Source organism: Lactuca saligna, chromosome 4 (assembly GCF_052625555.1).
Source record: "Lactuca saligna cultivar CGN05327 chromosome 4, ASM5262555v1, whole genome shotgun sequence".
Taxonomy (NCBI): Eukaryota; Viridiplantae; Streptophyta; class Magnoliopsida; order Asterales; family Asteraceae; genus Lactuca; species Lactuca saligna.
In genome coordinates, this window is record NC_136420.1 from 219,814,901 (window position 1) to 219,886,989 (window position 72,089).

The window sequence follows — 72,089 nt, forward strand, 5'->3', positions numbered from 1 at the left end:
AACATTCGTGTGAATCTAGTCTCAAACCAGAGAAGGATTTTCAAAATAATTTTAAAATGGTTTTCAAATTGAGAAAAGGAGGATACATGGTGTACGATCAGCTGGAGCCAGTAAGTAGACCCCAAAATACCATATGGTTATTAGATATTGTGATATAATAGAACAGCATTCTAGTACTAGGCTAGGGATCTTCAGGTTTTACATGATAGAACTGCCTGATTACATGATGCGTGCTAGCCTAGGTTTTCCTTTATATGAGATTGACATCATTACTTTAGTTTCTTAGTGTATGCATCACGGTTATACATAATTAAGATCTTGTAGCCTGAGAATGTTTGATTTGGCCTTATGTTATGTTCTTGTTTGATTAGGGGCTTAGGGTAGGATCGGATATTCAAAAGTCTATAGGGTCCAACGTTATGTTTGGCTAGCATATACTAGTGCTGCAGGGTTGGTGAAAGTTTCATTGATGCATGGGTTGTTGGGATGAGTCTGCCCGTTGTGAGATATTTATCCTTCCTCTAGGAGTGAGGACTGAGTGCATGCCATGCTTATGTATAGTTTAGGGCGTTGTGATGATACTTGAGACAAATATAGGTATGTGTGGAATGTAGTATGGGCCCGTACTACTGAAATCACAGGACCATACGCGTAACAATGGAGTCACAATCCCTGGGATTTTAGTTGGGGAGTTGGCTCCCGGATTGTTATATGGAATATATGATATATGTTTGGTGTGATTGCAGCATGGTGGTTACAAGACGATTCGTGATTGGATCTGGGTCAACATCAGGAGAGGGTGGATGGGAGGAACTGACGACGCCCGAGACTATCGGCCAGATGAAGCAGACGAGATGGACGACATGATCTGGGAGATCATGCAGGACGAGGTTGCTGCTATGTTCCGGGCTCAATTGTCGAAGATGTTTGGGTCTATCAAGACCGCTATGGTTAAGTACTTTGATGAGCGATATGCAGCCCTCATGGAGGTGGCTGCCACAGCAGCCACCGCAACTTTATTAGCGGTAGGGTTGGGAGTCAGTCGGGCATTTCAGTACCGGGACTTCGATAACACGAAGCCCCCTACTTTTGATGGGATTTAAGATCCCATCAAGGCTATGAGATGGTTATATGATATGGAAGGATGCTTTTTCACATGTTCTTGTCCTGCTGACCAGAAGGTCAGATGTGTCCTGATCTTGTTACGGACTGGGCCAAAGGACTAGTGGAGGCTGGTGATTGGGTCATATACAGCTGACCAGAGAGCCGGTGTTACTTAGGAGTAGTTCAGGGATATGTTTCGCACTCGCTATGTTCCACGTGTCAAGCGAGAATGGTTGGCACAGGAGTTCTTGGATCTGAGATAAGATGGTGAGTCAGTGACGGAGATCACCTGCTTGTTCACTGAGAGGGCGATGTTTTTGCCAGAGTTTGCCTCTGAGTAGGCACAGATGACACAATATCTGAGCATGCTCAAGACTGACATCCGTCAGTTTGTTGTTACTCAACGGTGTGATACCCTGCTAGAGCTATAGGAGGCCGCCAGGTGGTGTGAGTTGGAGATTGAGCTGCAGTTGAGGGAGCAGTGGTGGGCCTCGACATAATCGCAGTCGGCACTGAAGCGGTCCAAGACTGCTGATTCTTGAGCAGGGGAACAACAGGGCCTCACTTGTGGCAAGTGAGAGAAGGATTATTCAGGGGTTTGTAGGTCGGGTAGCGCATGCTGCAAATGCGGCCAGGAGGGGCATTTCGCGAGGGATTGTCACCAAGTGGCCCCGGTTCAGGATATGAGGATCTGCTATCAATGTCATCAGGTTGGTCATGTGAAGACCAACTGTCCACAACTCGTTGATAGGCTGGCACAGGCTCCAACGCCAGCTACACTGTGGATTACCGATGGGAGGTAGGGTAGATCAGAGCCCCCGAGGGCTCAGGGGTGTGGTTTCCAGCTTAGGCCAAGAAAGCCAGGCAGCACCGGATGTGGTTGTTGGTACGTTTCTATCCTTTATCTCATTTATTACACATGTTTATGCTTATCTGTTGTGCCTGTGATTAGGTACATTTTTCAGTGAACTCCGTGCCTGCATTGGTTTTATTTGACTCGAGGGCGAGTTGGTTGTTTGTATCTCATACATTCAGTAGGGAGTTCAGTGTGCCAGTAGGAGAGTTAGAGTGTCTGTTGCGAGTTTCCATCGCCAACGAACACGGGGTTTCTGCTTCTTCGTTCTACCAAGGATGTGTGTTGGAGATCTTTGGGGTGTCCTTCCCGATAGACTTGATTCTGATTCCCATGGGGGAGGTGTGCGTGATTTTGGGGATGGACTGGCTTAGTCGATTTGGTGCAATGATTGATTGCGAGGGCCAGCGGGTGGTAGTTCGGACCCCAAGTGGAGGACAACTGATTGTATATGGCGAGGGCACCAGAGTGGGATCTGGGTTTTGTTCAGCTGTCAGGGCTCGTCAGTATATTCAGCACGGGTGTGTGGGTTATTTAGCATATGTGATGGATACACGGGTCAGAGATCAGACTCCAGTTTCAGAGGTTCCAGTGGTTAGAGAGTTTGTTGACGTGTTCCCATAGGATTTGTCAGGGATACCTCCGGAGAGGTTAGTCGAGTTCTAGATCGAAGTGGTATAGGGTGCAGCCCCTATCACCAGGGCTTCGTAACGACTGGCGCCACCCGAGATGCAGGAGTTGTCATCGCAGCTGTAAGAACTATTGGGCAAGCAGTTCATTTGACCGATCGGTTCTCCATGGGGAGCACCAATCATCTTCTTCAGGAAAAATGATTGTTTGCACCGGATGTGCATTGATTATAGGGAGTTAAACAAGTTGACAGTGAAGAACCGTTATCCGCTCCTGAGGATAGATGATCTATTTGATCAATTGCATGGTACATCTTGGTTTTCCAAGATAGATTTGAGGTCTAGGTATCATCAGGTCCGGGTCAGAGACGAGGACATGGAGAAGACTGTGTTTCGGACCCGTTATGGACATTACGAGTTCGTGGTGATGCTGTTTTGGCTCACCAATGCACCAGCAGTATTTACAGACCTGATGAATCGGGTTTGCATATCAATGCTTTATCGCTCGGTTATCGTGTTTATAGATGATATCTTGGTGTATTCCAAGACCCAAGAACAGCACGAGGAGCACCTCAAGGAGTTATTGGAAGTTCTGAGATGAGAACAGTTGTATGCCAAGTTCTCGAAGTCTGAGTTTTGGTTACGAGAGGTCCAGTTCCTCGGACATCTCGTTAACCAGGACGGGATTTTGGTTGACCCGACCAAAATCGAGGTAGTCATGCAGTGGGAGGTGTCGAGATCTTATTCTGACATCAAGAGTTTTCTGGGATTAACAGGGTACTACCAGAGATTCATACGTGATTTCTCCAAGATTACAGTACCCCTAACTAGTCTGACGACGAAGGGGGTGGATTTTCGGTGGGACCCTGAGCAGCAAAGGGCATTTGAGACCCTCCGGTAGCGTTTGTGCGAGGCTCCAGTTTTGACTCTCCCGGAGGGATTTAAGGATTTTGTGGTGTTTTGTGATGTATACATCACAGGTTTGAGGGCGGTCCTCATGCAGAGAGGATGAGTGACAGCCTACACATCACGGTAGTTGAAGCCGCATGAGACGAGATACCTACGCATGATCTGGAGTTGGGGGTGGTGGTATTCACTTTCAAAATTTGAAGGCATTACCTATATGGGGTCCGTTGTACCATATACACTGATCATAAGAGCGTGAGACACATCATGGATCAACTGAACCTCAACATGAGGCAGCGTAGGTGTGTAACATCCAGATTCCCAGGTATATTATTATTCATTTATTTTTTTGGGTTTTGTGAGGGAACTCGGCGAGTTGGCGCCAAGACTCGCTGAGTAGGGACGCGGATGTTCATTCTATTTCATGAGCGGACTCAGCGAGTCCACGCTGTTTAATGAAACCCTAATTTCTCGGGTTTGGGGCCTATTTAAAGGGTCTTATGGCCGTCATTTGTGCTCACCAGCCCCCAGAGCGAAACCCTAGTGAACTTGAGCGTTTGGAGTGAGAGAAGGAGCCATTATCAACCTTGGAGATTTTGTCTAGCAAGGGAAAGGAAGCTTTAGCCAAGAGGAAGCAAGAGGGTTAACTTCCTGAAGATCTGAGGTCCAGAACATCACGTTTGAGGTACTATTTTCAAACCATTTTCTATTGAGGTGATCTTCATGTTGATTTAGGGCTTATTGAGACCTTTTGTGACTAGATCTAGTGCTCCCATGGTCCCTTAAGCGAGTTAGGTTCTGGATTTAGACCCATGGAGGTCCAGAGTGCCTCTTTGTCCAAGCTTTATATGAGTCTATGGAGGTTTTGGTTTGGGATCATTGTGTGTGAGGTTAAAACACCATTTATGAGTCAATAGGTCTGATATGAGCGCCAAGACATAAACTTTACGTGATAAATAAGCTTGGAAAGATTGGATCTATGAGCTAGTGGAACAAATCTGACCTTAGAAGGTCATTTGGGGTTATGCATGGAATGCACTCGTCGAGTCCATTGGCAGACTCGGCGAGTTGTTGCGATTTATTCCATGTTTTCAAACCAGGGGTTGGGTAACCGAGTTGGGTGAGTGACTCGGTGAGTCGGAAGGGGTTCATAGGAATTGGGTCCTCGTAGGGACTCGACGAGTCCATGCCCGACTCGATGAGTTGGGTTGACTGTTGACCATTGACCAGAGTTGACCAGTGTTGACTTGATAGAGTTAGTCAATCCTAGTTGGGAAAGTGTTAATTAAAGATATATTTGTGTATAGGAGGACTATAGCTCGGGAGATCAAGCACTAGTGATTTCAGAGATTTACAAGTTACCAAGATACGCAAGGTGATTCTTCTCACTATACTTTACCATGAGTAAGTAAATAGAGTTATGTGTGTTGGATTAATGTCTAAGTCCATAACTATATTTGTTATGTACTTAACCCGACCCGGCATGGTCCATTTGGGTTGCACTTCACCGACACAATTTATATGGATAATCTTTTGAGAATAGTATAATTATGATTACATATTAATATATTATATGTTCTAATATATTATTATGGAATCATATTATTTAATTAGTATTGATCAAAAATTAATTTATAATTAATTAAGTGATCAAAAGGAACTAATTAAATATGGACTCTTATATATATGGAATGGGCCAAGTTCATTTAGTTGGGCTAAGCTTTCATGCATAGTCCATGGAGTGTTTAACCCATGAATCCTAGGAAATGAAAGGTCATGGGTATTAAGGTTTAACCCTAATCATCCACACTATATAAAGATGTCCTTGGTTGGTGAAATTGGCACTAGTGTGGTACACTAAAAGGGCTAGCCGATTTCACTAGAGAGAACCAAGTATCCATATTCTCTAAAGTCTTCCAAGGTGTTTTGGTGATTTGTGATTCCACTTGAGGCTTCCACACTATTGGGGCTAAGCTCTTAAAGCTTGAAGACATCAAGCTACATCAAAAGGTATGTCATCTAACTAGTACTTTGTAGTATGAGATCTTCATAATATGCTAGTTAGGATTAAATCCTTGGAAAGTTCTTATTTGAATGTATAATAGAGAAAACATAGATCCAAGGTTTATAGGGTTGCATGTACACCATAGGAGTGTTAGAATGCTCTTAACCCAACAGTGGTATCAGAGCCTAGGCTTGTTTTCTTGTTATACTTGCAAATGGAGCTAAAAAATCGAGTTTTGATGCTGTCTGCCCAGCAGACTCGCCGAGTCCATGAAGGGACTCGACGAGTCCAAGGCAAAAAGCATCCAACTCGCCGAGTTGGTTAGTGCACTCGACGAGTTGGACCCCAGACAGCATAAATTCGACTTTTTTGGCTGGAATTGGACTAGGAACATTACCCTAAGAGGTTTTTGAACTTATAAACTTGTTTTTGATGTGGTAATGTTCATGCTAATCCAATTTCAAAGATAATTGTCAATAGATTCATGTTTTGTATTAGTTTAAGGGTTAGACTAATTACATGAAAAAGTTTGATTTGAATTATCTTGTTCTTATGAGTTGCTTAGATTAATAGAAAAGTTGAGTGAAATAGTTGTTTTCAATCCAAATTAATCTAAGAGTTAATTCGAAAATGTGTTTTTGTAACTTGTCCTCAAGTTATATGAAAAGTCACATTTAAGTTTCATAAAAATCATAAAAGTTGGCAAAGGTTACAAAATGAAGAGTCTAGTTCTAATTAATTGGAGTTATAACTCCATAATTTGTCCTCAAGTTATGGAGGACCAAGATTCTCTTCATTAAATAAAAAAAAAGTGTAACCTTAATTAATTCCATAAGTTATAAAATAAAGAAACGTTAATTCTTTTATTAGTTTAAAGTCTTCCATAACTTGTCCTTCCATAACTTGTCCTCAAGTTATGGAACTTAAAGAGTTTTTGGATTAAAACTACTTTAAACACATAAGTTATGGAATTAATTAGTTTTGAATAGTTTCAAAACTTGCCCTCAAGTTTTGGAATTTGTAAAGTTTTCTCTTATGAATACTTTAATTCCAAGTTAGCCCTTAGAATTTTAAAAGTTAAAATTCAACCCTTATACTTTATAATATTATAAGTTAATAATATATATATATATATATATATATATATATATATATATGTATAAGAGTAAAGTCAGTCTTACCGCTAGTACGCCTCATTCACGAAGCCGGTCTATAAGGTGGGTATAAGGTTGTTGCCTATAAAATGGCAACTTAATGGGTGTCCACTCTCACCCACCGCTTGCTTGACTGGTGGAGGGTCGTTAGCCGAACGGGTTTGACAGGACTATAATTCTCCCTTCATTAAAAGTATTAATGATAAATACTAAGTAACTAAACGCTTAATTATTCCCAATCTTAGTTACTTAGGAAAATGTGAATAAGGTGCTAATCCATGAAATTACACTTTACACTTTGTCTAAGTCGTTAGTGGAGCGTGTGTGGTTAACCGGCACACTAACTTGGACTTAACAAGGTAGGTAAAGGGTGACTTAATGTTTATCATAGTATCGATGGAGCGTGTGTGGTTAACCGGCACATCGATTGAGGGGTAAACACTTAAGGGTACCAAGTAATTTGCATGGTTACTTCACACCTTGTTTTGTGATCCTCGGCATCCCAGTCACAAAACCTGAAGGGCACACTCGAGATTGAAACATGACATTGAACAGTTCAATGAATCTCAAAAGATCTAGGAGTTTCAAAACCAATTAAAACCTAATAATACATTCCGTTTATCTTGGTGGAAATTGGTGAATCGTCATTCACCTACCTTCAAATTGTTTTATAGCTTGGATTACGGCATACCTCTTCTAAGTTATAAAATAGTTTGTTGGGTCCTAGCCTTAATATTTTATATTGGGTGTCATATTAAGGACTTTAAGATCAACTATCTTGAATATCTCCCAAAACATGTCTGGTTTAGACATTTATGATCTTCCCAAATCTCTTGAAACAAGCTTTCCTAAATGAAGATGATGTTCTAATGGAAATCATACTTCTTTCACCTCCTCTAATTATTCTCCTTACCCCACAAGTTCTTGAAAAGTTTAAGGTCACTCGAGCCCTATTGGCAAGTAAAGGTCTTGGTGTGGTCACATCTTGGAGATGTAGTCACATATTGACAAGCCGGGAGAGTTGGGTGTCAAAGTCTTGAGAAAGTTGGTGGTTCAATCACTTTCTAAGTCACATAGTGAGTTCTTTTGGAACACCTATGAAACAGACTATGACAAGACCCTTAATGATCTTATCTATTTGTTAAGATCAACTTCCTCAAAACTTGATGGACATTGACAATAGTGACACAGGAAATCCAGAAAATCATTCTCTTCCCAATGGAAAGGGATCGGCCATAGTCAACTCGGTTGAACAAATGGTAAAGAGAAAAGCTAAGTCTGTGATAGTCCCGTGTACCATTATCAAAGGGTCCATATGTTTATATTGCCAAAGGAAGGGTCATTAGTTGCGAAGCTGCTAGATTTACCTAAGGATGTTAAAGTCAATAAGTTTGACTCTACTTCAGGTAAAGTCCACTATCTAACTCTGCTAAGTTTCTATTCTGAGATTCTTATTACATGATGTGACTGGGTCACATGTTGATGTTTTAAGAATCAAAGAAAAGTAAAGGAACTTAAAGAAAGAATATGTTGAATCTGATCGCATAGATGGATTTCTATCGCGTAGTTTGAAGATCGGATTCTTGAGCTACTTCTTAGGAGTTATGAGGTATTGCTTAGGAATAGATAACAACAAGTTTTCATATGGATTGTAAGGATAAGTTTTTCCGCATAGTTTTAAAATAAAAGAAAATTTTTGATTTTATTTATTTTAAAATATCCTTACAATGGCATTTAAGGAAAAATTGTTGCTTATATGATTCCATCAATAGCAAGAGTGGAAATATTAAATTGATTCCTTCATTTGTGGTAATGTCTAAATTTACCAAATAAGGAAAGATTCTTATCATCCAAAGTCTCAATTGGACCGGGACTTGGAATCATGCAAGTTGTATAGCATGATGAATGAGAACTTTCAAGCATTGGAAAAACTAAGACTAATTACTTGTTCACATGGATGTGTGAGTCAAGTAATGGACTAAGGGATCGAGTACATAGTCATGTGCACTGATTAAGTCCACCACAAAAGATATAAGGCTATTCGTCATAGTTTACTAAAGCTCAGTAAATATGATTATACTTACAAGCTTAAGTGTAACTCTGAGACATTGGAAAAGGTTCCAATGCATGGCAGAGCGAATAAGAAGAATCAAATTAGGCAGAAGGATAGAAGTTCCTCAAATCTGAAAAGATGGGAGAGTACTTTAGTATCAGTTTTGTGATCATCTTAATGATTAAGAAACCATATCAAAATTAGTTCTCTAAGGAAGTCTTAGTGCATTCTTATGACTAAGAAGAAGGGATCTTGAATTGTTGAAATGGTTAAATCAAGAAGATGATTCATACTTTGTTCCAATACAAGTCTTAGAGTCATACTCCAAGATTGTAATTTGAGTGACATGTCATTAAGAAGGTTTAAAACACGTGTCAAATGTAAGAGTAAAAGTGTCCTACTCTTGTTCATTTGAAGTTGGTAAGTTGTGATGTTTTGGATAAAACAAAGACCAACTTAGGCCAACTATGTGAAGTGTTTGTCTTGGTTAGAATCCATCCTATATCTTGGATGTTTGACAAGGGAGTCTTATAGGTCAAGAGGACAGTGGGAGTCTTAAAGGTCTTGAAAGTCTCAAGAACTAATCAAGAATTAAACCTAAAGTTCTTCACTAGCACACGACTTGAGGTTTATAACCTATCGTGTTGACATAGTCTGTGCCCATTCCAGTTAAAGTTGAGTTCTTAGAGTCCTCAATTGGTTGCAAAACAACTTGGAAGCAATGGTAGGCCCTTGAGCTGCCAGGTGGCAAGAAGTTAAGATTGATTTCAGTCCATATGAGTTTGGATTTGTCATTATCCTTGTCTTGTGACTATGGTTTTGACAATTCACATGGATAAGAACACATACACCATTAAATCTAAGTGTTATAAGGTTTCTCTCCGATTCATGAAAATGATGGTGAGGAAACACTTTCACTAAGTAGATTTTAGTTAGATAGCAATTGTGATATTTGCATTCTCAAAGTCATTAGTGGAGCGTGTGTGGTTTACCGACACACTAACCTGGACTTGTGAGAAGTGGCAAAAAGGTCTAACCATTATGATTACAGCATCCCTCTTCATAATTGTTTACACACACAAGTGTGCCATCTAAGGGAAGGTGTATGATTTTGATAAAGTTCTATCAAAACAATCCAGTATCAGAAATCTGAACTTTGGTAAGAAAGTCAATAAAGTATTGATTTCTAGAAGTCCAACTGATTTCTGAGTACATGTCAACGCCAGTGGGAGCATAAGTGTTATGCTAATGATCATCATGTTAGTGGGAGCATGATAATTATGATAAAGATTGCAAGTTAGCAATGTTAATTATAGAAAACAAAAGGTTTCAATTGGGAAAAAGTTGTTTTGCTATAATTAAGGGAGAGGAAATTATACTTCATCTCAAATCTATAAGCTTAGATCGTGAGGTTTTAATCATTTAGTCAAGGATATATATGAATTTCATGTTGGGATGACTCAACATAAGGAAATTCTGTATATGAATCCATTATTTGGGTTCTAAAATTCGATTATGACTACGGCATCCCTTTTCATAATCTGAATTATGAGAACTTGGCAAATAGAAATGGAAATGTTATAGCAAAAGACTGGTTTAGTCTTTATGTGAGACATCATGAATCGTGTCCTATATGCTTCGGATATAGGATCGATTACATGTGCTATAGTTATCCGTTCTAAAAGTTTCCAAATGCCTGGGGCATTAAGAAGGGAAAACGTTTAGAACTGGATATGACTAAAAGGATTAAACAATTGTCGAGGACAATCTAAGGTTTACCAAAGATTGGTTGCTCAAGGACAGTTGGAAGTATAGTGATAATTCTGGAAAGACCATATTGACATAATTCGGAAGGAGGCAACTCTTGTTCAGAAGTGATAGTCAAAATGGAATCTGGAAATGTTTCAAAGTTAGAATTTTCAATTTGTTTAAGATTAGGAAACTTAATGAAAGAAGGTTGTTTCCAAGGAGCTGATCTCCTTTGGAATACTCTGTAATGATTGTTGTCAAGTCTTTCTGACTTTGTGCATAATCATTACAAGAGGAACAATGCATATAAGTTTAGAATCTAACAGATTTCAGTAAATGGCATGAATTTGGAATTCTTTCATTTGCATTAAGGATTTGGGAGTGTGAAAAGAGAATCATTGAAGTTATGTTCAATTGATCTAGTTCACAAAGTAAAGATCATAGACAAACATAGTATGCATACTTGGTGTATGGCATGACTAGTGTTTAGAAACCATAGTGTACATGCTTGGAGCATGGGACAACTATTGTTTTAAATTCAAGAATAAAGTTGATAGCTGAAACAGTATACAATGAATAATGTGTAATCATATGGTGATAAATAAAAGGTGTTTTATTTATGTTCATAGGTTTTGATACCATATTGGATTCAATTATTATTGTGTTTCACTTTGCATGTTTTGACTTCCCGAATAAACTAGGAATGACTAAGTTATTCAAACCATCCACAGTCAGTCATATGTTGGAAGTAGATATGAATTAAGACTGTCATGGGTTGGCTTGTAGAGGTCTAAGGTGTTGGACAAAGGGCTACAACACTCATGAGTGCTCATAAGTTCTGAGTATTGGATTCAAAACGTGCTCATTGGAATCACTTCATGGATTTTATCACGAGTGATCATGAGACGATAATATCTTATATTCTTCAAACCTAGATATATGAGTTGTTACTATGAGTTGGTTGTACATTGATTGCACGAAAACGCATTTGGTAACTCGGTGCTATAAAATGTGCCTTTGTGTATGATTCAACAAGTAGTAGAACAAGCCATATGAGTCGAAGTTTATCCATTCCTTTTACCTTCGGGATAAAAGAAATATTTGTGGGCCCCTCGATGATTTGATGATGACAAATGGAAGTGCTCGGCCGGGCCAGGACTAATTTGATTTGTTCAACTAGTCTATCGTCATAAATCGGAAATCGGGAAACAACAAATGGACAGAGAGAATGATTATAATCCATGTCTCAGTCCATATGATATCTAGAATGGAGGAATGTATGATCCCTTATCTAATGGACAAGTTCATTGACAAGATCAGAGTTTGACAGCGGTTTTAAGAGCTACGATTGCCAGTTAGGTTTGAAGTCATACGCAATAATAGTTTTAGACTTATCCAAGTGGGAGACCGTTGGATTAATGTCTAAGTCCATAACTATATTTGGTATGTACTTGACCTGACCCGGCATGGTCCATTTGGGTTGCACTTCACCGACACAATTTATATGGATAATCTTTTGAGAATAGTATAATTATGATTACATATTAATATATTATAAGTTCTAATATATTATTATGGAATCATATTATTTAATTAGTATTGATCAAGAATTAATTTATAATTAATTAAGTGATCAAAAGGAACTAATTAAATATGGACTCTTATATATATGGAATGGGCCAAGTTCATTTAGGTTGGGCTAAGCTTTCATGGATAGTCCATGGAGTGTTTAACCCATGGATCCTAGGAAATGAAAGGTCATGGGTATTAGGGTTTAACCCTAATCATCCACACTATATAAAGATGTCCTTGGTTGGTGAAATTGGCACTAGTGTGTTACACTAAAAGGGCTAGTCGATTTCACTAGAGAGAACCAAGTATCCATATTCTCTAAAGTCTTCCAAGGTGTTTTGGTGATTTGTGATTCCACTTGAGGCTTCCACACTATTGGGGCTATGCTCTTAAATCTTGAAGACATCAAGCTACATCAAAAGGTATGTCATCTAACTAGTACTTTGTAGTATGAGATCTTCATAATATGCTAGTTAGGATTAAAGCCTTGGAAAGTTCTTATTTGAATGTATAATAGAGAAAACATAGATCCAAGGTTTATAGGGTTGCATGTACACCATAGGAGTGTTAGAATGCTCTTAACCCAACAATGTGATACAGTGTTTTATATATATTGTTTGTTGCACTGCATTCTTCTATGTGATTTATGTTGTGCATGCTTGCAGAGTTAGAACCTGAGGGTTCACAGAGTTTGGGTGCACGGACCCACAGAGTTATAGCCTCGAGTGGCTAATATGTGTTATATGTGGTATTTTGGGGAACTCACTAAGCTTTGTGCTTACAGTGTTTTGTGTTATGTGTTTTAGGTACTAGTGAGGATCGCGGGAAGGCGGCGGCTTGATCCGTACACACACGGGATTTTTATGCTATGAGATCTTGGGATTGTTATGTGTTATAAATTGAGTTTCAAACAATGATGTTTTTATGATTTATAAATGAATTATGTTTTTATAAATGCAAAAAATTGTTTTGGAAATTTACGATGTTACAAGTTGGTATCAGAGCCTTGGTTTGAGGGATTCGGGTACACCTTCGGGAGTATTTGAACTCAAACTGAGGATTTGGAAAATATTTCAAAAGAGAACCAAGTTTTCTAAAATAAGTAAAAGATTTTTAGCGAAACACAGAGCAGAGACGTGTGTACGATCAGTCAGCGCCCGAACGGTGATTTCCCAAAATACCCTTATGTTATATGTTTATGAGATTGATATGATGTATTCTCTTGCTAGAATGGGCTAGGTATTCCTATTAGGACTAGAGTGGCCTGATTTGTGATGCCTTAGCCTAGGGGAAAGTGAGCTGCTATGAGATGCTTGAGAGTGAGTAGGTAGCAGTGAGGAGCTATGAGAGATCTATAGAGAGTGGATTATGCATAATAGAGTACTTGGGACTTGGGATCCTAAGAGGAGGACTTGAGGTGTACACTGATACGGTGCGGACAGTAGTATTGGGCCCGTACTACTGAAAACACTGGGGCGGTGTACAATTCAAGTAAGTATCGTCGGGATGCCAAAAATCAAGGAGGGATGTGTCGTCGGGATGCCAAAAATTCAAGTAATATATCATATGTTGTATTTCAGAGGTAGATCATGGTGAGGACACAACTTATGCCAGAGTGCAACGAGACTAGTGATGAGGAGATCCGTCGGATCATCCATGAGGAGGTGGTTGCGGCCATCAGGGCAGAGATACCAGAGATGTTCGAGTCTATTAAGACCATGCTGATTGAGACTTTTGACGAGCGTTATGCCGCTCTTTCTGAGGCTATTGTCGCAGCGGCCACTGCAGCCGTCGCTGCTACTAGGCCGCAAGGGGGTGACTCGTTGTTGTTCAGGGAGCTCAGAAACACGAAGCCACCAGAGTTTGATGGGATGCAGGATCCGATTGCAGCGATGAGATGGGTATCTGACATTAAGGGATGTTTCTATACTTTCTCGTGTGCAGAGCACTTGAGGGTTCGGTTTGTGCTGAACCAGCTTCGCCTAGGGGCGAAGGACTGGTGGAAGTTCACGACAGCACACTATTCTCTAGCAGAGCTTGCTGCGGTGACCTGGGAGAGGTTCACCACCATGTTTCGTGATGAGTACGTTCCCTTGGTGGAACGAGATCGGTTGGCACAAGAGTTTTTGACCCTCAAGCAGGGTACGGAGTCTGTTACGGCTATTACCAGGATGTTTCATGAGAGGGAAATGTTCTTCCCTGAACACGTGTCTATTGAGCAGGCACGAATGAGCCGTTATTTGAGTATTTTGAGGAGCGACATTCGGGAGTTCGTGTTGAACTCCTCATACCGGATATTTACCGAGCTTCAGGAAAATGCTCGGAAGAGGGAGATCGAGCTAGAGACTTAGGCGAGGGAGGAGGCGGAGTCTCAGGGGAGGGATCGGCGACCGGCACAGTCTCAGCCGGCAGCCAAGCGGGCCAAGCCCGCTGATTCCCGGGCAGGGAGCCAGAAGGGCCGCACTTGTGGGAAGTGCGGAAAGGGTCATGATGGAGTTTGTAGAGCGAGATCTTGCTACAAGTGTGGCAAGGAGGGGCATATGGCCAAAGACTGCCCAAAGGGGTTTGCAATGTGTTTTCACTGCAAGCAGACCGGGCACCGGAAGGCAGAGTGTCCGCTGTTGTGAGGGACTACCCAGGGAGCACCATAGGGATCTGCCCCTACTGCTATCAGAGCTACTGAGAGCCGGCCAGTGAAGGCCGAGGTACCTAAGGCGCGAGGGAGAGCCTTCCGGTTGACCGCGGAGGAGGTCCGTGCAGCGCCCGATGTCGTGGTTGGAATGTATTCTTTCATGTAATTATTTAATGTTTAAGATTTTATGCTTATATTATGATATGCGTAGGTACTTTTCTTGTGAATTATGTACCTTCTTTGGTGTTATGCGAGTCGATCTTTTATATCGTTGGCTTTCAGTCGGCACATCAGCATTAGTCGAGAGGCGTTGAGTCGACCTCTAAGAGTTTCCATCGCCAACGAGAGAGCAGTATATGCCACGGAGGTGATTCGAGGATGTGTACTTGAGATTTTCGGTGTAGAGTTTCCTATTGATTTGGTCCCGATTGCGATGAGGGACGTCTGTGTCATCATAGGAATGGATTGGTTGAGCAGATTTAGAGCAATCGACTACGAGCGACAACTGGTGACTATACGAGACACAAGTGGGGGAGTTCTTACTGTGTAGGGTGAGGGTACCCATCCTGATTCAGCGTTTTGTTCGGCTGCTAGAGCGAGGCAAAGTCTACAGCAGGGTTGTAGTGGTTTTGTAGCGTACGTGATGGATACGAGGGTTGGTGCAGGGAGACCGAGTGCGGTTGAGGAGGTCCCGATACTGTGTGAATTCCCGGATGTTTTCCCTGAGGAGTTACCGGGTGGGCCTCGCGAGAGGCAGGTGGAGTTGCGCATTTATTTGATTCCGGGGGCAGCACCTATCGCCAAGGCGCCCTATCGCCTTGCACCTCCAGAGATGTAGGAGTTATCCTCGCAGCTTCAGGAGCTGCTGGGGAAGGGGGTTATACGGCCAAGCAGCTCGCCGTGGGGAGCACCGATCCTGTTTGTGAAGAAAAAGGATGGTTCGCACCGAATGTGCATAGATTATCGAGAGCTGAGTAAGTTAACGGTGAAGAACCGTTATCCTTTGTCGAGGATCGATGATTTGTTCGATCAGATGCAGGGAGCATCTTGGTTTTCCAAGATTGATCTGAGATCTAGATATCATCAGATGAGGGTGCACGAGGAGGATATCCAGAATACTACGTTCAGGACTCGTTATGGGCATTATGAGTTCGTGGTGATGCCATTCGGGCTCACCAATGCACCTGCAGCATTCATGGATCTCATGAACAGGTTATGCAGACCGATGCTGGATTGATCAGTGATTGTGTTCATTGATGACATTTTGGTGTATTCAAAGTCCAGGGAGCAGCATGAGGAGCATTTGTGGGAGATCCTCAGCGTGCTGAGATCGGAGAGGCTTTATGCCAAATTCTCCAAGTGCGATTTTTGGTTACGAGAGGTGCAGTTCCTAGGTCACCTCGTTAACCAAGAGGGGATTTTGGTCGATCCGGCCAAGATCGAGGCGGTAATGAGTTGGGAGGTGCCGAAATCTCCTTCTGAGATCAGGAGTTTTCTAGGGTTGGCCGGCTATTATCGGAGGTTCATCATGGACTTCTCCAAGATTGTTGTTCCTCTCACCAGATTGACCCGGAAGAGTGTGGTGTTCAGCTGGGGCCCAGAGCAACAGGCCTCATTTGAGACTCTTCGCCAGAGATTATGTAAAGCCCCGGTGTTGACTCTTTCAGAGGGATTGGAGGACTTCGTGGTGTATTGTGATGCATCGATATCTGGGTTGGGCGCGGTGTTGATGCAGAGGGGGCATGTGATCGCATACGCATCGAGGCAATTGAAGCCCCATGAGGCAAGATATCCCACCCATGATCTAGAGTTGGGGATGTGGTGTTCGCCCTCAAGATTTGGCGCCCTTACCTGTATGGGGTTCGGTGTACGATATACACGGATCATAAGAGTTTGAAGTATTTGATGGATCAGTAGAATCTGGACATGCGTCACATGAGATGGTTGGACGTGGTAAAGGATTATGATTGCGAGATCCTGTACCGCCTGGGCAAGCCTAATGTGGTGGCCGACGCCGTGAGTCGTAGAGCAGAGAGCGCCCCGATTCGGGATATTTGTATGAGATTGACAGTGATGACTCCGGTATTGGACACCATCAGAGGGACTCAGGCTGAGGCAGTGAGACCGGAGAACCACAACAGAGAACGAGTTATTGGGCAGATGATGGAGTTCATGACCGATAGCAGAGGGCCTATGACCTTCCAGGTTCGGATTTGGGTACCGTTTGTTGGAGGAACGCGTACCATCTTGATGGAGGAGGCACATAAATCAAGATTCTCGATCCATCCCGGAGCCACTAAGATGTTTCTAGATCTTAAAAAGGAGTATTGGTGGCCCTGTATGAAGAGAGATGTAGCATGGTTCGTTGAGAGGTGCTTAACCTGTGGCAAGGTTAAGGTTGAGCACCAGCGTCCGCATGGCAAGTTGCAGCCATTGGAGGTTCCCGAGTGGAAGTGGGAACAGATCACCATGGATTTATCACCAAGTTGCCGAGGACTGCTAGGGGTGTCGATGCAATTTCGGTGATTGTGGACAGGTTGACAAAGAGTGCTCACTTCCTTGCCATCAGTAAGAGCTCTTCTGCTGAGAGGTTGGCAGAATTGTATGTGAGAGAGGTGGTATCACGACATGGGGTGCCAATATCGATTGTCTCAGATCGAGATGTGCGTTTCACTTCTAGATTTTGGAAGAAATTCCATGAGGAGTTGGTTATGAGGTTGCATTTTAGTACCGCATACCACCCGCAGACTAACGGATAGAGTGAGCGGACGATTCAGACGCTCGAGGACATGCTTCGAGCATGTGTGCTAGATTTCGGTGGAAGCTGGGACATATTTACCCTTAGTGGAGAAGTAGGGCAGCGTGTGATGGGAAGTACAGAGATTGTGCTTCAGACGACAGAGTAGATACAGCGGGTCAGGCAGAGATTGTTGACCGCTCAAAGCCGCCAGAAGAGTTATGCGGATAGACGACGATCCGAGCTTGAGTTCCAGGTCGGTGACTATGTTCTCCTGAAGGTATTTCCTTGAAAGGAGTGATTCGATTTAGGAAGAGGGGCAAGCTAGGGCCCCGGTATATTGGGTCGTTCAGAGTAATCGCGAGGGTGGGCAGGATAGCGTATCGCTTGGAGCTACCTGCGGAGCTGGAGCGGATTCATAATACCTTCCACGTGTCCCAGTTGAGGAAGTGTATAGCCAACGACTCGGTGGTAGTGCCGCTAGAGGACTTTCAGGTGGATGCGAGCCTAAACTACGCAGAGAGACTAGTTGCAATTTTGGATCGGAAGATCAAGGTTCTGAGGAACAAGGAGGTGCCCCTGGTACAGGTCCAATGGCAGCATCAGAAAGGGTCGGAGCTTACTTAGGAACCGGAGCGTGAGATGCGTGTGCAGTATCCGGAGTTGTTTTCAGAGTGAGACTTCGAGGGCGAAGTCTGATTCTAATGGGGGAGAATTGTAACATCCGGATTCCCAGGTATATTATTATTCATTTATTTTTTTTGGGTTTTGTGAGGGAACTCGGCGAGTTGACGCCAAGACTCGCCGAGTAGGGACGCGGATGTTCATTCTATTTCATGACCGGACTTGGGGAGTCCATGCTGTTTAATGAAACCCAAATTTCTCGGGTTTGGGGCCTATTTAAAGGGCCTTATGGTCGTCATTTGTGCTCACCAGCCCCCAGAGCGAAACCCTAGTGAACTTGAGCATTTGCAGTGAGAGAAGGAGCCATTATCAACCTTGGAGGTGTTGTCTAGCAAGGGAAAGGAAGCTTTAGCCAAGAGGAAGCAAGAGGGTTAACTTCCTGAAGATCTGAGGTCCAGAACATCACGTTTGAGGTACTATTTTCGAACCATTTTCTGTTGAGGTGATCTTCATGTTGATTTAGGGCTTATTGAACCCTTTTGTGACTAGATCTAGTGCTCCCATGGTCCCTTAAGCGAGTTAGGTTCTGGATTTAGACCCATGGAGGTCCAGAGTGCCTCTTTGTCCAAGCTTTATATGAGTCTATGGAGGTTTTGGTTTGGGATCATTGTGTGTGAGGTTAAAACACCATTTATGAGTCAATAGGTCTAATATGAGTGCCAAGACATAAACTTTACGTGATAAATAAGCTTGGAATGATTGGATCTATGAGCTAGTGGAACAGATCTGACCTCAGAAGGTCGTTTGGGGTTATGCATGGAATGCACTCGTCGAGTCCATTGGCAGATTCGGTGAGTTGTTGCGAGTTATTCCGTGTTTTCAAACCATGGGTTGGGTAACCGAGTTGGGTGAGTGAATCGGTGAGTCGGAAGGGGTTCATAGGAATCGGGTCTTTGTAGGGACTCGACGAGTCCACACCAGACTCGGCGAGTTGGGTTGACTGTTGACCATTGACCAGATTTGACCGGTGTTGACTTGATAGAGTTAGTCAATCCTAGTTGGGAAAGTGTTAATTAGAGATATATTTGTGTATAGGACGACTATAGCTCGGGAGATCGAGCACTAGTGATTTCAGGGATTTACGAGTTACCGAGATACGCAAGGTGAGCCTTCTCACTATACTTTACCTTGAGTAGGTAAATAGAGTTATGTGATACAGTGTTTTATATATATTGTTTGTTGCACTGCATTTTCTATGTGATTTATGTTGTGCATGCTTGCAGAGTTAGAACCTGAGGGTTCAGAGAGTTTAGGTGCATGGACCCACAGAGTTATAGCCTTGAGTGGCTAATATGTGTTATATGTGGTATTTTGGGAAACTCACTAAGCTTTGTGCTTACAGTGTTTTGTGTTTTGTGTTTTAGGTACTAGTGAGGATCGCGGGAAGGCGCCGGCTTGATCAGTACACACACGGGATTTTTATGCTATGAGATCTTGGGATTGTTATATGTTATAAATTGAGTTTCAAACAATGATGTTTTTATGATTTACAAATGAATTATGTTTTTATAAATGCGAAAAATTGTTTTGGAAATTTACGGTGTTACAAGGTGTTTGGATGTAGTCAAGGACTACGATTGCAAGATCCTTTACCATCCTGGTAAAGCGAATGTGGTGGCAAATGCTTTGAGCCGCAAGTCATTTGGGTCTTCCACCCCAGCGATATGTATGAGGATAGCGGTGGATTCTCCGCTTGTGAGTGTGATCAATGATGCTCAGGTCGAGGGCATGCGACCTGAGAACTGGAAGCTGGAGAGGATCAAGGGTGAGAATACCGTATTTGTGTAGGATAGTTGGGGATTATTGACCTGATGAGGTCAGGTATGGGTTCCGATGTCTGGTAGGGTCAGACAGGCAGTCATGGTGGAGGCTCACAAGTCTTAGTTCTCTATTCACCCAGGGGCCACCAAGATGTACAGAGACCTGAGTTTGAGTTACTGGTGGCCATGTATGAAGCGAGAAATCACTTGGTACGTCGAGAGGTGGTTGACCTATAGGATGGTCAAGGCTGAGCATCAGAGGCCGCATGGTATGTTTCAGCCCCTGGAGATTCCCATGTGGAAACGGGAACAGATCACGATGGATTTCATTACCAAGCTGCCGAGGATGCCGAAGGGGTTTGATGCTATATGGGTCATCGTGGATTGATTGACCAAAAGTGCCCATTTCTTGGCTATACGGGAGAGTTCATAGGTCGAGAAGTTGGCCGACGTGTATGTTCGTGAGGTCGTCGCTCTCCATGGAGTTCCAGTCTCCATTGTTTCCAACCGAGATGTTAGATTTACCTCCCATTTCTGGCAGAAGTTCCACGAGGAACTGGGCATGCGGCTGCATTTTTAATACAACTTTTCATACGCAAACCGATGTTCAGAGTGAGCGAACCATTCAGACCCTTGAGGGCATGTTGAGGTTGTGTATTATTGACTTCAGTGGGAGTTGAGATTCCCACCTAACCCTTGCAGAGTTCGCCTACAATAACAACTATCATTCCAACATTGGCGCCCTACATTTCGAGCTATTTTATGGTCGGAGATGTTACACCCCAGTTTGTTAGGGTGAGGTCGAACATAGGGTGATGGGATGGACGAAAGTAGTCTTGTAGACTACCGAGAAGATTCGGTAGATTAGGGAGCAGCTGTAGACCGCTCAGATTCGGCAGAAGAGTTACACCTACAGACGCCGATCTGAGTTAGAGTTCCAAGTTGGTGACATGGTACTCCTGAAGGTCTCGCCTGGAAGGGTGTGATCTACTTCAGGAAGAGGGGGAAATTGGATCCCCGATACATTGGGTTGTTCAGGATCGTTGTCAGGGTTGGCAAGGTGGAATACAGGTTAGAGCTACCCGAAGAGCTCTGTCGGATCCACAACACCTTTCACATTTCGCAAGTGCGAACGTGCATTCTAGATGAGGAGGCAGTAGTATCATTGGATGACATTTAGGTCAATGAGTGCCTGAATTATGTTGAGAGGCCCGTCGCCATTCTGGAGAGGAAGGTGAAGGTTCTGTCGAACAAAGAGATGCCTTTGGTAAAGGTACATTGGGAACACCGAAGAGGGTTTGAGTGGAGGTGGGAGCCGGAAGAGGAAATGCGGGAGCACTATCTAGGGTTGTTCACCACAGCAGACTTTTAGGACGAAGTCTAGTTCAAGTGGGGGAGAATTGTAATGCCCTGACTCTCATGTTATAATTTTATGGCTTTAATTTTCATAAATTTCAAGGCTTACTCGACGAGTTGGATGCCCTGACTCGCCGAGTAGAAGCGGATTGGGCCACGTGTTTAAGTGACCTACTCGTCGAGCCCAAGATAGGACTCGACGAGTAGGAGCTAGAGGATAAAAACCTAATTTTCGGGGTTTTGCACCCTATTTAAAGGATCATTAGCCTCCTTTAGCCCCCTTACAGCCTCGTGAGAGTCCAGCAAACCCTAATCTATGTGTGTGTGTGCTCCATTCTTGTGTGTTTTAAGCTTTGGAAGGTGGATCTTAGTGAGAAGAGCTTAGAAAGAAAGTGGCTAAAAGCAAAGAACGTGTGGGGATTTGAAATCCACCTCAGTTAGCATCTTTTATAAGGTATCAAGTCGTTACCTTGACCTCATTTCCTTCTAGATCTCATTTGGTTAAAGATTAGGGCTTTTCTAGCATATTACGAAGCTGTTCTTGGTTAAAGATTAGGGCTTCTAAAAGCAACTTTATATGATAAACATACATTAGGAAGCTGGATCTGTAATATGGAACCTTAATATGGCTTAAAAGGCATCTAAATGGATAATGGACTGAAGGGACTCGGCGAGTTGCATGGCCAACTCGGTGAGTCCAATGAAGATTGGCATGCAAGGACTTCTACATGGACTCGGCAAGTCAGTAGGGTGACTCGGCGAGTCAACTTGGGCTTTCTCGGCATCTGGACACGCGTGAATTCGGCGAGTTGTAGGAAAGTCAACGAGTCGGTGGGGGGGGGGGGGGATTTCATGACTACTCGAGTTCGGGAAGGACTCAACGAGTCAGTGACTGCACTCGACGAGTCAGGTCAACATGGATTGTTGACTGACGGCGTGCCTAAGATAGCACGAAAGTGTCGCGCCCAACCAAGGAACCTGGCTCACTGGCCGAGCCAGGCTCAGCGCCCACCAGCGCCCCTACGTGCAGGGCACCCTGGTAAAAGGCTCACGCCAGCCAAGGACGCTCCCAGTGCCAAGACAAAATATACGGTCAGGAGATAAGGAACATGATCAGACCATTATCGTTGGAGCCAATGATAGTGTTCTAACGGATAGAGGTGCATGATCCTCTAATCAGCACCTCTGACCTTGTCCCCTTAAAGTGATCCTGTCTCATACGGACAGGACAGGGTCACTAGGTATAAAATGGCATGATCAGGAGTTCAAAAGGTAAGCAATCTTCTTCCCACTACACACACAAACCCTAAACCCTATCTAACTTGACCGTCGGAGCGTCTTTCCGGGAGCCTCCTCCCAGGAAATGGTTGACGGCCCTTTTTTCTTGTGATCTTGCAGAAACCACTCAGAGTCCAATAGAAGAACTTAGAGAGGAGTAATAGCGAGGTCACATCATTGACCTTGACCGTTGACTTTAACTTCGATCAAGGGTTGGCTAGTTGACTTCTGGGGTATTTTAGGAAAATTGGAAAGTTATGAATATGGTTCTATGGTGAATATAGGTGGTGGAGTTTGTGGCGGTGATCCGAGAGATTGAGCTTATCATTTCGAGTCGACAGTTGAGAGGTGCGTTGCTCTCACTATATCAATAGGGTCTAATGCACCGATGACGGCCCTTATCGGATTTGCATCCGGGTTTATTGCATGATATGTTTATTAATTTATATCCTAGTTATAAGATGGTTGTTATGCTAGTGATCGGTTAGATCGGTATCCTGGTTATAGGATGGTTGCCATGATTAGTGATCTGTTAGATCTGTATGTTTAATTGTTATATGTATTTGCACATGTTTGTTGACTGAGGGAAAGGGTTAAGGCAGGTCCTGCTGTGTGCAGTAGGTTAAGACACCCTAGGCGGACCGGGTAGACCGTAGGCCCAGGTTGGGCAAATCTAGTCAAGTCGAAGGCCCATCGAGTGGTCCAGATAGGCTGAATGCCCCAAAGAGGGAGGTCCAAATGTGTCGATGACTAGGAGAGCGGTTCAGATAGACTGAGGACCGGGATTCGGTCCAGTCAGACTGTTGGCTCATTATGCATACTGTATTTGTTATATGATATGGTGATATTTGTATGGGGTTGTTATTTTGGGGAAACTCACTAAGCTTCGGGCTTACATTTATGGATTTCATTTCAGGTACTTCAGATGATCGTGGGAAGGCGAAGGCATGATCGTACCGCCCCTCTTATTGTTATAATTTTGATGATTTGATATTGGGATACTCTAATATTTGCTATTTTGAAAACAACTTTGTAATGTTAAATGGTTTAAAATGTTTTGAAAAAGTTTAAAATTGGCCTGACTTTTATGGATGTTACAAAAGGCCCATCAAATATTTTTTTGCATCGGATTTTCTAAGGTGTTTAAAATTTGTAATTTCCAAATCAGTTTTTTGGGTTTATATTTTCTTATGTTGCTAAACATTTGGATTTAAAGGGCCTTCGGCCTGAGTAAGGAATGACGATTCAATTAAAATGTTATGATTCAAGTATCAATAGATTAGTTTCCAATTTTAAAAAGATAAAGGTACGTGTGGGTGTGGAAAATTTTCTAGTTTTCTGGAAAAAAAATTTCAGAAAAAAAAAACGAAAATTTTGAATACATGTTTTGTTCGTTCAGTTTTCCAAAGTTTTATAAGAAAATGAAAATTTTCAGTTTTTCAAATTGTATGTAATTAGAAAAGTGATTTTTATGGTTTTCCAAAGTTCTCTAAATTTCTAAAATAGAAAATGAAAAATCCATCGGTTCCAACCAAACGTGTTTTTTAAAATTTTCGATGAAAACTAAAATTGAAAACGCAATTCTATTTTCTGAAAATATTTTCGTAAAAAATAAATATAGTATTCCATAACCAAACGCATCTAAGGATATGTTTGGTTGCGGAAATTTTTTCAGTTTTCCCAGAAAAACGGAAACGTGTAGTTTTCTAAAGTTTTATAAGAAAATAAAATTTTTTATTTTTTCCAAATTGTATGTAAATTAGAAAAGTAATTTTTATAGTTTTGCAAAGTTTTCTAAATTTTTAAGATAAAAATGAAAACTTCACTGGTCCAACCAAACATGTTTTCTAGTTTTCCATGAAAATTTTAAAAATGCGTTTGATTGATTTAGTTTTCAAAAAAAAATCCAAGAAAATGAAAATTTTCTATTATTCAAATTGGAATTGTGTTTTTTACAGTTTTCCAAAGTTGTAAAATTGAAAATGAAAGGTCCACCGATTTCAATCAAACGGGATTTTTATTGAAAAACAAAAATGAAAACTTAACTCTGTTTTCTGAAAACATATTCTAAAAAAATGAAAACAATTTCGATAACCAAACGCACCCTAAACTATTTCAATTTACCGTATTTTACATTTGGTTTTTTGCAAAGATTTTAATTTTAGTGTTTAGTATGTGTTATGTTTATAAAAAAGGTGCAATATTGTAAATTTTGAGATCCCGCACAAATAAATTAAATTTTTTGTTCTTATTATAGAATCTTAACTCAGATTACTAAGTAATACTTGATTGTTGATTGCAATCCTCCTTGATGTTCACTGGAGTAACAATTATTCTCGTTGGTTTTCAATGTACATACATAGTTCTGTTGTGTTCTGTGTGTAATCTGCATCTTTTCACAAAAGGCTTTAAAAAAAAAAAAAAAAAAAAAAAGCTAAACCAATACACAATAATGTCAAATACTTTGTATGAATCAGCCGTAATGGAGACTAGCCACAAACCAGTAAACAGATTTTTTAAAACACACCTATTTGCACATTTCTCACCATTCTAAGCTCCTCTTAAAGTTATGTATATGGATACTTAATTAACAAGAGATTAAGTATTAAATAAGTCTGTTAACTAGTAAGGGCAAAAGTGAAACAAAAATATCATTTGTGGCAAATGAGAACCGTGGTTGTAAAGTTAACGGGTTTTGAGGTAATAACCGTAAATTTAAGGTGTTTTGAGGTAATAACCATTTTTAAAAAGCAAATACAAGTTTACAATAGAGAGTAGTCTTGTCATGGTCATTAACTATCTGTATACATAATCAATCTTGTCTCCTTCACAAACTCCACCACTCTCCCCTCGGTTTTGAGGTAATAACCATTTTTAAAAAGTAAATACAGGTTTATAGTAGTGAATAGTTTTGTTATGACTATTAACTCTCTGTATACGTAGTCAATCTTGCCTCCTTCACAAACTTCACCACTCTCCCCTCCGATTTGAGGTAATAACTGTTTTTAAAATGCAAATACAAGTTTACAGTAGAGAGTAGTCTTGTCATGATCATTAACTCTCTGTATACGTAGTCAATCTTACCTCCTTCACAAACTTCACCACTCACCTCTCTGTTGTGAGACAATAACCCTTTTTAAAAAGCAAATACAGGTTTACAGTAGAGAGTAGTCTTGTCATGGTCATTAACTTTGTGTATACGTAGTCAATCTTGCTCCTTCACAAACTTCACCACTCTGCTCTCCGATTCTACTCTCTAACCATCCGCTACTGGATCACCAAGCTCCAATCTTGTCTCCTTCACAGCGAACAATTAAAGGTTTTCGCACATAGATGTATGCTTCCAATCTCCACATTCCGTCTCTTCCTCGACTTCACTGCGAAAAATCAAAGGTTTTTACAAGTTATTATCTGACTCATAAAACTTTTTTTCCCTAATTTGAACTACAAGCTTCATGTTTTCTTAAAATTTAAACCCTAATTTGAACTCCACAAATTTAAAATTAAATTAGGAACCACTCGAATAATAAAACATAAAATTGTTGATCGACCATTATCAACTATTTTCAAGATCAGGTTTTTAACTCATGTATTAACCATCATGCTTGGTACATATATCGCATTTGGTATATAATGTTGAACAACTTATATTCAATGAAGTTTGTGTTGTAGGCATATTTTGGTCATTGTCAAGTATTTTCATTCCAATTCTCTCTTTTTGGACATACCAACAATCTGGATGAATGACTCGTTCTATTTCATCATAGTAACCATTTAACCGTTATTTTTTTACAATGTGTTATCAAAAAATGAAATTTAAGTATTAAATCTTTCACCTTTTTACAGCTTTTTTTTTTTCTTTAGTGTTTCACATTCTTCAAGAATAATAGAAAGACTAAATCCAACTTTTCATGATTTTACTAAATCCACCTTATCGTAACATGAATCTGGTAATTTCTTGGTTATAAATGATTATAGTTGGGATAAAGGCGTTTAAAAGAGATTTTGCAATAAAATTTAATTTAATGTTTTGAGAGTATTAATTTTAGATTGAGAATAGTTGTCTAAAAAATACGTTATATGACTTGCATTGTTAATGAACATTTTTAGCAATATACTCACAAAGCTCACTGCTATAAGAAACAAATTATGCTGCTATATTCGAAACAGAATTGAGCTAACGTGTGAAAAAAAGCTTGTGAGATTATAAGTTTTCTAAAATTGCATTTTGCCCTTTTTCTTATAATTGATTAATTATTTTAAATATTAAAAACCATATAAAGAAACGTTTACTTTTTCATGTTAAGACTATTTAACCCAATGTAATCAATTAATTATTAAGAACTACAACTAATGTTAGCAAATTAGATCTTCAATTGCATGTCTTCATTGAAATACGAAAAAATTTCAAAACCTCCTGAAAATTTAGAATACAAAGAGTACCACAATTGCACATGACATCGTTTTCCCCTAATTGCCTAAAATGCCCTTTCCTTTTAGTATTTATTTTACCTTTAATATTCCAAATGCCAGTCATTTTTCTTTTGTGACTTAACAAACCACAAATCACTGAATCAGGTTGTCTTATAACATTTGCCCTTTTAGAAAAATAATTATTCAAAACCTCTTGGACCAAATAACATATAGTGATATACAATAAAACATAATATAAACTAAACATCAGATGTTTTTTTATTCGGCGAATTAGATGGTTAAAAACAAAATAAATAGAATCCAAAAAAAACCAAAAACAAACTGATTAAAAAAACTTGTGAAAAGCCAACACTCTACTTTAGAATTCAATTTTTTATTTAACCCTACACTTGTAACAACAAAAATGGGAGAAATTTCAAGTTTAACAAAAAATAGGAGAATTTTTCAAGCCGAGTTGTTTTTCTATTTGATACCTTGACAAATACAACAAAGTCATTATAACTTTAGAAGAAGAAAAATATGAAAATATGGCAATCGTTTCTAACAAACAAAATATCCAATAGCAAGTTATCAAAACAGGAAGTTCATGAACTGAAGTATCCAACAGTATTCCAACACACACACAGATATAGAAAATACCAATGTATTTTGGAATATATAGCACTCTACTACTTTCATTTTTCCAGCTTTTATCAATGTACAATGCATAAAAACAATCTACAATGGAAAACTGTCTCAACTCATAGTTTCTTTTTAGGTTGAATGCTAAAAAATAGCAACATACTTAAAGCCAATTCTCATTTTAGGCGATGTACTTGTAAGCTAAATAGCAAATGAAAAATTTTCCAATCCGTTTTGCTAAAAAAATCATTACAACAGTACAACTCAACTTCAAATAGTAATATTAGCTGTTTTGACACCATTTAATTTTGTTGATTTTCTCTTTAATTTCCAAGCTTTTTAAATAATCAAACCGAATCACATAGTTGTACATCCAACAAAATAAATAAATATTTAACGAAGAGGTGAAAAGGGGTAAAAATGTAAATTTTGTCGAAGATTACCCTAATATATTCGGTTCTAGTGTTGCTTTACATTGAGCAGGAATTTCCATCAAAAGCTGCAATCGCAAATTCTGTCTCTTTACGGATTGGAGCCACATTCTTCTTGGACATAATTTGTGTGAAATTCACAAACTAACATCCAAACATAAGATTAACATCACAATATTATCTGATGACAAAGGGCATTCACGTCTTTTTACATAAATGTTGACCTGGAAATCATCAAATTCACGAGAGGGAATATTATCGTCAAATTCTTTCATCATATCACATGGCTCATCTCCAACTCCAACTAATATGATAGATAGTGGAACCTTATCTCTATACTAATAAAAGAGTAGGTTTTTTGTCATGTGTCATCATATTAAACATCTTAACTAATGTGTTGACACTTGTCAATCTATTAGTTCTTTATTTTAAATTTATTAGACATCATCATTAATGTGATGCTATTTGTCAATATATTTATTCTCTATTTTAAATTTAAATTTTAAAGTTTAAATAGTAAATTTATATTATTGTTTTCATTAATTCACAAATAAAAAATGTTTAATATATATTAAAAATTAATTTTACATATTTATTTGAATCAACGATTATAATTTCATATAACTAATAAAAACATCTCTTAATTAATAATTTATTTAAAATAATTGATTAATAATTTTGATTTTTTACTATAAAAGTATAATTAATTTTATAACCGTGGTTCCCACGGGTTATAAACTAGTTGTAATATATATATATATATATATATATATATATATATATATATATATATATATATATATATATATATATATATATATATTATAATAAATGAAGGTTTTTTTTCTATTTTTCACTTGTCATTTTATTGTAATTTTTATTTTATTAAATTAAAATTCCACATTTAATATGTAAGGTAATATATATGTATAGTATTTATTAGAAAGAGTTTATATATGTAATGTATTCAATACATTAAAGTCTCATTAATTTTAATAATTCAACTTTTTTTCATTTTTCTTGTAAATTAAAACTTTTCAAATTGTTAAAATTTTATATTTGTTTTTTTTAATTAAACTCATGTAATACATGGGTCTCACACCTAGTGTGTGTGTGTGTGTATATATATATATATATATATATATATATATATATATAAATTATAAATAATTTATAAATTATAATACTTTAGTCTTTGCTTCAACTCTGTTCTTGTAGGCTCGGACTCAAATTACCAAGTATTAACACTTCTTGTTACCTTAAATTTAATTAAAGGTTCACTGTGAAATTTGTAAAATTATAACAGATTAATTTATAAAAGTTAATAAAAAAAATCACCTGCCCATCTGCAATAATTATTAATTAACATGTGATACTGGCCCCAGCTATGTTTAATGACAGGGTCAAATGATGTTGGTCCTGTAAAAATATGAGCATTCAAGATATAAAGAAACAAATTATAGAGTATAGGATCTCAAACCTGCAAGGTTTAAATGAGGGACAACTTCCCTGTATCCACTCTCTTAGGAGTCTTGAACTATACCCTCTTTTGAAATACGAACACATGTGGAAACAAAATCAACATAGAATTCGTGAAATATTGAGATACATTGTTGCTGCTGTTGGGTTGCAAAGTTCACATTTGAAATCAGGAATCAAAACATCGGAAGACATACAATTGAATTCATGAATATGAGAAATAGAACTAAAAATCAGAAGACACAATCACAAATAACTTACCTAATTCGATAGTCCGATGATGGTGGGGCTAAGCAGCCTTGATAGTACGATTAGGGCTCTTAATTTTAGTCTTGCATTTAAACGAGGGGTAGCTTTTGTGTATTTAATTTTCACAAAGATGTTGCCAAAGTAAGATAAGGTTAGAGACAGATGACATATATAGGAGATATTGGTGATCATATCAGGACTTTTATCATTCATTACATTCTGTTGTTTATACACATAAAAAAAAGTTGTCAAAACATTTATCTTATCTACAAGATGGAAAAACATGTGGGTTTCTATTCTCAACATCAAAATTGATGGTGAATTATTGTTAGCTAGAGAAGTTGAGGGTGACTTCCTTTGTGGAAACCGTAGAAAGAGTGTTGCGTTTACAGGATGCATTAAAGTTGAAAAAGTTTCGGCTATCATGCAATGTTTTCGATAATGAATCTCAAATATATTCATGGATTTCTTATGCAATCAGGCACAAAGTTGGGGAGCTTTCTGAGACCGTTTTTAAAATGCCTCCATCTATGATTTCTATGTCTGTGTTTAAGAGTTTAGCCTGAAATAAGAATGATTTGTGATTTTGAAATTTCATAAACATGTTTCTTTTCCATGATTGAAAACCTTACACATAACTCTTGTTCGCTTTCTAGATCATGGTTATAAAGAAAAAAAAAAAAAAAAAAAATTTCAGGGTGTCTAGTTCTGAAAGAATTGGATTTGAAAGACTGCAAGTGGCCATGATTAGATAACATTTTAATTTCCAGATCTACCTTAAAGAGGTTGAACATTTATGATCCAACATTTTTTGATGCAGTTGATGGTTTTCATGTAGTTAAGATTAAAATTAACGCACCAAATTTTAGGTATTATAAATATAACGAATATTTAGAACACAAGAATCTCTTGAGTAATATATTGTCCCCGGTTAAAACATAGATTCGTATGGCTAGTGCAGGGAATACATTTCGAACTCATGATCTACTTAATCAACTTCAAAATATCATAATGTCTTTGACATTATGTGATCTGACCTTAGAGGTAATTGACAGCCTAATCTACATATTAAATGAAATATATTAAAATTTGCATCTTTGAACAAAATTGATTGATAGACTAACTTTTGTGTTTTTCTTTCCCATGAAAAAACTTTTTCATTTATAGATAATAACTTTTTTTCTATATTCCAAAATTTGACCCATCTTGTGCAGATTTTGTGAATTCCAAATAGATTGTTTCGTTAAGAGCACTACAATCTCTTTGTTTCTTTGAGATGGATTACTCTTTTACCACGACTGAAACAAGTAAAGAGTAACGGGACAAAAGGAAAGCAAATCCACCTGAGAAACAAAGAGATTGTAGAATTGGACAAAAGAAAAGCAAATCCATCAATGCTCTTATAGCCTCTTCTCGAGTTCAACTAAACGAAAGGAAAAAAAAAAAAAAAAAAAATAGGTGGAAGTGAGAAGAAACTAAAAGAAATTAATGTTCCTGAGTTTAGTTAAAGGAAGTGGAAAGAAATGGAAGAATCACTTTTCCTCCTAACTTTCCTTTTGATTTGTAAGGATTTTGAAAGGAAAAACAAAATGTTTAATTTTCTTCCACTTCTCTTAAACTCGGGAACATAAAATACATTTCATTTTTTTCTTTCTTTTCTTTTCTCTCCTTACTTTCTTTTATCTTCTTTTTTTTTTTCTCTTTGCTACAACTCGGGAACTAGACGTTAATGAACAATCTATCCAGATTTCTAACTCAACATAAGATTAGTCAAATTTGGGAACATGAGAAAATGGTTATTATCTGCAACTAAAAGAGTTTTTTTATTGGAAAAAAAAAAAAGACACGAAACGCAAAAGCCAATTTATCAATTTTGGTTCAAAGAAACAAGTTTCCATATATTCAATTTAATATGTAAATAAGGTTATCAATTACCTTCAAAGTCAGATCACATAACGTCAAAGATAGCATGACATTTTGAAGTTGATTGAGTAGATCATAAGCTCAAAATGTATTTTCGGGACTAGCAATGTATTTCCACACTTTGATCAGGAACGATGTATTACTCCAAAGATTTTTGTGTTCTAGATATTCATTATATTTATAATACCTAAAATTTGATATCCATCTTTATCTTAACCATATAAAAATCATTAATTGCATTAAAGAATATTGGATTATAAATGGTTAACCTCTTTAAGGTAAAACTAAAAATCAAAACGTTCTCTAAGTACGACCACTTACAGTCTTCGAAATCCAATTTTTGTAGAATTAGAAAAATATTTTTTTCTTTATAACCATCATCCAAAGAACCAAAGCTATGCTCAAGGTTTTCACCTAGGGAAAAGAAACATGAGATATAATTTCAAAATCACAAATCATTCTTATTTTCAGCTAAACTCTTAACTATAGACCTAGAAATAACAGATCGAAACACGTTAAAAACAGTCAAAGAAATCTCTTCAAATTTGTGTCTGATTGTATAAGAAATCCATAAACATATTTGAGATTCATTATCGAAAACATGACATAATAGACGAAACTTTTTCAACTTTAATGCAGCCCGTAAACGCAACACCGTTTCTAAAAATTCCACAAAGAAAGTCATAATCACATCACACTCAGTTTCTCCAACTCACAACAATCATCATCAGTTTTGATAGAAACTCATATATTTTTCCATCTTGGAGATAAGAAACACATCTTTAGAGCTTCTTTTGTTTTGTGGGCATACACATCAGAATATAATAAAAGATAAAGTCCTTATACAATCAGCCATATCACCTTATCCTCAATTTGTTGTTGCTTGTCGCATGTGTGCTCACTCACGCAAAACATTCAAGTTTATTAGCTTTTTGAGAATCAATTAAACTGAACACTTTAAAAAAATAACAACTTAACTAGATCATAAACGCACTGTGACATGAGGGATAAAAAGAACTTTTAGAAAAAGATAAGGGGAAAAGATGTTTGGTAAAAGTATTTGAAAAGCAACTTTTGGGAATTTGATATAAGAAAAACTGACTTTTTGGAAAAGTCAGGAATTCCTAACTTTTTGTGACTTTTCCTAAAAGTCCTTTTGCCCCTTGAAAAGATTAGCCAAACACTCTCAGAGACACAGAGAGACTAACAGATTAACACTACCGATCACAAACAGACCAACAGATTAAACTAAAAGCATACAATTGATAAAGCTTTGAAACACAGAACTTAGTACTTCAAGAATTATAATTATAGATATCCATAAAGAGAAGAAAAAAATGATTCTTGAAGCAAAAATAGTCTAAGAACACGAAGAATTCGATCGATGATGATAGTACAAAGATGAAGAACACAAAGAAGTCGATCGATGATGACGATACAGAGATGAAGAACACAGACACGAGCTCAAGATAACACATTTGCACACAACCTTTAATCTGTCCCGCTGCTTCTCAATATCTCAATTTTTTCCCAAACCAAATAACTTGCGTTAATAACGAAGCAGAGCAAGTGAGAAGGAAAACCTGAAAATAGGGTGGAGAGCACCGAAGCTTCAATCGTCGATGCAGGTTTTAGTTTTCCTCGTTGAGCTTCAGTAGTCGAAGCAGATTTCACCTTCAATCGATGCAATAGGCGACGACAGATGATCACTGATCTATGCCTTCAACTTCAACCTTCGTTTTCGATTCGTGATTTGTGAATGCATAAGGCGGCAAGGGACTGGAGACGGTATGAGAAAAGAAATGGAATGAGATGCATTTTTTTATTAGGGCACGGATTCGGTACCATGTAATATGTGGGTTGTGGGTTTACCCACTAATCCAAACTATTAACACAATCCAATCCATTTAATAAGTATATTGGTAGGTTTGTGGGATGATGGGTTCTAATCTGTTTTTTTATGTGGTATTAGGGTTTGGATCGAACATTGCCACTTCTAACCATCTTCAACTTATCTTTATTTTTCCTCAAAAAAAATAAAGTAAAAAATAAGAAATAATGTTTCATCTCCAACCCTACTTCATTTTTTACTCTATTTTTACCTCCAAAAAAAATATTTCTAATATATTCTATTATTCCAACTTATATAGATTGTCAAACACATTCATCTATTAATTTAGTTTTAATAAATATATAATCTATATTTTTTCATTAAATTAATATTAAATACAAAATATTGCACTTATAATAAACTTATAAATAAATATTACACATGCATTTATTAAAAAAAAAAAAAAAAAAAAAAAAAAAAAAAAAAAATTACATATACACATTTTTAAATAAATATTATACATATATTTATATAAATATTAGACATATACACTTTTAATTATAAGTTTTTTTGTAAAATACGTTATCATTTTTTAAAATTTCAATATGTATTTAAATTTTTATATGAATTTGATGAACAAAAAACAAACTTTATATTTATAATTAATTAATATAATTTAATATATAACAAAATATTATAAGTATTAAATATTATAGTTAAATTATAATTAGTAGGTAAAAATGAACTAGAAATGTATAAATATATAAACAGATAGATTAAAACCAACAACGTAAAGTTTATCCTCATTTTGAGAGAAATGAATAGTATAACATCATATTTTGTATAATACTATTCATATCCCCAAAATAGGGGAATAAATGGGGGATGGTTGGAGAAGAATGGGGGAAAATGTGGGAGGGAAATGAAGAATGAGAGCGGGTTGGAGATGCTCTAAGAATACTTTTTGAAAAACAAATATGAAAGTAGAATGTTGTAATGGAAAGAAATAGAAGTATGAATTTCGATATTATAAAACACAAATAAAGACAAGTACATTATTTATTACATTAAATTCAAAACTAAATGAAGGTAAATTTGTAAAGGGTTAGGATTTAAAAATCAAAAATAAAAATAAATGATAAATAATAAATAAAAAACATAAGCAAAATACTAAATAATGGTGTACCAATTGCCAACTAAACAAATTGTATAAAATTCTACTTTGCACCTTGATGTTTGAGATAATTACAAGCATAACAAAATTACATAAGTTAAAGATATGAAACAAAAAATAAACCAATAATAAACATAATTTAACGAAACATAGAACACTAAAAACTAATGGAAAAAAACTTCACCGTCAAGTAGTTACTTAAGTTGATATTATTTATCGAATAATTGAACTTGTTAGATACATCAATTTCATGATTATCATAAACAATATAATACTAATATAAACAAAATATATAACTAAATATGAGATATAAAGATAATAATTTATAATTTATAATGTATAATACAAAACACAATAACATCATCATACATAAATATATTACATGCTTAAATACTAACATACAAATATATTACATACTTAACTAACATATGTTGTAGTGTTTGTATATTTATTTACATAAATACAAAAAAAAAATGTATAATAACAATAGATAAGAAAATAATGTCATTAAAAAGAAGTAAGATCCTTTCTTTTACAGTCCGCCATCATTTTCATTATCTAGAATCTAATATGATAAATAAAGAGAAAGAAAAAGACAAAGAGAAAGAGGCTACAAGATTGAGAGAGAGAGAGAGAGAGAGAGAGAGGTTTTATGTGTGTGGATAAGGGTTTTATTCGAGATAGAGATAAAGTAAGATTTATTAGGATATGGAAATCGAAACAGATGCAGATACAATTCGATGACATAAAATAACAGCCAAAGCTTCTCCTGTTTGGCTGGTTATATGACCTGAGAAGACGATCATAACAACGTTGCATCGTCGGTCGAAGAAAATAGTTGTTGGAGGTGTCCAATGTAATTGATTTCTTGCACTCTACATATCCAAACACTCCAAATTACTCCAATTTGACATGATTAAAGGTAAGAGCCTAAATCTATTTGAAATTTATGAAATTTCATTAGGATAACTGAGGCATAATGAAATTTCTTATTTAAACACAGTTATTCGTCAAATATGCCATCGTAATTTCAGATAAGGTTTGTTCAAAATCGTGGGTGAGAACGGTAGTGATATTTCCACAAATGTTTTTTATGCATCCATGGATTTTTAAAGTAAGTTTACAAGTATAACCCTTCATTGGTTTATATTGTTTTCAAGTTTAATGATACATTGTGTTTATTTGTCTTGGATCCTTCCGAAAATGATATAATTAAGTTGTTGGTGAATGACAACAACATTTTTGTAAAGAGTTAATCCATTAGCAAACCAATTGTTTCCTACATTATGTAACATTTGACATAATCATGCACCTGCATACTTAACTTATGTCAAACTTGTGGTTATATTATATAATCATGGACATAAAATGGAAGAATACCCTTAATGCTTTATAGGACACCCGAGGGCATAATGGTCCTTTTCAACTAAACTTTTAAATAGTTCAGTAGCAGCAAAATCCCTCAAAACTTCCATGGTAGCTTCTTGCTTCTTTGTTGATAATTACCATTGGTGATTATGTTCCTTACAAAAACAACACATGTCTTTATTATATTCAGCACTTGTTGGATTCTATAAATATATATATATATATATATATATATAGTTGGTTGCTGCTACTTGCTTTATTTGTAGGTTTTAATATCAATTGGTTACTTATTAAATTTTTTTAAATTGGTCATCTTCTTGTTATGCTCAAGCTATACATACACCAGTTATGCAATTTGGGTTTTTTTTGACATATTTTTGCTTTGTGTATTGGTATTGGCTGAAAAACTAATGCAAATGCATAACATACTTGAACTTTGATTAATAATGAGTGGAGTGATAATGATTTGTCTATGATTCTTGTATAACCAATTATGTGACCAGGTCCAAAACTAAAGAAGGCCCAAAGGGCTTATAAGCCCATACGAAGCCCAAAATCCATTGGACTGCATACGCCTGGCGTACCACTCCAGTACACTCAGCGTATTATCGCCTTATCCAGTACGCGCTGCATACATGCTGCTACGCGCAGCGTACTAGTCTGGCATGCAAAAATGACCATTAAGTGCTAAATGCTTGGGACTTCAACGTCCAATTTTAGATCTGAGTCCATTAAGACGTCCTAAGGCATAAAGTTGGCAACTTTATGCCTTTGCATGTTCCATACACTCCTCTCTCACACACATTGCCTTCTTCATTCTCCTTTCTCACATTAGTAAGAAAAATGTCAAAATACACCCTTCTTAGCCTCAATTTCTCCCTAATCAAGGAAATTCTTCCTTGAAATTCTAGCTCTTTATCACTCAGAACTTCAACTTCACAATGATTACTCCCTCCATCTAATGTTATGTAATCAGGGGCAACAACCCATGATTGTCGTAGTCTTTCCCTCTTTGCCCTAATTGCATCGATCATGGCTTGATCAGGTATCACACCTCCATCTAAATTTCACCCTTTTCCACCAAATCTTATCCTATTTGAATCATCAATAATTGGTTTCACCATAACTTTTAACATGATAATTGGTTCAAATGGTGGTGGACGAGGGTGAGGTGTGTTGATACCTATGGTTTTGGTGTTCTGTACTTCAAGGAGCGCTTATTTGGTGTAAACGTCGGCTTCTGGCTGTACATTGGAAGGAAGAGATGTCACAGAACTCCTATCTTTCACAGAAGTTAGTTTATGAGTTGATGATGATGATAGAGGTGAGGGTTTTGATAAATGTGAAGAAGAAAATTTATTTAATCGCAAAAAAATTAATGCAATTGTGAGTTGGATCGCTCAATTATCTGAACCTTGAACGATCTCCCAATGTTCAACAAAAGGGTTTTCGACTTCAAGCTCCACCGGTGAGTCCAACTTCTTCTTTGACTTCTTCTTTCTTACAGCTTCTATGTTTGCGAGGCTTTAGATGAAGACACCCAGATGTGATGAACATGTTTTCCAAGAAATGTATTCATTCATGTAAAATAGGTCGTGTGATTTCTTTCTTTACATAATCGTTTGGTTAATGAGTTGTATATAGAGATACCCATATGAAATTGAATAGAATTTTCAAGAAATCTAGATACTAGTCATTATTTACAATTTGGGTTTTTGGTTCTCTAAACCCGATTGTGTGGGGTTTGTTTTCATCTGTATCGTTTGGGGATAAATACACCCAAAACATTTGTTTCTTTGTTTCTTGTTTTATGCCTACCTCTGTTCTTTGAAATGCAAACACACACACACACACAGACACACACTCATATTCACTTTCTAGGTTTTTTTTGGCGTTCCAGATTCGGTTTCGATTATTTTGTTTGTTTAGTTCCAGAAATTGTTTCCCATTTACGAGTGTGTTTCTTTTGCGTATGTGTTTGTGTGTTTAAGAACTATAAAAAATTTGGAATGTGTATGTATTCTTGGAGTGTGTATGTATGTGTTCTTGGAGTGTGTATGTATGTGTTCTTGGTGCTATGGAGTTTTTGGGCTGGAACACACACACACATACATGCCAAATTAATTAATTATTTTCTTTTTCATTGAAAATAAATAGAAAAAAACATTAAAAAAAATATATCAGAAGGGCATTACAGTCATTTCATTTTTACGAGGGACCAAATTTACATACAAATATGTCCAAAAGGACCACGAAGCCAATAAAGTTGGGATTTGGACTAAAACCCCCTAAAAAATGCATACCATCAGTCATGTATAGTGTCAAAGGTTCCATCTTTATTGTTATATGAGGCTAGATATAAGTTTTGTCTCACTTTTCTCCTTGGTTGAGCATGTTTGATTGATGGAAACCATAAAGTTGGCAACTTTATCAATTATTAGGGTCTTAAGAGTGATGTGGAGTTTAGATATAGTGAATGGTTAAGTTTTGGAACCTTGCATGAAAGTTGGATGTCTTTTTCTTCAACTTTTGACCCAAATGAGATCTAGACATGTATTGGACATATATGTCTTAAAATCATCGACTTTCTAGTGTATTATAAAGTTATAAGGCCTTCTGGAAAGTTAAAGTTCAAGGCTTAATGGATTAAGAACTTAAAAGTCGGACTTTTGGCTTCATACTATTCTCACAACGCGAGACATGGTGAGGGTTGAATGAACCTGTTTTCTAATTAGCTTCTTGGAACTCACAATGTGAGAGGAGGCTTCTTACGACGTAAGGTCATATCTATTTACATTCCATGTCTGCATTGACTGAGTGGAGTCGGACTGAGTTGGAATCAGACCAAGTAAGCTCTCACGAAGTGACCAAGTGCTGGTCATGACATGAGGATGGATAAGTTGACATTGGGCTGTTAACTTTAACTTTGACCGTTGACTTTTGGCTTGGTTCGACTTTTGGTCAAACTGTACTTTTAGAAGGTAGAATTAGGGTTTACCTTGTGTGGGTTGATAGGAGGTGTCGAGATGGTTTTGAGTTGGGTGTTAGATGACTTTCTGATTCAGGTGAGTCTTCTCCACTGTACTCATGAGTCGAAGGCACCAACGCCGACCCACTAGATTATGTGAATATAATGATAGTTGTCTTCGTGACAACTACATGTTATATATGTTTATGCTTGTTTCCTTCGTGAGTTTTGCTGATATGATTGTATGCTTAGCTGTAGGGGTGAAATAGACCTAATATCTGTTGTAAGATTCCAAAGGGGGTGAAATAGGCCCAGTCATATTTTGACTGTTATATATGTATGTATGTATGGTATGTGGTATTTTAGGGGAGCTCACTAAGATTTGTGGTTAGAGTTTTCAGTTTATGTTTCATGTACTTCCAACTCGAAAGGGAAGGGCACGACTTGATCAAATTTTATGAACCAAAACAGTTTGTGGGGATGATCTTATTCCAAAACAGGCCAAAAACTCAAAAATTCTGCCATCTGATGAGCCAACTCATCGAGCCACACTCCGGACTCATCGATTTCATGGCAAAACTCATCAAACTCATCAAACTCATCGAGTCCATCTATAGACTCTTCGATTTCATCAAGTAGTGGCCATAAAAGTCATTTTTCTAACTTTGAAAATCAAACATTTGCATCAATATAATAGAAAACACCCATGGATTTGATACCACTGATAGGTTTTATGTACTCTAACATTCCTATGGTGCACATACAACCCTAAAGCTTTGGATCTAAGTTTTCTCTAATTATACATGCAACATTGTTTTCCAAAGCATAAAGCCTAAACTAGCATGCAAGGTAACATTTAAATCATAAAAAACAGTTAGAAGATTACCTTGTGTAAAGGTTGAAATCTTGTAAAGAGCCGAATTGTGTCTTGTCAATTTCTTATGTAATATATTTGCTAAGTCACTTTCATGCGAAGCTTAATAGTTTTAGACTTAGTATTTTTTGTACTCTCTGTTTCCCTATAAATAGGGATTGAGCTTAGATTTAAAGATGCAGAGTTTTCCAATTTTGTTATCTGTTTTTGTAATCGAGCTTCTGAGAGTAATACAAACTTCAAAGTCTTATTTACTTTATGAGTTCATTACATTGATTGTTTTTGTTCTTAATCGATTTCTTGAATACAATTCTTCTACAATTGGTATCATTGTGCGAGGCAGCAAGAGCAATGTTGTCATATGCAAATCTTCCTCAATATCTATGGGCTGAAGCCGTCTCTACAACATGCTTTACTCAGAATCGTTCTTTTATTCAAAGAAGATTTAATATCACTCCTTATGAAATCATAAATAATCGAAAACCTAATGTCAAACTTTTTCATGTTTTTGGATGCAGATGTTTCATCATGAATCTTAAAGACAATCTTTCCAAGTTTCAAGCTAAAGCTGATGAAGGAATATTTTTGGGATAATCGCATAATTCAGTTGCATATTGAGTGTTGAACAAATAAACTCACAATGTTGAAGAAATTTTTAATCTTACCTTTGATGATTACTATGTTAAACAAGTAGAATGAAAGTTTGAACAAAAACCAATCCTTGTTGAATCAAACAATAAAATTTTGAAAATGTTCCATTGATTTTGATTATGATCTAATTTTTGGTGTTCCGGACAGGGCAATTGATGCAGAATTTCATGCGGGCATCCTTTCGAGGAGGAGAAGAGTAGTATGGATCGTGAATTTGAGGGGGAGCATCAAAATGATAATCATGTTAAGGGGGAGCATGATGATTTAGATACAATTAATCTTGATCAAAATGATGAATTTCATGAATTTGATGATAATATTTCTGTGGCAGGTACTGAAAATGAAGAAAAGTATAAAGATGCACCATTGGAATTTGATTCAGCATATCCACCACTTGAGAGATGGATGAAGAATCATCCAAAAGAACAAATAATAGGTAATCCACAAGATAGAGTTTAAACAAGAGCTCAGATTCGTGCAAAAAAATGAAATATTATATTTAAATCAAGAATATTGCATGTTTAATGTTTTTATTTCAAAAATAGAGCCAAAACAGTTAAAGTTGCTATGGACACTTAGATTAGGTTGTTGCTATGCAATTTGAACTTGCTGAATTCGAACGAAACAAGGTTTGGAGACTTGTTTCAAAACCTAATGATGTTTCGATTGTCGGACTAAAATGGATTTTCAAAAATAAAATCGACAAACATGGCAATATTATTCGAAATAAAGCTAGGCTTGTAGTAAAAGGTTATTCGCAACAAGAAGGTATTGATTATGAAGAAACTTTTGCCCTTGTTGCAAGACTCGAGGCTGTTCAAATATTTTTAGCCTATGCAGCATACAAAGACTTTGATGTTTATCAAATGGATGTTAAATGTGCATTCTTGATTGGAGAGCTCGAAGAGACAATATATGTTAAACAACCACCAGGTTTTGTTAATGAAGAATATCCTAATCTTGTTTACATTTAAGATAAGGTTGTGTATGGGTTGAAACACGCACCAAGAGCATCGTATGCAACTCTTACCAATTTCTTAAAACAGTCAAAATTTAAACAAGGATCAGTTGACCCCACATTATTTCGTAAGAAAGTTGGAGATCATCTTATGCTTGTTCAAATTTATGTTGATGATATTATTTTTGGCTCTACTGACCCAACTTTGTCTAGAGAATTTGAAAATCTGATGAAAAGTAAATTCGAAATGAGCATGATGGGTAAAATCAACAATTTTCTTGGTTTGAATATTCGACAAAATAGAGAAGGGATTTTCATCAATCAAGAGAAATACACGAAGAATTTGCTTGAAAAGTTTGGAATGACTAATAGCACGAAGCTACGAGTGCCAATAGCAGTAGGAACGAAGTTAAAACCTTTGTTAGATTCACCTGCTGTTGATCTTACTTTGTTTCGAAGCATGATAGGTTCTCTACTTTACTTAAGTGCAAGTAGACCTGATATCATGTTTTCTGTTTGCAATTGTGCAAGGTATCAAGCAAACCCAAGAGAACCACATTTAACAGCTATAAAGAATATTTTTCGTTATCTCAAAGGAAAAGTTTCGTTAGGATTGTGGTATCCTTCGAAATCAGGATTTTATATTCAAGCCTTCTCGGATGCAAGCCTTGGTGGATGTACTCTCAACAGGAAAAGTACAAATGGAGGATGTCAATTATTGGATGGGAAATTAGTGAGTATCGATTCTTTGTTCCAGATTCTTACAAAACACTTGTTTTTGTACCAACGTTTCGTATACTCCAAATCACAGTCTTTTGTATGAGTGGTTTTGATCGAATGTTCGAAGCCCACAACATTTGTTTCCCAAAAAAATCCAGTTTAAATAATTTTCTTTGAATGTGATTTCCGTATGAGTATCAATTCTTTTCCTTAGTCACTTTAACAAATTTGCCACAGCCACTTGTCACTGACTACACTGGTCAAACAAGTAATTTTGATTACTATGTTTAGGCTGATATGTAACGAAATTTGTATACCACCCATTAAGCTTTTAAAAAGAAGCCCTTCGATACTTCTCTATAAGTATTCAATTGTAATTCACGGGAAAATGCACAAGCTATTAGTTATCTCTCTTGATAATTAACGAAGCAACCTTTGCCCGGGATTTAACTGCTTTTGTGTCTAATCATTTGACATCACAAATCCATTTTTTTAAATTGCTTCTTATTTCTTTCCATTGAATCACTACACTCATGAAATCCTTGAGGTTCTAAGTAATACCAACTTAGGCTGAAGATTTCACAGGACTGGCAAATGACTTCGTTTCAAATCCCAAAAACGAAAGAGCCGAGCCTCCAATCCGAAGGGTTTGATCTTATCCACAAGTACTCACGAACAGTCTAAAAGTAACCGTTTGGAAACGTGGTCCTAGTTTCAAGGAACTTTATCTGACATGGCTACAATAACGGCTACAGGCACGTAATTCAAGGCGAGAAGTGACATGATCATAATGAAAAACGGTTCATCTTATACTGAAGTTATATATAAAAGGCAATTTCTTTTCAATAACTCATTACGCGTTCAAAATTCCTGAAAATTAAAAAACCCTAATTCTCTCAAAGCTTTCAAACAACTCAACAATGGCTACTGTTCTAACCTCCAACACTGAAGAGGTTGCTTCTCAACCGATGATGAAGATTCAAAGCTCAAACTATCAGGTTGAATCCAATGTATCATTGTATGCAGAAGAACTGAAAATGTTGATCGTTGTCTTGAAGAGATCTGTTTTGGCTACTACGATGTTCAAATCCTTAACAGTCCCAATATCTTGGTTGTCCATGGCCGCTTCTAGTGCAACATATAACAAAGCCACATATATGATTACATTTAACTTAGTGAATGAGAAACGTATTCGTCTCACCAAGAAGATGTTTTCTCATTTTTTGGAGATTCCCAATTCACCACCATTCTTCAAACCTACAAACCCTCAAATCATACATATGTTCAACGAGATGGGTCACCAGCCACCACTTGAAAAGATATGCGATTTCAAAAAGTTTGGGATTCCCTATATATATGGAATTTCTTGTTCGGAATTTTCCTCTGATGTTTAACAGGCAGAAGTGTGGGTCTTGACAAAGGAAGACTAGAGGTATATGCAATGGTAATGGGGTTATATTACGACTTGAGTGTGGACTATGCTACTTAGTTGTGGGAGGAGTTCACGAAAATTTTGGTAAGAACAAGTGTGGCTAAGGGAATTTCTTGTGCCAGATACTGGATTTTAGTCTTGGAAAAGTATATGAGAAAGAGGGAATTCAAGTTCTTGAGGGTGAGGATACTACAGAATTCATGAAGTATCAGTTTCCAAAGACAGTTGTAGATGATGAGAATATATTTACAAGTATTGCATGCATTCCTGATGTAATGCTCAAGAAGGTGAACCCTACTCACAAGATTCTTGTGAAGTATCTGAAGAATGTAAACCCAAATGTGGCAACTGGGGTGTTACATGAAGTCGAAGCACGATCTTCAAAGCCATCGAAGAAGAAGAAGTCTGATGGTGATGAAGTAAAAGCTCCAAAGACAAAATCTTCACCCAAGAAAGTCAAGGGTGATGACCAGAAGAAGGTAGAAGAGACTGAAGATCAACCTTCGAAGGAAGTTGTTCCTTCAAAATCAGGAGTTCTTAAATGTTTTAGCAAAATATCCTCTAAACGAACTTCGTCTAATGAATTTCAGATAGTTCATAAGACCCAAGTTAATCGCAAAGGAGTTGTAATCCGTGAAATTCCTGCTCCTGCTTCTCCGTTGTCCAAAAGAGACGTGCTCAAGATGTTGCGAAGCATATCACAACGAAACAGATCAAGCGAAAAGTGTAATAAGAGACAATTCCTCGGAGAACGAAGTTGTTCCTGATACTCCTTTGGTTTCGACTTTTCCTATGGTAACTTCTACTCCCATAACTTCTTTAGTTTCGGATTCTTCTACCATTTCACCTACATCAACTATTCCACTCAAAATAGTGGTAACCAAGTCAATTCATGAGGAGGTTCCTATTTCTAACATCACTGCTAACGTATCTGATATGGGAGAAAATGTTACAATGAGTGTTGATATTTCACAGCCTATTATTCTTTCTACTTCATTACCACCCATCAGTTCTTCTTCGTTTGTTTCATTACCTCTAATCATTCCACCCATATCTACTTATACTTCATCTCCATTGTTCGAAACTATGTTTCAACAACCTATCACTACTCTTTTTCCATCCTAATCCACAGAAACACCCAAACCTCATTCCGATGATGAAACAGAAGGCGGAGGTTTCGGAGGAACTTTTGACGAATTTCATTTTGATTCGGAAGAGGAAGAGATTCCTGATCATATGTTAATGTCAGGAAAGCAGTTTAAAATCTTGAATAAGAAGTTAAACTCTATTCTTCAGTCCCAAGCTTTTCTGGAGCAAGACACTCGGTTTCGAATATTGAAGTAGATGTTATGTTAAAAGCTGCTGAACAAAGACTTCTTGAAAAGATAGATGAATCTAATCATAATAATGAAAATCAAATAAAGACTCAATGAGGGAACTTTAAAGGAGCTTTGAAGGAATTGAAATTTGTTGTGAAGGAACGTCATGTTCTTTTCGTAAAAGATGTTAAAATGGTTCGAGAAGATGTCAAATTAAAACCGGAAGAGTTGAAGAAGGAAGTCTCTCAGGAGATTCATAATTTGCATTCTCAGTACAATTCAATTCAAGAAAAGGTTGATATAATTGCTAGGGCAATTACAAACTTTATCAAGACTTTTCAAGACATTGTGCTGACGTTCGAATATAAAGCAACTGAAGACAAGGATTGGTTTGCGAAGTTGGTTGAGTTACTTGTTGACTTGAGAAATGTTGTATTAAAGCCTACTCAACAGTCCTTTTTAACTCCTGAGTTTCTTACTCGGAAGCTTAATGTGCTTGATCAAGTCATTCAGAAGGTTGTTGCTCCCATATCGAAGTTTGCTCAAATGTTGCCATAGAATGCCCCACCTGTTGTCACAAGAGTGCAAAGGGGAGAAACGAAAGTGAGCAAAGGGACGAATGTGAATAAAAAGGGAGAAGGTGAGAAGAAGAAAACTAAAGATTCGAAAGCTGTTGGAAAGGTGATTTCTACACAAATCTCTGTTTCAATGCCAATGAAGTCTGACCCAATCTCAACAACTGTCATAACCACAAAACCAATTATGAAACCGAAAGGGATTATGATTGGTATGGCTGCAGAGGGGGTTGGTTCAAGTTCTACAAAACCAAATCCTGATTTGAAAGATAGAGGGAAAGGTGTTTTAATCGAAAAGGTGTTTTAACCTGAGGCTGAAATCGAACTTCAGAGACATATCCAAAGTATTTTGAGGCTAAGGGAAAACGATCCACCTGGTATGGACAAAGGTGATCCCAAGAAGCTATATTCATATGAATCAATCGAATCGAGAGTTGCATTTAATCACATGTGTTACACCCCACTAAAGCGGAAACGCAAGGTATGACAACGATAACGGTTTCATTGCAAAAGATAAAGATAGATCACCATAGCAGTATTTAAAAGTTTACAACCCATAGCTTAAAAGAAACAAAGTACAAGTTTTTCCAAAACAACATTAATCAAAATATAACTTCATAATAGCTTCAACACGATGCAGCATGCTCTATGATGATGAATCTTTACATCCACTTACTAATTATTTCATGAAAAAGCATGTAAAACGAGCGTTAACTATGAAAATAGTTGGTGAGTTCACAAGTTTATAAAATCGAGCGTACAACAAGGCTTTTCGTAAATACAAGTACAATGCTTTAATGATAAACAAGTTGATTGCTATTAAGGAATACAAGTTTATTGCTATAAAGAGAAACAAGTTTGTATGTGTATGAGGAAACAATGAGTCTCAACCAAACCTATAACCGAAGCCCTATCGAGATCTATGCTTATTGTTCCATAGATGAATATGGTATCATGCACTCCAGCGATTCGAGCGAGTGAGGACTTATCAATTCCTAATAGCGCAATCCATAATGACCATTGGCTCAAAGAGTTAATGGTTAGAGATAAGGGAAGGGCCTTAGTACGATAAGTTCTCATGTTCCGTGTTGCATAAACATACATAAAGACACATAGCAATACAATAGCAATCAAGTTTGATAATAAACAATTTAAATACATCATGCAAACAATAGTTTTTCTGGACATGCTTTTCCACCCCAAAACATAAAAACCGAAAATAGGGGAGTGCGTGAATACTCACGATGTTTCGTGTAGGCACAAGTGGTACTTCGGGATGCACCAACGTCTTACTACCGGGATCCTACGAAATCAAACACACACACTAGTGAGTTTCCATGTCGAAATCTAATGCTAATATACTAAACTCTACATATAGGGAAATGCCAATTTATGTTTTAGTATTGGATTTTATATCAATTGATTACACTTTTTCTGAAATATTGAAATTTTACAAGTCGTGCGATTAATTACAACCTTGGAAGGTTAATTTTCCAAATTTTAAGTCTCTATAACAACATAAATTCACGAAAAATAGCATTCGAGGGATAAAAATTCTCAAACTTTTTATTTAACTGTTATTGCACAATACTAAGCTGGGAAAAGTATAAAAATGGATTTTCAAGCTGTTTAATTATATTTTATGATTTATGGGCATTTATTCCAATAAAAATTGAAATAAATAGAAAACAGTTTCCAAAACTACCCAAACTTTTTATTTAATTGTTATTATACATAGCTAAGCTGGGAAAAATATAAAAGATATTTTTCAGTGGGTATTTCTATTTTTCCTTGTTTTATTCCTTTAAATAGTCATAAATTAAAGAAATAATATTAAACAGTTAAAATAAATCACCATAAATTTTTGTAACATCATTTACAGTGTAAATAACCTGGGAAAAATATCAAAAGTGGTTTCCATAATGTATAAACTGGTTTTGGGTATTTATGTGTATTTTAATGCAATTAACTTTAGAAAATAAGAGAAAAATAGTTACAGTAGAGAAAAATTCTCAAAATTTTTATGTAACCTTATACTGTATAATATGATATCCTGGTAAATGTTCATGAATTTTGGATAATCAGAACTATTTTTCCCATTTTTAGACCATTATAATTACCAAAAACTAGGAAAAATAGCTAGACATGATGAAAAATCTTGAAATTATTTTCTGGAGTCACCCATCACAGGTAAGGTATGCGAAAACTGTTAGATACAATTTTCACATCTTCTAAAGTAGTTTTGTAATTTATCATGCCCTAAACAAAATTAAATTAGAAATCATATGAAACAGTAACAAAAATTGCTGAAATTTGGTGAGAGGTCATTATTCCCCATAAGGATCATCCATGAATTTATTTAGGATTTATTGACCTCTGGAAGTATTTTATATGATTTATGCCCTTGGTTTTAGCAATAATTCTAATAAATCAAAGAAATAACAAAAGCTTTTGAAATTTTCCAGATTATCTGGCTTTCAAAAGTAAAAATGTTAAGAATGTATTCAGAAGAGAAATGAGGGTAATGATTCCAAACAATTTAAGAAAAGTTGCATGCAATAATGCATGAAGTGTAAATGTGGCTGAAGTTCATGAATTTGAGTAGCCCATTCAGTGAGGTTTTAAGCCATGAAATTTCAACAATCATTCACTAGATATGTTAAGTTTCTAAGGTATTTTTCTCAGATTTATGGTTGGGTTTAAGGCCATTGTTTAAGCAAGATAAAAATAGTGATCACAGAAAAAGAGCTGTATGCGCAATCTTTTTGTAAAATCTGCCAAAAATCAGATATTTAATATTTTACAGTGAGATCTATTGGGTTTGAAAGTTAACTGGTGGAAATAACCAATACAAAAAGAATATCATGATTTGGTTAAGAAATGACTGAGTTATGGCCGTTCAAAGTCGAACAAAGTAATCTGGCAGATTACATGTTTGTTTGTGTGCATTATTAGGGTATTTCAACAAGAACATCATGCATGCCTTTGGTAAGATCCGATTTCTAACACATGCATGGAATGAATAAGCATCCAAGATGTACTAGAAATGGTTTAAATTCTTGTGGTCATGCATGAACATAAAAGAAATGGAGAAGAACATGAAATATTAGATTTTGATGTCACATGATCATATGTGCATCTTTTTCACTCCTTGCATGGGTTTGATCCCGGATTTTCACCATTTCAAACACATGCATTGTGTTATGGTGAGAATCTACAAACCACAAGGGGAGAATAAAGATTTCTAGCCATGGAAAGGCATAGAATCCGAAAAGTAGAGAAGACTAAGAAGAAAAAGAGGTTTAACCATGAAACTATGGAAGAAGATGTTGTTGTTTACCTTGGTTTTGACCTTGAGAGAAGTAAGAACACTTCAAGGGCTTCAAAATATGGAAATTTTGCAGAGGATTGAGAGGATTTTCGTGAGTTTAGAGAGAGGGAAGAAGAGAGTGAAGTGGGTGAAGAGAGTGAAGTGAGAAGAGTGAAGAAAGAAGAGGTGGAGTGAAGGAATAAGTTTAATGATTGAATTTTGGGGAAGAGAGAGTGCATGGGGAGAGGGGATCGCAGGCACTTGCATGCATTTAACTCCTCTCTCCTAAATTTTAAACTTTATAAACTTCCCTCCTATATTTTATAAAAAAACATTTATTTTTATAAAATGTTAATTAAGCAATTTGATTTATTTAAAAATCTTGTTTTCAACAAATAAATTATGATTAATACTTGTAATTTATATTTCTATTTCATTGGTATAATCCATAATTTGATTAATAAAATTTGATATTAGGAAGTTTATAGCCAAATTTTATAAAGTTTTTAAGCTTTAAGATTTATAAATTTGGATTTTTAGCTCTTTAGGGTTTTTGGAATATTGTTTGACATTCATCAACATGATGAAGTATAATTAGGATATTTTAATTTATTTTTAGGGTTTTATACCCTATTTCAATTATAATAAAGCTTGAAAGCTTCATTCTAATTATAGTATTGGCATTTCCTATTGTAGTTTAAGCAACTTACTAGAATTGTAAGTGTCAAGTATATTAGTCCTAGATCTTAGTTGGATCCTAGTTTATGCAAGAATTTTGACCTAATATATACTACTAGGTCATGGCATGTTGTGCATGAATGGTTTTTATAAAGATGCATGAGTCCAAAAATAACCTGAATTGACAGTTGTCACAACATGTATGTTATCAAGAAGAAACCGAGAAAAAGTTATTCGATTGCAAACATGGATTTCAGCCAGTTGGACTTTCCGATCAATGAAACGATGTTTATCACTGCATAATACAAAGTCAGCGAAAAGTTCAACAACCCAGATGATTATACACAAATAAAAATTCATTTTCATGTTGTACTTGGAAAAGATCAAGATGAAGTATGGTCCCCAAGAAAGTTACAACTATTAAGAAGGATGTTATGTTCGAAAACATGATACAAAACTTTAGATATTATGTTGTTGGTGCAAACAACATATCATTCGACTTCAGCATTGCAGACTTCCCTTTAACGAACTTGAATGATCTAATTCAAGTTGCATTGCTTTTAAAAGATATGGAAGAAACTCAGCTCAAGGAAACATCTCCAAATCTTATCGAATTTGTCTAGCACATATCAAAATATTCATTGATAATTACTATCTGAGTTAAAGAAGTATGCTAATGGAGAGATATATCTGAAACCATTTGGTTTAGTTTTTGTTGGGAAGGATACAAAGGCGAAGGCTAAGAGGTTTCTCTTTCAAGTTGTTGAGATCATAAGGTATACAACATCGCAATATACGAACTTTATAGTTCGTATGAACAATTGCACGAAAAACAATGAAGGTGACAAGAAGAAGTTAAGGAAAATTTTAACCTAATACTCGGAGATACGAAGGATGATGCACTTCGCTGCTCAGATTCTTAGAAAATGATTAGTTCGACTCGTTTACAAAGGGGGAGATTGTAAGGGTCAAAATCTTGTAAAGAGTCGAATTGTGTCTTGTCAATTTCGTATGTAATATATTTGCTAAGTCACTTTCATGCAAAGCTTAATAGTTTTAGACTTAGTATTTTTTGTACTTGCTGTTTCCCTATAAATAGGGACTGAGCTCAGATTTAAAGATACGGAGTTTTCCAATTTCATTATCTGTTTTTGTAATCAAGCTTATTGAGAGTAATACAAACTTCAAACTCTTATTTACTTTATGAGTTCATTACATTGATTGTTCTTTTTCTTAATCGATTTCTCGAATACAATTCTTCTACAAAGTCAGAGTATGTTTCCTCTGCGGGAAAGGAAAGGAGGGAAGAAAGGAAAGGATCACACATGGGGTTTGTGCTTAATGACGTGAAGAATTTTTGGATTTGTTCTGAGATTATGTGTGTTGTTCTCAGACCTTCTGGATGTAAATTCAATCGGTGACTTACGATTTAAGTTTTAATCTCGATACTCCTGAGTTTTTTTCTTACACTGATTCATTTTGAAGACAATCTTTTATTTCTTATAGTTTTTCGTTAGTATATATTATTGGGAAGTGATATAAAGTCTAGTGCTAAAGGGAAATCTGAAGTTCGTGTAATGCACTTAAGTCGAATTATCTAGACTCTATTTTTTAATGTGTTGGTAGGCACAAAGGATACAAAAGGACTAGACATTGATTGACAAATGAAAGGACTAGACAATATGAACTTAGATAGTTTCATTTGGATTGACAATATGACACATTGGTATATTGAGCAGTGAGATAAACATGGGAACCTGTGAGATACACTAAAAGTTAATTATCTAGAACTATGGCTCAATATATCCCTAATGTATGGACTTTTATCCTTAATTATGGTATTGATACGATGATTGGGGGGTTCTGATAAAGTAGGTATGTAGAGAATTATTTTTTTGCTTCCTTTGCGTGATTGGAACATATCCGACCTGGAATGCAACATATGGAACTCTATCTCTATGCGTATCCTGATCTATGAAATTCTTTCTATATGTTAGTCATATGTTCTAACCCTCTATATATGTTATATATTGTTCCCTCTTCGTGATTGGAAAACATCCGACCTGGGATACAACATATACACTTCTATATCTGACTTCTTTCTTAATGATCGAATACTCACCTAAAGTAAGGAGTTCTTTGGAAGTTCTTGATTACCAGGGTATGTCGAGAAGTGGGGACCACGTTCTAGTATATCTAAAATTGAACAATTTAATAGGTTGTTTGTAGATCTTGCTGCTTAATTTAAGTGGACAACAATATCCTTGGCCGCCGTCAGTGAAATGTCTATTTAAGAATATAGATCACATTGTCTTGTCACTTATAACCTGTCCAATTTGTCAACATCCTTTGTGTTTAAGTGGATCATAATACCAGTGATTGACTAGATCTAAGCATGCAGGCGTATCGATATAAACAATATTGAATTGCTTGACAACTTTGATCCCAAATATTTTTGTTTTTGTTAAATTTGTTCATAGTTTTCCTCTATGCACAAATCTAAGGGGTAGAATTATTTTTTTTAAAAAAATCAAACAAAAATCAGAAAATTAAAAATCTAAAAATAGTGTTATTTCCGTTTTATTTCTCTTTCAGGAATTTTAAAAAATCCAAAACTATTTTTCTTTTTGTTTTATTTTTTTCAAAACATATGAAAAATCCAAAAATATTGTGTGCTGAGTTTGGTTTTAGTTTTGTTTTTATCTCAAAATTTTCTTTGTCTTGAAAAGGGAATTCAGATGTAGATGAGACTCATGGAGACTATATCGATAATTTTTTAGCCATGGCTTCATCCGTGATCATCGAAGAATTCTCATTCGAAGGAACAAGAAATGCAGATTATTCTTTCAATATACAATCTTCCAACCCCAGAAGCAAGGTGAAGTTGTACTTGAAGATTATGTGACAGATTGCATTGAAGCCTCCTCAATCAATTTGCTACTATCTATGAACCTACTGAAGTGATCTAGAAGATTAGCTCTCTCTGTTGTTCTCTCTGAAGATTCTCAAGCTGAAAGCGCCATTTTTTTTCAAGAATCTTTACAAGAAGCTTCCTCACCTAATGTGCGTTCTGAGTCAAATTTTGAAGAAAAACCCAACTGCTCAAGATGAAGTCATTTATTGAAGATTCAGTTGTTCATCTTGAAGTTGTGAAGCAATTAAAGATTAAAGTTGAAGCCAGCTCCAAATGAAGATGGACAAGAAAAGCCAGCTACATTCTTAGGGAGAGTTTGTTGGGTCAAAGAAAAGAAAGCTATAAACAAAGGGGGAGATTGGTGGGTCAAAAAAATATGGTTTATACTTTAATTTTCTAGGATTTAATAATTTTCGGTCCATGTGGTGTGTGCGGTTAGGAGGGTTAACAGCCCAGGTGGGTGTTTACGACCGTGAACCTGCTCATGACGTATGTTCCCTATAAATAGATGTTAGGTGGTAGAGGGATAAAATAGTCAATGGGGCTAAGTGTGTGTGAATCTTGTATGTTGGAGTATCATTCTAATCATATAAACATTAAATATTCATCTTATTCTTGTTCTCCATCTTCTTATTTTGATCATGCATCATCCAATTGATTGGGATTCCGCACCATCAACTGGATTTGGTTGACACATTAAGCAAATTTGGGACTTACAACTTCGCATGTTTTACTTACAGAATAATTGGATTATTCAAACATCCACATTCGATCATACTTTTGGAAGTAATTAGTGAATTAAGACTATCATGAATCATACTATATATTGTCTAAGGGGTTAGACATAGCAATGGTTTGCTGCAGTATTCATGAGTACTATGGAAATGGGGATTTAAGTATTGGATAAACCAACGATTACATAATCACCTCATGGATTTTATCACGAGTAATTTTGAGATAAAAATATCCTATATTCTTGAAATGGAGATATATGAGTTGTTGTTTACGAGTCATTTATGCATTGATAATATGTAAACTAATCAGTAACTTGATGTTATAAAATGTATTGTGCATGATTTGATGAGTTAATAGTGCAAGCATATAAGTCGAAGTTTATGCGTTCCTTTTGCCCTAACGGGAAACGCGATATTTGTGGGCCCATCGGTGATTTGATGATGACATTTAAAGCGCTTGGCCAAGCCTAGACTCAATTGATGTGTTCAATTAGTAGTATGATATCATTTGTCATAAATCAGAAATCGGAAAACAAATATTGGAAAAAAGAGTGATTGTAATCCATATCTAACGCCCATATGATATCTTGCAGAATAGAGGACTACCCACTCTGCACGCCCCTCATGCACCTTGCTCGAACCCTCAACACTTACCACCAAATTTGGCATCCTTTTCTTCTCCATCGCCCAGTAAATCTTCCTCTCCCTAGCCCTCGGTATCATGTCTTCCAGCGTCTTGCAGCTGGATCAGCTAACAAACTGCCAAATGTCAGTCTTCAGTATCTCATGGTATCAGGCCTTCTTCATCTCCTCGTCCACCACATACTGTGGAACCAGAAGTGCCCTCTCCCTGAACATAGTGGTGATCTCAGCCATCGTCTCATCAGTCTAGCAGAGATCCTGGAACTCTCGTGCCAGCTGTTTCACCTCAATAAACAGTGCAAACTTGGATCTGAAACTGGTCGATAGATCACTCCAGGTCATCGAATCAATAGTAGCATCATCCCCAATAGCACGCCCTACCTCCTCCCACCAATCATGTGCCTAATCCTTTAGGAAGCAGGAAGGTAGTTTGACCTTGTCCCCTTCGGGACAACGAATGGTATGAAAGGCGTGAGCAACATCTGCTAACCTCCTAGTGCTTGCAATGAGGTCCCTCTCCCCATGATAATCTGGCGCTCCACATGCTCGAAACTCCCTCAAAGTCACAGAGCGCGTCCTGACTAAAGCCACAATCTCAGCACGAAAGGCGCTAAATCTCTCATCAAGAATATCCAAAATCCCTCCTTGATCATGCTACATGTCATAGGAGTCTGCTCAAGGATACTAAATGTAATCTCAGACGAAATGAACTCCATCTTCTAATCATCAAGCTGCCATGCTCCAGAAGAAAAGGTTGAACCCTCCCCAGCACCGAAACTGCCCACTGGCCTTCCTTGCAATACCACCATACTTAAAATAGACCATATAAAGCATCAAAATACTGATGGGTTTTGAGCATTCTAACACTTCCTAAGTGTACATGCAACCCTAATAACCTTGGATCTATGTTTGTCTAATTTGTCATGCAAAGTTGATTTCCAAGGTTATATTCCTATCTAGCATACATGGGGAACAATTTTAACATAAAGTATAGATAGAATAACTTACCTTGTTGTTGCTTGTGTTCCTTGAAACCTTGTGAGCCTAGCACCTCAAGTGGTGATGCCTCAAATGCTTCACACAACACCAAATGCTCTTGGAAGAACTTATGAGAGTATACTCACTTCTTCAAATCGGCCAAGCCCTCTATTTCTTTAGTGTGTCCGATTTGGGAGGAGATCATATTCCTTATATAGTGTTGACACATCTAGGGTTAAACCCTAATGTGTCATGACTCTTCATTTCCATGACCCATGGGTTTGTAACTCCCATGGAGCATCCATGGAGCATCGTATGGGTGGAACCCAACTTGATGATCCATGGAGCCTTTTAGCCCACTATACAAGATATGGATGATTTACTTAATCAACCCATATATTTAATTAGTTATCTTTTGATCACTTAATTAATTCTAAATTAATTCTTGATCAAACTAATCAAATAATATTATTAATATATTAGAACTTATAATATATTAATAATCTCCAAGCGTTATTTCTCTCATTTAGTTTATCCAATTGCATGGTGCCATGCAACCCAAATGGACCATGCCGGGTCGGGTCAAGTACATACCAGAAATAGTTATGGACTTAGACACCTTATCCAACAGTCTCCCACTTGGATAAGTCTAATAACTATTACTGCAAGTATGACTTCAGGAACCGATCGGCAATCGTAGCTCTTTACAAGGTTTCTCGAAACTTGAGAAGATGATGGTACGCCATTTAAGATAAGTGATCATATAATCCTCTGTTCTAGATATCAGTCGGACAAATACATGGAACAATGTCTTACTTATTGTCCAACATTTGTTTCCCGATTTCCGATTTGTTTGACAAAGAACTTTATTGAACACATCAATCTAGTTCTGACCGGGCCCGGTACATAGGTCAAAACAAAATCATCGAGGGGCCCAGATATCAGCTTCTAATCCAAGAAGGAACAGATAAACTTCGACTCATATGTTTGTTCTACTACTCATTGAATTACACATAAGAGCACGGTTTTATAACATCGAGTTACCAATGCGTTTTTCGTACAATCAATGCATAACCAACTCGTAAGTAACAAATCATATCTCTAGGTTTAAAGACTTATATGATATTACCGTCTCACGATCACTCGAGATAGAATTCCATGAAGTGATTCCAGTGAGCGTGGGTTGAGTCCAATGCTCAGAACTTATGAGCACTCATGATTGTTGTAGCCTTGTCCCAGACCTCTACAACCAAACATGACAGTCTTGATTCATACCTACTTCCGACATATGACCGACTGTGGAGGTTTGAATAATATGTTATACCAAACAAAATTATTCTGGAAGTCAAAACATGCAAAAGAAATATAGTAAACGATCGACAAGAGATAGCAACACTTTACTCATAAATAAAACACTTTTATTCATCATCAAATGTCAATTACACTTTACAAATTTCGATATTATCTAACTACTAAATCTAATATCATCCTTCATCCCTATGCTCCGAGCATGCTGGAGATGCTTAACCCGAGTCAGTCCCTTCGTGAGGGGATCTGCCGGATTCTCATCTGATGATACCCTCTTTGCCACGAGGAGTCCTTCTTCGATCCGATGTCTGATGAAATGGTATTTTCTGTCGATGTGTCTGGATCTCCCGTGATCCCTTGGTTCCTTGGCTAAGGCAACAACACTTTCACTATCACAGAAAATTTCCATCGGCTCTTTAATAGCTGGTACAACTCCAAGGTCTCCAATGAAGTTCCTCAGCCATAACGCCTCCTTTGCCGCTTCGCTAGCTGCAATATACTCTGATTCACAAGTAGAATCTGCTACTGTCTCTTGCTTGGAACTCTTCCAAGAAATTGCTCCTCCATTTAGGGTAAAGACCCAGCCCGACTGAGAGCGGAAGTTATCCCTATCAGTCTGGAAGCTAGCATCACTATACCCTACAACTCTCAAGTCATCACTCCCACCGAGGGTAAGGACCCAGTCCTTAGTCCTTCGCAGGTACTTGAGAATATTCTTTACCGCAGTCTAGTGTGCCTTGCCAGGATTCCCCTGAAACCTGCTAACCATGCTCAAGGCAAAGGCTACATCAGGTCGAGTACACGTCATAGCATACATGATCGAACCTACAGCCGATGCATAAGGTATTCGACTCATTTCTGCTATCTCAGCCTCAGTGCTAGGGCTTTGTGTCTTACTCAGCTTGGCGCTACTCTGGATGGGTAACTCTCCTTTCTTGGAGTTTTGCATTCTGAATCTCTTCAGAATCTTCTCCAAGTAGGTACTTTGACTAAGTCCAATTAGTCTTTTACTCCGATCTCTCAAGATTCTTATCCCCAAAATATAGGTAGCTTCACCAAGGTCCTTCATAGCGAAACACTTTCCAAGCCAGGACTTTACTTCCTGCAGGGTTGGAATGTCGTTTCCTATGAGTAGTATGTCATCCACATACAATACCAAAAAGCTGACTATACTCCCACTAGCCTTGACATATACACAAGATTCATCTTCACTCCTAGAAAAGCCAAATTCCTTGACCTTTTCATCAAAGCAAAGATTCCATCTGCGAGGTGCTTGCTTTAATCCATAAATGGATTTCTCAAGCTTACACACTCTATTAGGGTACTCGTTACTGACAAAACCCTCTGGCTGACTCATGTAAACATCTTCAGCCAACTTTCCATTAAGGAAAGCGGTTTTGACATCCATTTGCCAAATTTCATAGTCATGAAATGCGGCTATGGCTAACAGAACCCGAATAGACTTAATCTTGGCTACCGGAGAAAAGGTCTCATCATAGTCCACTCCAGGAATTTGAGAGAAGCCCTTTGCAACCAGCCTAGCCTTATAAGTGTGTACTTTACCATCCATGTCGGTCTTCTTTTTGAAGACCCATTTGCACCCTACAGTCTTTCGACCTGGTACATTCTCAACCAAGTTCCAAACTTGATTGTCATACATGGATTGTATCTCGCTATCCATAGCCTCTTTCCATTTGGCAGACTCGGGGCCCGCCATGGCTTCCTCGTAGCTGTTAGGGTCATCATGACTTACTAGTGTCTCATCACTAATAAGTGTCTCACCTTCTGCAGTAATATGGAATCCATAGTAATGCTCAGGTGCACTCCTAACTCTCGTGGAACGCCTCAGAGGTACATATTCGTCAATTGGCTCAACAGGAGTTTCCTCCTCAAGTTGAGGGCTAGAGTTTGAAGTTCCTTCACCACTTGACTCTTGAATTTCTTCAAGATCAACTTGCCTCCCACTGTCTCCTTGGCTTATAAACTCTCTTTCTCGAAAGACTCCTCTTCTTGCTACATTGACCACGTTGTCACTAGGTCTGTAGAAGAGGTAACCAAAGGAATGCTGTGGGTAGCCGATGAAAATACACCTCTCGCTTCGGGGTTCGAGCTTATCATGAGTCTCGCGTCTCACGAAAGCCTCGCAGCCCCAAATCTTGATGTGGTCTAGTTTAGGTACTTTACCAGTCCACATCTCGTGAGGAGTTTTGGCAACTTTCTTTGTAGGGACTAGATTAAGGATATGGGCGGCAGTCTCCAAGGCATATCCCCAGAATGAGATTGGTAGCGAAGCTCGACTCATCATGGAACGAACCATGTCCAACAAGGTTCGATTACGCCTCTCAGCCACACCATTCAACTGCGGTGTCCTGGGAGGTGTCAATTGTGAGACAATCCCACATTCCTTTAGATAGTCGAGGAACTCTGAACTAAGATACTCACCACCTCGATCAGATCGAAGCATCTTAATGTTCCTGCCCAATTGATTCTCGACTTCCTGTTTAAATTCCTTAAACTTCTCGAAAGTCTCTGACTTATGCTTGATTAAGTAGACATATCCATATCTACTGTAATCATTGGTAAAAGTCAAATAATAACGATTAGCATCTCTTGTGGCATGTTTGAATGGTCCACACACATCCGTGTGTATAAGGTCCAACAAACCTTCACCCCTTTCACATGAGCCTGTGAAGGGTGACTTTGTCATTTTTCCAAGTAAGCATGATTCGCAACTATCATTTGACTTTAGGTCAAACGACTCCAAGACTCCATCCTTTTGGAGTTGACCTATGCGTTTCTTGCTTATATGTCCAAGACGACAATGCCATAACGATGCTTTATCCAAGTTATTATTATTAGTAGAATCAATACACAAAACATTATTTCCTAAGTTATCTACAATAGATACAACTTCATACACACCATCACAAGGTAATGCTTTAAAATAAAGTACATTATTAAAGAAAGCATTAATCGAACCAACTTCATTATCAAACGAAAAGGTGAAACCTTGTTTGTACAATGCATGAAAGGAAATAATATTTCTTGCCATTTCTGGCGAATAACAACACTTATTCAAATCTAAATTTAACCCACTACTTAGCGATAAAGTATAAACTCCAATCTTGGTGACAGGTGTAACTTTCCTATTCCCCATGATTAAGTTTATTCTTCCTTGCTCCACATTCTCACTTCTTCCTAGTCCCTGCAAGTCACAGCAAATATGAATTTCGCAACCTGTATCAAGGACCCAAGATTTCGAATGGGGTGAGTTATTAGAAATGATAGTGTAAATACCTGCATGGTTGGGTTTGACTTTCCCATCCTTTACGTCTTGCTGGTACTTTGGGCAGTTTCGCTTCCAATGAGCTTTTTCGTGGCAATAGAAGCATTCAGCCTCTTTTGGGTCAGAAGAAGGAGTAATGAAACCTTTCTTGGTTCCACTTGAAGAAGAGCCATCAAGGGTCCGAGCCTTGGTACCCTTTGAAGATCTCTTTCTCTTCCTCCCTCGACTCTGCCCGATTGCCAAGACCGGAGTTGTTTCTGGAGTAGGAGTGATAGCAACCGACTTCCCCTTAAGACCTGTTTCTGCGGTCTTGAGAAGTCCCTGAAGTTTGCTGAGGGTGACCTCTTCCTTGTTCATGTGATATGTCATGCGGAATTGATCATAGCACGATGGTAAGGAGTGCAAAATGATATCTATTGCAAGCTCCTCAGGGAAGTTCACATTGAGCTTCAGCAACCGATCCACATACCTTTGCATTTTCTGCATGTGGCTCGTGACGGACTCTCCGTCCTTCATCATGGTTGTTATCATGGAGCAGATGACTTCATACCTCTCTTGTCGTGCACTTTGATGGTATCTTTCCATCAAATCTTGGTGCATTTCATAAGGGTAGAAGTCTTCATAAGACTTTTGGAGTTCAGCTGTCATGGTGGCTAACATGATGCAAGCCACCTTGGTTGCATCTCTTTCATGAGTATGAAAGTCAGCGATCTCCTGGGGAGTTGCAGTGGACTCGTCAATTTCCTTAAGCTCCTTGTCAAGGACATATTCTTTGTCCTCGTAGCGAGTAATCATCCTGATGTTTCTGATCCACTTATTGAAGTTGGATCCATCAAAGGTGACTTTCCCACATAGACTCATAAGAGTAAAGGAGCCATTAGGATTCGAGCCAGAAGCATTAGTTGAAGACATCTGAAAAGAAGGACAAGTTTAGTTTAGATTTAAGAGAGTCCATAATAAAACACCCAAATGTAATATTAAGGCTAGGATCCAATCACAATATAATATAACTTAGAAGAGGTATGCCGTAATCTAAGCTATACCATATTTGAAAGGTAGGTGAATGACGATTCACCAATTTCCACCACGAAAACCAAAATAATAAATATTTAGTTTTTATTGGTTTTAGAAATTCCTAGATTCTTTGAGATCCAATGAACTTTTCAAAGGCATGTTTCAATCTCGGGAGTGCCCTCCAGGTTTTGTGACTGGGATGCCGAGGATCACAAAACGAGGTGTGAAGTAACCATGCAAATCACTTGGTACCCTTAAAGTTTATCACTCAATCGATGTGCCGGTAAACCACACACGCTCCACTGATACTATAATAAACCTTAAGTCACCCTTTACCTACCTTGTTAAGTCCAAGTTAGTGTGCTGGTTAACCACACACGCTCCACCAACGACTCAGACAAAGTGTAAAGTGTAATTTCATGGATTAGCACCTTATTCACATTTTTCCTAAAGTAACTAAGATTGGGAATTTAATAAACATTTAGTTACTTTATATATTCATCATACTTTGAATGAGAATTTATAAGTCCTTGTCTTACCCGTTCGGCTAACGACCCTCCACCAGTCAAGCAAGCGGTGGGTGAGAATATACACCCATTAAGTCACCATTTTATAGGCAACAACCTTATACCCACCTTATAGACCGGCTTCGTGAATGAGGCGTACTAGCGGTAAGACGACTTGTTCTTATACATATATATATAATTATTAAATTATCATAATATAAGTATAAGGGTTGAATTTTAACTTTTAAAATTCTAGGGGTTGGAACTAAAGTTTTAACTTAACTTTACTTGTTCCAAAACTTGAGGGCAAGTTTTGTAACTTTCAAAACTTTTCATTTCTTGTAACTTATGAGTTTAATAGAGTCATAAAATGAAGACTCTTCATTTTTATAACTCTTGTGTTTTCTTAATGGTTTTTAACTCAAGTGACTCTTGGTTTTCCATAACTTAAGGATAAGTTATGGACTCCATTAAAACACATTATGATCAAGAATTAAACTACCAAATAGGTTACAAATAATTCCTATGATCATCTAAAACATCATAAGAACAAGAACATGAATATGAACACAATCAAAAATTACATAAAACTTTGTAATTTTGATAACTAGTTGTTGTAAATGAATTAGCAAAACATTACACCACCAAAAACAAGTTTACATTTACTAAAACAGTTTAGGGTAATGTTTCTAATTCATTTTCCAGCAACTGAATCGAAATTCTGCACTCATTCGACCCTACTCGCCGAGTGCATGAACATGACTCGCCGAGTTGGTTGAAGATACACATGGACTCGGCGAGTCCCCCCTATGGACTCGGCGAGTCCGATCGCAGACAGCAAATTTTCGATTCTGTTTTCAACTTTTAAGAACAAATAAGAACAAACAAGCCTAGGCTTTGATACCACTGATGGGTTTTGAGCATTCTAACACTTCCTAAGTGTACATGCAACCCTAATAACCTTGGATCTATGTTTGTCTAATTTGTCATGCAAAGTTGATTTCCAAGGTTATATTCCTATCTAGCATACATGGGGAACAATTTTAACATAAAGTATAGATAGAATAACTTACCTTGTTGTTGCTTGTGTTCCTTGAAACCTTGTGAGCCTAGCACCTCAAGTGGTGATGCCTCAAATGCTTCACACAACACCAAATTCTCTTGGAAGAACTTATGAGAGTATACTCACTTCTTCAAATCGGCCAAGCCCTCTATTTCTTTAGTGTGTCCAATTTGGGAGGAGATCATATTCCTTATATAGTGTTGACACATCTAGGGTTAAACCCTAATGTGTCATGACTCTTCATTTCCATGACCCATGGGTTTGTAACTCCCATGGAGCATCCATGGAGCATCCTATGGGTGGAACCCAACTTGATGATCCATGGAGCCTTTTAGCCCACTATACAAGATATGGATGATTTACTTAATCAACCCATATATTTAATTAGTTATCTTTTGATCACTTAATTAATTCTAAATTAATTCTTGATCAAACTAATCAAATAATATTATTAATATATTAGAACTTATAATATATTAATAATCTCCAAGCGTTATTTCTCTCATTTAGTTTATCCAATTGCATGGTGCCATGCAACCCAAATGGACCATGCCGGGTCGGGTCAAGTACATACCAGAAATAGTTATGGACTTAGACACCTTATCCAACAAATACACATCAGGGAAATCACAACTCCGCAAGCTTCCTGACTTTATTGAAGCCTTCCTTCAATCGAATACGGATCCTCTACTTCTAGTAGTACGTGTAACACTCTGTTTAAAATGGAGTAATAAAATAATAAACTCGGAACTCCAAGATGTAAATTTATATTTTATATTACTTTTAAATGGCCTTAATATCCATAATATTTAGTGGGGTGTTGATCTCGGGAAGTCAAAAAATATAATTTAGACCTTCGGGGGTTAAAAGTGTAAGTTCCAGATTGGTTTCGTAAACAATTATGAAGGCAGTGACTACTTGGTAAGCTATTGGGACTTAACTTGAGGAGATTTTGGAGGCTAAGGGGCTGAATGGTAACTGGTGGACTATATATGAAAGGAATTATGGTAGCAACGGTATAAAGTGTAAATTATGGGCTTTATTTGAAAGGAATTAGGTTGGAGGGGCTGATAATGTAAATATGGGAAAGTTCTTAATAACCGAGTATATAACCTTCACCATGTCACAAAACTAACCCTAAGGAAAGGATGCAGCCGCCACCGCCACCCTTGTGTCTCCCCACCGGCGCCGCCATCTATATACGCCGTTTTTGCGACCAGCTAGCGACCATCGTGTGAGACCCTCATCTACCACCCGCTACTTCGCCATCGAAGCACCACCGTCCCACTGTTGCATTGCTTCTGATAACCATTGTTGTTGCCGCCGTCGCTCAAGACCTACCAGTCGTCACCATCACCTCCAAAGCTGAAAACCACCGTTAAGGCATCGTTTCTGTCGGGGATGTTGCCGGTTTCTCATGGATAGCCCAATCGGAGGTGCTTTCGTGTTTGTGTGGTGCTGTCCCACCGTGAACTATTGCCAAATGTCATGACCGTTGTTGGTACCGCTCCTGCCGCCACCGTGCGCCACCAAGTGGATGGCTACATCCATTTTGGCATACATAATCGAGTGATTTTGTCGCTAATTGTGTTATGCTCATTTTCTATTGGCCGGAGCAATAAAGGAATCACATGGCAGCCAACCATTGTGGTTGCCGCCTTGTACCACTGTCGGCCACCATAAGGGTGGATGTGTGTATGTTATACCGGATTTTTTGTTGTAAATTGTAATCCGTGTAGGAATAATAAAAAGAAAACTCATAACTACCACCGTGAGGTAGTGGCTACCGCCTCCTACCGCCAGCCGTCATATTGGGTGGTGGTATGTTGTTGCTTGTGTATAGTTGCTTTTGGGATGCTTAGACAAAAATGGACTAGAACCATAACCACCACCGTGAGGTGGTGGCTGCCGCCGTTGACTACCACTTCCCGAGGTGGTAGTGGGATGTGCCCAACTTCTAAAACCCAGTGGGCCTAATGAAACCCTAGTTGATACAAAGACTTAGCTAATTGGCCTAATTGGGTTATAATGGGTTGGAAACCGTAATTAGGGTTTAGAAAACCCTAAATTTGGATATATGGGCTTTGGACTGTCACGACCCACATTTTTAGATGATTGGATTGGAATTATGTAGAAAGCTCGGCCACGTTATATGATTGACCAAAATAGATTGATGGACTTAATGGATTTAGTCCTCAATGGGTTAAGTAAGAAAAACTTAACCATAATTGTCATTTTATATGAAAACCCAAATCTTGCTTGGGCCTTAAGTTGGGCATTTCTGTTGGGTTTTGGTGATTGGGCTATTGATGGGCTATCCAAGAAAAATCTTATGGACTAAAAATATATATATGGGCCTTAGGGTAAGGCCCATGTGAAGGTTTAGGCCCAATTTGGAAAATTAGGCCATAGATGGGTCAAAACTAGGCCTTGAGGATTATGAGAGGTTGGACCATTGGAATACCAAGTGGTTGGACTAGACTAAATGGTTGGGCCTTAAGATAAGACCATGTAGAGGTTTGGGTCCAATTTGGAAAATTGGTCTATGTGCTGGGCTTTGGTCGATAGTTTGACTTTTGGGCCTTTGGGTTGGGCCTTGCACTGAATAAAGCTAATTTAGGGGTAAAATAGTCTTTTTACCCCAAGCATGGACTTATGGTTATGTATTGGAGCCCAATTATTAATTGGGTGTCATTTTGATGTTGACAGTTTAGGAACCTACCAACCAACAACTAGAGTTTTATCCGCGGTACTTCAACAGTGCGAGGTGAGTCTCCTCACCATACCAATGGGTCGAAGGCACCAAGTGTAACACCCACAGATTCGAGTTAGTCAATTTAAAGAGAATTAGCATAAAAAATAACTTATTTTGATATATGATTATTTATAATAAATAATCTAGTATATGTCACAATGATTTCGTGCATATAAAGAACGCTGGAATCTGAGTTATAACAAAGAAGTTATGACCCGTCGAAGTTTTACGGCAAAACCGACACGACACCGGGAATCATAAAATGTGAATTTATGATAAAATATTTTCTAGCCTTAGCAATATAAATAAAAGTCATGGTATATGTTAAATTGAGAGTGTGCATAAAAAGAACATTCAAACCTGACTTCGTTTGAAGAAGTATGATTTTTCTAAGATTTAGCATAACAGTGCACAACCCAAAATTCGAATTTTAGATCAGTCGATTTTTAACCAAAACATTCTACACAAGAATTTAATATCTCGTTAATAGGAGCTCAACGATAAAAAGAAAGTCGAAAATGGAGCTCGTATATGAAAGATATGGACGCAACTTAGTCCATACTCTTCAAGCGCGGCAAATTCGATACAAATTTGTAAATTCAAGATAGAATGAGAATTAGCCGATGGAGTCTAAATGAAAGTTGTAGTAATCATAAATACCAACGCGTAAATATAAAAAACATCAAGAATAGAGCTCGTATGTTAAAGATATGGACGAAACTTGGTCCCTACTCTTCGAGCACGTAAATTCGACACAACTTTGTAAATCTGCGATAGAATGAGTATTAGCTGACGGCATCTAAATGAAAGTTGTATTACTCATAAATACCAACGTGCGGATATGAAGAACGTCAAAAATAGAGTTCATATGAACTAGTTATAATTTTTATTGGCATATTTACATATTAAAATAAAGCATAAATCATATATACATCTACATATATATATATATATATATATATATATATATATATATATATATATATATATATGCATATATCATTAGAAAGGTATCGACGATGCGGTCGTTATAAGACTAATATTGAGTAATTTTGACATTAGTTTAGTACAAATATCATTAAATCTATTCAAAATAGTATTGTAAAGGGTTGTCTAGGCTCTCATATTTCTTGCACGATTCTCTTGATTCAAGAGTCTTTCTCTTCTTATCCCCTGAGATTTTTGGTTCCTCATGATTCGACTTCTCTTTTCTGTAGTTTTTAGTATAGTAAGTTAAGCGCTGCAGCGCTACAAGAATCTTTCTTAGAATGATTTAGCGATGATGTTCTACCCCTGCAGAGCCCCACTCCTAGCTAAGTAAGTTATGCCACCCTACTTTAAATATAACTTATAATATCGTTATTATGAACCTATAAATAAAAGTTATCAGTGATTAAAAGTCATTATACTAAGTGAACTACTTACGGGAGAGGTGTCTAAAATGGTCACGTTGGGTTTGGTTGTTGGATTCCAGAAAAGCTTTATGCCAAAATGGTCCTGCCTCCCAACTGTCCTGCCTGGTTGATCCTTACTTGATAGATCATGAAGTAGAATCTGAGTTAATGACAAATCTAGACTAATAATTAGTCGCTATAAATATTAGACTAAAATCTAGTGGTAATAATACTAGGTTTCATCGAAGGAAATCATATTGTTAAGAAGCGAAGGATTGCTATAATTTTGAGTCGTCACTTTAACAAGTAAGTGCATAGTTACTTTCATCTTACACATATATATGAAGTATTTTATATAAATTACGTGCTATGTGTGCATATTATATGTATACTTGCTATCTATGCTGGATGAACGATTTTATACATGTTTTAAATGATTTAAACTGTATATGTATTTTATATCTACAAAATATGTTAGGTAAACATGGGTAGATAAATGATGAGGGATGAAAGCTGATATAGAGGAACATTGCTAGTATGGACATAGTGCCCTATAGGTGAACATTAGAAGCAATGGAATTAGAACCCTGTAGATGATCATTGGTAGCTGCGCCACAACATGTAGATGTTTTTGATCTACGATGTACTCTAAACATCCTAGCATATGTGCTCTAACGATGAGGGATGAAAGCTGATATAGAGGAACATTGCTAGTATGGACATAGTGCCCTATAGGTGAACATTGGAAGCAATGGAATTAGAACCCTGTAGATGATCATTGGTAGCTGCGCCACAACATGTAGATGTTTTTGATCTACGATGTACTTTAAACATCCTAGCATATGTGCTCTAACGATTGTATTGGCAGCTGCGCCTAATAGAGAACATCACAACCCTAGTAGCTACACTTAAAGGATAATATCAGCAGCTGCGCCTCATAGAGAATGTCACAATTTTGGAAGCTGTGCCTAAATGGTAATATTGGCAGTTGTGCTTAATAGATAACATTGACAACTGTGTCATTAGCAATGATGGACTTCATGCATATTCCTTAGGACAATCCTTAGGAATGAATGAATGAAGAATAGCTGATTCTTAGGGTAGATCCATAAGAGTAAAGAATATAATGGGGATGGGTAATAGGGTTGACCGTTCGAAGTTTAAACATAATAACTATATTATTGTGGGTTGAAAACTTTATGTACTCACCAGGTTTCCCAACCTGACCCGCTCAAGTTTATTTGTTTCACAGGTGTCGATATGAAGCTACTTTACACTGAGAGATTTAAAAGAGATGTAGATCACTAGTGTAAATGAATGTAAGTTTTGTTTATGCTTATGTTTCTGTATTGACGAGGACATCCCAATGTTTTGAAAATGAATAAAATACATTTCTTTAGAAATGCTACGATAACATATTTATCATGTTTTTTTTGGGAACAAGTTCTGCAACTCTTTTCTTTAAAAGGTTACTCTGATTTTCAAAATAAAGCATAAACAAGTCGGTCTTTTGTGGTCGTGAAAATGGGGATATGTGGTATGCTAGTTGATTATATGATATGTGATATGCTATTTGTTTATGTGATATTTGCATGAAAGACCATGGGGAGCCCATGATACATGGATGTAAAATCATGTGGGGGGAGCCTATGGCTTTTCAGGTAAAGACCATAGGGGGAGCCCATGACACTTGAATGGAAGACCATGTGGGGGTACCCATGACTTTTTAGGTAAAGACCGTGGGGGAGTCCATGTCACTTGGATGTCAGACCATGTGGGGGAGCCCATGTCTTTCCAGGTAAAGACCATAGGGGAGCCTATGAAATCCTGGAATAAGATGTTTGGGGGGGGGGGGGGGGCGGGGGGAGGGGAGACGACAACATCCTTATATATTTATATGCTTGGCTTATATATGCTATTTGATTATGTGACATGTTGTATGATAGTTGTTTATGAAAATATGTGATATGTTAGTTGTCTTTGTGATACTTGCATGTAAGACCCCAGGGGGAGCCCGTGGTAGTTGGATATCAGACCATGGTGGGGAGCCCATGGCAATCCCTATATGTTTATATTCATGGTTATGCAATTGATATGGTTTATATGATTATGTGGGGTATGCTCTGGGGAACTCACTAAGCTTCGTGCTTACAGTTTTGTTTATGGTTTAAGGTATCATTGTTTTGGAAAGGAAGGGATCAGCTTGATCGTAGTGCACACACCTGTGTTTCCGCAATATATGATTTTGGGACAAACTCTGATGAATGTTTTAATTAATCATGTTTTGGAATGTTTGGATTTAAAGATAGATGTGTTTTGACTGTATTGAAAAATTAAAATTTTACCCTTAGATTTTTGGGCCGTTACAAGTTGGTATCAGAGCCTTGGTTTGAGAGATTTATACATACTTTCGGGTGTGTCTGAACTCAAATAGAGGATCTGTCAAGTTTTCAAAAGAAAAAAAATGTTTTCAAGAAAAGAGTTTTCTAAGACAAATAAAGGGGTGTGGTGCATGCAATCGGCCGAGCTCAAGTAAGTTTCCCCAGAATACCTATATATGTTAACTGTTATGGCTTGACTTATGAATCTGTGAATCACATGCTAGTTAGGGCTAGGGGAGATGCCTTTATATGTTGTATGAGCCGGTAGACTTGCATGCTAGTGTTGAGTACTCAGTAACAAATTTTCCTGATATGTGGTGCCTGTAGCCTTGGGAATATTGGATGCCATGCTAGAATGAGAATGATCGTTTGTAATAGTAACTGCTAAGTGTATGTTTTTAAAATTGTATACAAATTAGGTCTTATAGCCTTAGAATAATTGATTTAGCCTTATTTCCTGTTCCTTGTCTGGTTGTGGTCCTAGGTTAGAGTCTATTATTCGACAGTCTATTAGATCCTATTATGTGTATAATTTGCATGCATAAAGTAGTCGACAGTGAGGATGGATGGATGTGGATAGCATGAGTATTGGTATGTGGGCTAAATGTTCTATGATAGTTCTTTGGATCGGAGTGCTACTACACTAATTCTGCTTTCTTTGTGCTTTGTGGAACTCTTGAATGATAGGAGTCAGCTACTAAGTGAATATGAAGATATTCAGGAGGTAGATGGATGGCATCATGAGGAGTTCTTCAGTGGCTAATGGCAAGGCGAAGTTGGGAATCTCGAAAAGCCTAGGATATGCTTCAGTGAGTTGGTGGGGGTGGTTCGGCGAGGTTGGGAACCTAGGGAGAGCCTAGGAGGTTCTTTGGTGGGTATTGTGTTGCTTTTTAGTGGATATTTGGTGCACCAGTGGAGTAGGTGACTTAGAGGATTTAGGAGGATTGATGAGGAAAGTATAGATAAGTGTGGAATGTAGTATGGGCTCATACTACTAAAAGTACATGATCCATACTCGAATCAGTGAGAGTCTTGGAGAATCTAAAAAGCTTATGTGAAGGAGAAGTTTTAGTTATGCTCTGATAGTGGGGATAAGTACTTTGCCAGATAGGGATGAGCATACATGAGGAAGGACCAGGGTTTGGTCTCGACTCTGGTGGTGAGCCAGTTAGTGGAAGGACTGCCAGGGTTTTGAGTTCGCGTTGGATCTCTTGTATCAGGCGGAAAGGAGTCATTGTGTGATCTATTGCAATTTTGGGATTAGAGGCTATGTCTTGGGGGTAGTTAGTAGCCGGTTTAGGGCAGACATTGCTTTAGCTATAGTAGTTCAGCCCTGAATGATTAAGCTGGTGAGTGTGCTAGGGTAAGAGACCCTAAATGATATGATTTCTAGAGCTCGAGAGTAGGGATTGATTTGGAGCACATTAGGAAGAGGGGACCAGATCAGGTGCCTATATTGGAGGGTTCCGAAAAGAGACCCAAGAGTTCGGGTCAGCTTTTGAAAGGCCAATAGGTCGGATTCAGTGTAGTTTTCGCGGGAAACTGCACAAGGGAGTTTTTCATTTCAAGGGTTTTAGTAAGTATATCTCTGGGTTTGTTTCGGTGCTTGTATTTGGGTTATACCTTCAAAAATTGTCATATACCATTTGTATACCGTGAGTTATGGGGTGGTTAGTGAAAATTCGTTTCCTTCTTTGCTGCTTTGGAGCGTTCAATGTTATCTGGTTCTATGGTCGAGATTGGTTCAGAGACATGATACGAAAGGTCTACGGTCAGGATTGGTGACTCAACCATTATGCTTGGGTTGACTTTTGGAAGCGCATGTCACACACCCAAACCGGAACGACAGAAACGTTCGGGGGCGGATGAATTCATGTGGTAACGTAACAATTGAATACATATTAAAGAAAGCAATATAACCATCATATATATAATTGAAAGTTTACATTGTTTAAAAGGTACACGTTCAAAACCAATTACAATACGATGCCAAAATATGAATTTAAACTGGCGTCGCATCGTCCCTTTTTCAAAAGCTGTTTGTTACCTGCAATTACAGAATCCCTGGGACATACAAGTAGCTTTGAAAGAGTAGATCAACATATAAGCTGGTGAGTTTCATAAGTATTAAATGACAATATTTGCATGAACTAAAACGAAATGGTTTTTTTTTTGTTGGTTCCTAGAAAATCCCATATTCTTTACTGGTATAAATGTAGCTTTCTATCAAGATCAATGTTTGTTTCTAGAAAATTTATGTTTTCCTGTATGTGGGTAGTGGTTTAGAAGTTCCAAAATTGTATCACGATAAGGTTTTTCATTCCCTAAGTAGTTAATTAATGTACGTATAAAATTTCCAATACATCTAAAAAAACCCGTAAATCAATGTGTTTTTGATACTCCATGTGAGTTTTATAACCATGCTATTTGACTAGAAATGCCTATACACAACGTTCTTCAGGTGTTGGAATGTTCTGACGTTTGTCACCCCAAATGGTGTATTGTAGCTAACAGTTAGGGCACGGGGTTATCAATCCCGTATAGATCTATACACAAACACCATGCTCCCCCTCCAAGGGATTCTGTTATATAATACAGGACTTGAAAAGTGTACTCGAGCGTACGTGAAGTTTAATGTCTCACAAAACTTAGTATAAAACAGATTTACATGTGAAAATCTTCGTTTGTTCTTGTATATGAAAGTAACTTCTTGAAATAGTATTTCTAGTATGTAAAAGTTCGTGATGTTCTCGTAAAACTATACCTGTTATAGTTTTCTAAAAGCGTGTCTCGTTTGTATAGTAATCCCTAGTGAAATGCTTACTTGTTATGAAAAGTATAATTTTTTGTAGTGCTAAAGATGGACACATATACATACATTATAAGCAGAGTGTTTGATTTACATATATACATAAATCATTTCTTATTTCAAAAGATAAGATGTTATCGTGGTATATTTTGCATATGAAAGTTTCCCTATAATAGTTATAAATCACATATGATTCCATTGATATAAAGTGTATAATGAAACTTTATATAACACACGGCAATAATCGTGTGTTTTACTTGTATTTCCCCCATTAAAAGAATATAAAAGCATTTATAAAACATTTAAAAGTGTGGATTATAGGGGTATGAACTCACTTTAAAGATCGAAGAAAGCAAGATGAAAACCGAGCAGAACTTCGACTCGAGAAAGCGGATTTTCTCAGGATTCTCGGGAATCTCGGGAGCACAAACGACCTTCGGGACTTGAGCAAGGAAACCGGGGCTTCGGGATATCACGTGCATGGAAAACGAGGAAAAATGCAAGAAAGATGAGAGGAATTGGTCCTTTTCTTCGGAACCCTCGCATCCCTTTTATAGGGGCAGGGAACCGCCTCGGTACGCTGGGCGTACGCGGGTACGCTGGGCGTACGTGTGCGTCATGCGTGACCGCCTCCTCGACTGCCTCGGAGCTTTGGATGGGACGGGGCATAGCCTCGCATAGGGGCGACGTGGACGATCCGAGGCCTAGACCTCGAGTACGTTGGGCGTACAAATGTACGCTTGGCGTAACTCGGATCGACCTGGTGACTCCTCCTTCGGATAATACCGAAATTTAATATACAATTTATATTTTTATTATTTAATAAACATCAAAAATT

At 37.4% G+C, this 72,089-nt stretch overlaps 1 long non-coding RNA gene across 3 annotated transcripts; it reads right to left on the bottom strand.

The window, feature by feature from the left end:
- Positions 1-25,195: 25,195 nt before the first annotated feature.
- LOC145043339 (uncharacterized) lies at positions 25,196-33,522 on the bottom strand. Of its 3 annotated transcripts, none has more exons than XR_013680967.1 (3): positions 29,297-33,496; positions 27,971-28,182; positions 25,196-25,849 (listed from the first exon to the last, which is right to left on the bottom strand). It is a non-coding gene; the product is annotated as an uncharacterized LOC145043339 (long non-coding RNA). The 3 variants fall into 3 exon arrangements; XR_013680968.1 differs by lacking the exon at positions 25,196-25,849 and having other exon boundaries at positions 27,843-28,182; positions 29,297-29,577; positions 29,699-33,507; XR_013680966.1 differs by lacking the exon at positions 25,196-25,849 and having other exon boundaries at positions 27,843-28,182; positions 29,297-33,522.
- Between the last annotated feature and the right edge of the window lie 38,567 nt (positions 33,523-72,089).